Source organism: Juglans microcarpa x Juglans regia, chromosome 4D, assembly GCF_004785595.1.
Source record: "Juglans microcarpa x Juglans regia isolate MS1-56 chromosome 4D, Jm3101_v1.0, whole genome shotgun sequence".
NCBI lineage: Eukaryota > Viridiplantae > Streptophyta > Magnoliopsida > Fagales > Juglandaceae > Juglans > Juglans microcarpa x Juglans regia.
In genome coordinates this window covers 13,906,003-13,978,091 of record NC_054600.1, presented here as the reverse complement: position 1 = coordinate 13,978,091, position 72,089 = coordinate 13,906,003, and the positions used below count along the sequence as shown (strand labels likewise).

Sequence of the window (72,089 nt, the reverse complement as noted above, 5' to 3'; positions counted from 1 at the left end):
GCAACTTGAAGAACTTTTTGACAAGCAAATTTTAGATCATGACAATGAATTGCTTAATGCGATACCTAGTGAAGAAGAAATATTATGATCTCTAAAACAAATCCCAAGCCACGAAGAACCAAGCCCAGATGGCATGACGACTCTTTTCTACAAACATTATTGGAATATCATAAAAAAAGAGGTCGTCCAAGCAGTTCAGAATTTTTTCAGAAGCGGCAAGCTCTTGAAGCAACTGAATCGTACCAACATAGCTCTCATTCCAAAAACCCCAAGTTCGAATACCCCAAGCCAATACCACCCCATAAGTCTCACAAATGTCAGATACAAAATCATTATGAAGATATTGGCAAACCGCTTTAAAATCATGTTACCAAATATTATCTCCCCCCTTCAGACGACATTTGTCCCGAGCCACAACATAAAAGAAAATACCATAATTGCACATGAGCTATTCCACCATCTCAAAAGAAAAAAAGAAAAAAATGGGTTAATGGCCATAAAGCTTGACATGGAAAAGGCTTTCGATCTAGTGGAATGAGATTTTCTTTTCACGGTAATGAAAGCAATGGAGTTCAATCAAGGATGGATAAACTTGATACAAGAATGTGTAACAACGACAACATTCTCCATCCTTATCAATGGCTCACCACAAGGATTCTTCAAAACACAACGAGGACTCAAACAAGGAGATCTGCTCTCGCCTTTTCTCTTTATACTAGTCACAGAGGCACTCTCAAGAATCCTGTAAAAAGCTGAAGCACAAAATACACTTGAAGGAGTAAAAATCAGTAGAAACAACCCACCCATTTCACACCTACTCTTTTACAGACGACACAATTATCATTGCAAAAGCTATGGAAAGAAATGCTCAAGTTCTCTCAGAAAGCCTAGCAAAATATCAACAATGGACGGGACAAAAAGTTAATCTGAGCAAATCCTCCATCTTCATCACAAGGAACACAAGTCCAACAACAAAATCATATATATCTCAGTGACTTCCTTACAAAGCATCCTCATCAAGAATAAAATACTTGGGCCTACCAACCTCTTTTAACAAAAATAAAAGAGAGAGCTATAGAGAAATGATAAGCAAAGTGGGGAAAGAACTAGAAGGATGGAAATCAAAGCTCTTATCACAGGCAGGAAGAATAGTGTCGATCAAATTAGTGGCAAGCACCATCCCTTTCTACCATACGAGCTCCTTTCAACACCCAAAATCAGTGTGCAAGGCCCTCAACACAAGCTTCAGGAATTTTTGGTGGGGATTCCCAAAAGATATACATGTCATGTTTCGTATCATGCATGCTTGATATATTGTTGGTAGCCTAGGAGTGAAACTTGCTGAGGTTTATAAATCTCATTGTAGTAGTCCTAACTACTATTCTCTCTGGAATCGTAGAAGTTGTGCTTTGGTCCGATAGAGCACCATGTCCTAGGTTTGATGACATCAAGTAGATCGGGGACGAGCCTCGAAGAGTTGATAGAGATGATACTCCAATTTTTTTGGATTTGATTTTGGCACTAATTGCTGATGTGAGGGTTAATCCTAATGCAAAAGGGGACATATCATTCGTAAAGTTAAAGGAAATGCAAAGAGCACTCCAATGGTCTTAAGAACTAGCAGCAGAAGACACCAAGTGTAGCTAGTCCAACGTCTAGGCGAGCAAGCACCACATGGGGAATTCGGTTAATATGTGTAACAGTCTGCTAGAAATTCAATGGTGGAATTTCTATAGGCGCTCACAATCTGACATTAAAATCATGAAAATTCATATGTCAATCAAAAACATTAGGAGGACTCGGACTCAGATTGATGGGAAAAATGAATAAAGCATTGCTAGCAAAAATTGGATGGGAATTAAGCGAAAGATGCAATGGCCTGTGGCATTCAATCCTCTCGGCAAAATACCTCTAAAATACAAATTTCTGGAATACAATACCAAAACTGTAGACTCAAGCATGTGGAAAGGCTTTCTTCAGACTAGAGAAATACTCAAAAAAGGACGTTGCTACCAAATTCTTAATGGACTTTCAGTCAATATATGGTCATAACCATGGATTCCTTCAATTCAATGGAAAATTTCAAACCAAAGTCGATCCAAGGTATGGACCAAATCTAGTCTTCCCTCACAGATTCGAATATAATTGTAAACAACCCACAATCATGGGCCACGACAAAAATGCAAAATCTCTTTGACCAAGAAAGCATCACAAAAATCCAAAAAATTCTACTGCCAACAATCTCTCAGGGGCAAGACAAAATCATTTGGACACCAAATCGTAGTGGAAAATTTTCGGTTAAAACGACTTATCATGTAACAATCAACAACCAAGACTCAGTGCTACAAGATATAATGATAGAGCTTTTCAAGCCTCTCTGGAGTCTAAAAATGAATGACCGTCACAAGCTACTACTCTGGAAGCTACTTTGGAACATCCTCCCCACCAAATCAAGGATTAGTACAATTGTTCCTCAACTTGAATCAAAAGAATGTCCACTGTGCAATCAAGCGGAAGAAACTTTGCTACATCTTTTCATAGAGTGTCCAATAAACCGGATACTATGGCAACAAAACAACTGGTCATTAAATCTAGCAAATTTGCCCATCAGCTCCATCTCAGATTAGATAAGAATGATCATATATCCTGAATAGGCCTTGGGATTACGGGACAAGAAAAAATACCACTTCCAATTATTCACAGTAATTATCATGGATTTTATCTCGAGGTAACAAAATGATATTGTCCATAATCACACTACCTTATCACTAGGAAAAACAACTAGTCAACTGAGTCAAATTTATGAGGAATACAAGGAAGCATGGGAAAAGAAACAAAATAGGAAAGAAGAAACTTGGAAGCCTCCACCTTCAAATTTTCACAGTTTCTCCTTTGACGTTGTGGTAAAAAACAATTTCTCAGTGGCATCATCGATTCAAAGGAACCATGATGGGAATATCCTAGAAATCAAAACAGAAAAAATTCAAACTTCAAACCCACTAGTAGTTGAAGCCTCAGCAGCATTGCTAGCTTCCAAAATGGCAACTAACCAAAATCTAGCAATTATTGAAGGCGACGCCCAAAACGTCATCACAACCATAGAAAACCTTAACACATCACTATTTTGGAAAATCTCCCCCATCATTGCAAACACTCAACAAATCCTCCGTCATACCAAAGATGGAAACTAGCAAATATTCATCATTGTGTGCACTTAGTAGTGCAATGGGCAATAATCAATCTTGCTTTTGGATGCCTACCCCTAGATAAGTTCCCTAGATACTTTTTGTTTATTGACAGTGGGAAAGATCGACCTTAATCTCTTGTAATTCTATCTTTTATTCTATAATATTGTGGCGCCCCCAGCCCCAGCTTGGAATTTGGCAGAAACTGAAATACCGGTACATACAACACCAATGTTACCTGCCCCTCGTACATGACAGATAAGATACAATGCACCTAATAAAAGCTAGCAGTATGCAGTATATCGCAGCGAAAAGTCAACTTAAGTCAAATATTAGAACAATAGTCATGGTACCGAAGAACATAAAATCCCAAATGTACTTCATAATCCATAAAAGTCATCAAAAGTAGTTCTGAGTTTCCAAGGAACTCCCAAAACACAAGACCATAACATCAAGGTCAAATAGAAAGTCATTTCCAAAAGTGGTTGCATAACATAAGTCTTTATCCTGAGGAGGAATCGGGCTTCAAGGAGGAATCGGGCTTCACTCACTTTTCTAATGCCCGATCTTTATCACGATAATGGCATCTCTTAAACTTCTCAATATCATGTAGTATCTTAGTAATTGCTTGATCAATAGACTCTAGGTGGTCCAAAATAGAAGGCTCGGTCGGGCCTGAGACCATTTTAGGCATGATCCTCTCAGGAGGAAGTGCCATCCTCTTGCGCTTCGTCATTAGCGCCCTTTTGGGTTCCTATCACGACTTCTATCATTCCGAGTAAGGGAATGATAAAGGGAAAAATACAACAGTGTAAATAAATAACATGAAACAGATATCGTAAGCATATTAAAGTAAACTTAGCAATGAATGCATGGACATGAGACTTTACTTATGCAATTGACCTTTCTAAAAGACATCGTTTAAAACATGACTTTCATAACCTTTTCTTTTGTAAACATTCTTTCTTCCTTTCATAATTTTTCTTTTAACATACTTATGAGCTCAAGGTCTTTCTTGACTTATAACATATAATTGGATACCTCACGGCTTCCCTATGTACCGTATGTTTCCCGCTAGTTATCACATCAACAATTGGACACTTTGACCAAGGTGACTACGTCTTGTCTTTCATATACGACAGTTTGCATTTTGCTTTCACCGTATGTGCACCCACTAGCTTTAGGTGTGATTCCGCTTTGGTGTCCTTTTCTTTTATGAACCATTCGAGATCTGCCGACAATACTTCATTGACCCAGGGGTATCCCTTCATTTTAAACACTCCTGAGAGAACAGGGGAGTTGCACTAGGACATTCTCCCGTCCCAGTATTTGGGATCATGATAAAAAATTTACTTTTAAAAAGACTATTTTCCTTTCAAGAGGGTTTTCACAATCCTAATGCATGTGACATGACAATGAATCTTAGAACTTTCATGAGATACATGAAATGTTGAAATGCTTCATCATAACCATAAGACATGCATACATGCAATACATATCGCGTTATGGCTTGAGAATATTAGAACATGCGAACATGTTCCTTTGTCAAAATTTAAAGGCATTCACATCAATCAAGAAGCATACATTCCAATATTTTCCATATAAGGGCCGAAACATACAAACCCTAGCATAAAAAAGAATCAATCTTAACCCATTAGGCTTAAAACACTAATGATCATACTTCATCCATAGGGTTGGTCGAAACCTCTTATTTTAGAAAACATGCATTCCAATCAATTTTCATGAACTTAAAATCTTCTAATGTATTGAGCAAAACCTTTAATAAAAAATACTCATGGATGGCCGAAACATTTTTGTGGTCATGGACAACATTTTCATGAACTTAGTCCCATACTAAAAATGGTTAAGTGACAACATCCATGTACAAACAAACATAATACAAACCGAAACCCTAGCATGGTTTCTTACTCCTTTTTCATAACATACACACCTTCCATAGACCATTTTAATCGTGCTTTAAAATAATCATATCAAGAGAAGTTCATAGTACATGGAAGAACATCAAAGTCACGAACAACCATATAAAACCGAATCAATCAACAAGTTCTCATGACATATACATAAAATATTCAAGTACAAATTAGAGGTTTAATTACAAAAATTCAAAATATATATATAGCAAGCAAGCAGAAAAATCACACGTAATATTAGTTAGGATCATCATTCAAGAAAAACCCTAACTCGTGTGTTTAAGTGTAGTGCTCTGTACATCTTTTTTCAAGAAAAGACTTCAAACTTTCGGACCCTTTTACCTTGAATCTGAAACTTAACTTCAACAAGAACCCTAGCTCATAGAAACACTAGTGCCATGGCTTTTAATCTCAAAAACACCATACTTATGAACTTTAAAATAAGTAGGGTTTAATCCACCTTCCTTGAAGAAAACCTTAACCTAGCTGTGCGTGTGAAAATGTAGATTCTTATGAAACCTCCACAAGTATATGAACTAACTTTTCTAGCTCAAGTGTGCGTGAGAGCATGAGTTCTTGATGGACTCAAAAACATCGAAACTTCACCTCCCTTTAATCTGTGCATGTGAGTGTGTGTAATAAGGGAAAAGTTGGCTTCATACCTTTTAGACTCTCCACTTGAAAGTATCTTCTCACTTTGCTTATCCTTGAAAGAATGTTTAGATGAGAATAAAATATGGTGGAAAGTCTTTGGATGGTGAGAAAGTGATAATATGGCACCCCCAGCCCCCGCTTGAGATTGGACGGTGATTGAGACGTCGAGACATATAACACAAGGCTACACACCCCTCGTACATGACATATAATAAATATGCTATGCACCTGAGTACACTAGCAATATGCAATAACGATGTAGCAAAAAGAAAATATAAAAGTCAGATAACTAGGCAATGTGATAAGTAATTGCAAGGCACATGACACTATAAACCAATATCATAACCCAAAACATAAACATAGGCTTTAAAGGCAAAATATCCCAAAAGAATGAAGCATAATTTTAAAGTTCCCAAAACAAGGGACTCCCACAAAAGAAACATGAGTCTCCAAAAGATGATCATAAACATTGTTGTCTTCTTTTTTCTTTTTTCCAAAATATTTAAACTCTAGTACTCTTCAAGAAGACTTGGGCTTCACTTGTTTTTCTAAAGCCTTATCATTGTTTCGATTGTTATGCCGCTTGAACTCGACGATGAATTCTAGTATTCTCGTGATCTCTTGATCAATGGCCTCGAGAAGCTCCCAAATGGAGGACTAAGGCTGATTCATGGCCATTTTAGGCACAATCCTCTCTAGAGGAGGTGTTGTTCTCTTCCTCTTGGTCATCGTAGCTTCTTACCAAACCTGTTACAACTTTTACTATTCCAGTTGGGGATTGGTAGTAGAAACTACCACAATGAGATTTCGAGAAATCTCAGCAAATAATCACACAACATACCACAGTTAATAAAAGCATATAAAATGCATATCATGATATGCATGCATGGACATGTACTTGACTTATGCCTTAACCAGAACTTAACTTATGCACTTGACCATTTGTAAAGACTTGCAACAGAGACTTAAGCTTTTTATAAAAGCTTCTTAACTTTTTCTTATTCACATGATCTTATTCAGAACTTGTCTTATTAGAAAATATTGCAAAATTTTCATCGAGTGATTCTTATCATATGAGCTCTTATACTTGTTTAGAGGGTGGATACAACATGGCTCCCCACCTTACACCGCGTGTTCCTGCTAGTTACCGTACCATTAATGGTCTGTACACCATTATGAATACGTCATAAACAGAGAATCATAATAACTCAACCTTACTTCGTCGGGTTACATGCCTTGTGTTCCCACTAGTGTTAGGTGCGTTCTCGTTTTGGCATTATTTAAAAAAAATCCATTTGAGACTCGTTGACTATTCTTCGTCGACCTAGGAGTTACCACTCCATTCTTAAGCACTCCAGAGTGGACAAAGGAGTTCTACTAGGACATTCCCTCATCCTAACACTTGGGATCGTGACAAAACGTTTAGACTCTATTCTTTGAAAAGAAAATATTTTTTTGAAAATACTTCTTTGAAAACACTTCTTTCCTAAATGCATGTGACATGAGACTTTAACAAGCTTACTTATGCATGACATATGACATATGAAATGCTGTGCATGAAAGAACCAAGCATAACGTATTTATTTCATAGCATAATCACATAAACCATGATAGATATAAAAACATGTGCATAGAACCAAAAAATCTTGCTTAGGCCGAAATTCATCGGCATAAAACATGAAGATTCATTACATAAACATGTTCCAAACTTCAAGCAAATAACATAGAAATCATAGTTTAGAAAAACAAAGCATGAAATCATAACATTTGACCAAGATTCGAATCGTTCAAGACGTGGTATGACTGAAATATCATGATACATATTCCATCATTCTTAAACATGTGAAAACCGAAACATATACAAGTATTTCATAGTATATTCATCACAATTTCAAAACATATAGTTCCTTCCATAGATCAAAATAAGATCATACTGACATAATCAACAAACAATCAAGAAATAGCAACCAAGACAAACATAATAATGAAAAGATTTACATAATCATATACAAGTGTTAACCAAGAGTAGGTTCAGTGTCTACTTACAAAAAAATTCACGTATAGCAATATTAGCAAACTATAAATCCGAACATTCCTCATTAGAAAATGTGATGGCTCGAGTTTTCATCTAGGCTTGACCTTTAGAATTGTACTAGATTGCCATGGTATTTTAGGAGTTTTAGAAGCCTTGATGTAGTGACTTAAGCCCAAGATAAGAGTGGCTTTAGTTACCTAGAAATTTTGGCTTTATCGGGAATTTAGGTCCAAAGGTTTAGGCCCACGATCCAATTCTATTTGCTACGGTTATGTGACCCAAGAATGTTTTGCTTTGAACATAGTCTTGAATGTGGGCTAAGGAAGAAAGAGAGAAGTATAGGAAATGCCAATGGTTGGCTTACACGCCTATCTTGCATAAGTTGCCACTCGTCATTGTGTAAGAAACTTTCTAGATGATTCAAAGGACAAAAGGAACTTAGAGGAAACCAAAAGATTTTCGGTCAGATTCAAATTTCCACATGTTTAGACCCTTTGTCTTGCCCAATTTGAGTTACAAGGGAGTTATCTTGGAAAGATAAGCTTAGGGAAGTGAAATGAGGCTTTTTCTAGGAGTTTTGCATGGGAAACCGAATGGAGGCTTATGGGATTTTGAAATTTAGTCAGATAATGCCAAGTGTCAAGCATGCATGGAGTTTGTAGAAGGATATGCGAAGAAACTTTTGGATTGAAGGACAAGAATGCCCTTGAAATTTTGGCTAGCACACTTCCAAGTACTATGTATCTTTGCCATTTGTCACCTAGACAAAAATTGGACCAATAGACCATGAAAGGTCACCTAGGGAATGAGAGTTGGAAGATGAAACATTACCTTGGGAAAGGAAGAAAAAGGTGGACGGCAAGACCATGGCATGTGTCTTTTGCCACTTTTCATCCATGCAAAAGGTTACTTGCTTGGAAAAATGAAGAGTCACATGATGTTTTACCATGTTACCCTTAGAAGAAACACCCAATTGTTTGATGAAAGTAAGGGCATAAAGGGGAGAGAAGATGAATTCGGCCAAGGGAAGGGAGCCTACAAGCCAACCCCAAAGAAAATTGCACCTTCCCAACGCAATCCATCTAGGGAATTCCAAGAGGTGGTTTCAGCCAAAGTGAAAAGATGAAGGAAATCTTTGCCACTTGTCTTACATGTATTGGTTTTCAATCACCAATGAGGGAATGAGGAGTTTTCTATAAAATGGGAGGAAGACCACAAGCCCAAAGGCTTCTACCTTTGCAAAATCAGAAATTTTCATGCTCTTACCCTCTCCATACAATTCTCTCATATTTTCTTGAAGAATCTCTCACTTTCTTATACTTTCTCCTCAACCAAATAAAAAGATTTTCTTGTCTCAAGAAGAGATTTCGACACATTAAGTCTAGTCAAGGTAAGAATTGGTTTTTCCTTCTAAGCTTCGCACACATATCATTTCCTTAACCCGAAAATGAGATTCAAATCTCATTTGGTCAATGTGGAAGATAGAACACCCACTTTTCGTATGATTTCTTGAAGATGGTTTAAAGTTCTTAAGAAACCTTAGAAGCCGAATGGAGGGAAGAGTTTATCCTCCATGTTTTTCGGCCACCACCCATGTCTTTAGTTATTTTTGGGGTTTGCTTTACCTTAAGAATGAATTGAAGAAGTTTTTACCCCAAAAATCCTACAAGCCGAATAGATATAGACAAGTTTTGCTCTAGAAATCTGCATATACACTCAAGAACAGTGAGGTGAGGTTTTTAGTTGTTTTTCTCATGAGGAATGTTTGGATTTACAGCTTGCTAGTATTGCTATACATGGATTTTTTTGTAAGTATACACTCAACCTACTCTTGGTTAACACTTGTATATGATTATGTAAATATTTTCATTACTATGTTTATCTTGGTTACTATTTCTTGATTTTTTGTTGATTATGTTACTATGATCTTATATCAATCTATGGAAAGAATTATATGCTTCAAAATTGTGATGAATATGCCATGACATTCTTGTATATGTTTCGGTTTTCACATGTTTATGAATGATGGAAAATGTAACATGATGTTTCGGCCATACCATGTCTTGAATGATTGGGATCTTGGTCAAATGTTACGATTTCATGCTTTGTTTTACTAAACTATGATTTCTATGTTATTTGTTTGAAGTTTGGAACATGTTTATGTGATGATTTTTCGTTTTTTGTGCCCATGAGTTTCGGCCTTAGCAAGATTTTATGGTTCTATGCACATGTTTTTATATCTATCATGGTTTATGTGATTATGCTATGAAATGAAGATGTTATGCTTGGTTGTCCTATGCACGGCATCTCATATGTCATATGTCATGAATAAGTAAGCATGTTTAAGTCTCATGTCACATGTATTTTGGAGAAGAAATGTTTCAAAGAATATGTTTTCAAAGAAATATTTTCAAAAAGTATTTTTCAAAGAAAAAAAGAAAAGAGTCTAAAAGTTTTATCACGACCCCAAGTGCTAGGGCGGGGGAATGTCCTAGTGGAACTCTTCTATCCACTCTGGAGTGTATAAGAATGGAGTGGTAACCCCTGAATCGACGAAAAATAGTCAACGAATCTCGAATGGATTCTTTTTAAAGAATGCCATAGCGAGGAAACACCTAATGCTAGTAGGTGCATAAGGCATGTAATTTGACGAAGTAAGGTCGAGTTATTATGATTCTTTGTGTATCTTGAATAGTAGGGATGGTGGTAGAGTTCCGCCTGCGATTCTCACCTATAGATCGTTAATGGTACGATGACTAGCAGGAACATGCGGTGCAACGTGGGGAGCCGTGTTGTATCCACCCTTTGAACAAGTATAAGAGATCATATAATAAGGATCACTCGATGAAAATCTTGTGATATGTTCTGATAAGGCAAGTTCTAAATAAGATCACGCGAATAAGAAAAAGCTAAGAAGTTTTTCTGAGAAGTTTAAGTTTCTGTTATAAGTCTTTTGCAAATGGTCAAGTGCATAAGTTAAGTTCTGGTTAAGGCATAAGTCAAGTACATGTCCATGCACGTATATCATGATATACTTTTTGTATGCTTGTATTAATTGTGGTATGTTGTGTGTTTACTTGCTGAGATTTCTTGAAATCTCATTGTGGTAGTTTCCACTACCATTCTCCAACCGGAATGGTAGAAGTTGCAACAGGTACCCTAGACACCCATGAAATATGAACCAGGACGATTCTTTGATAGAAGATGAGTTTACTATTCAGGCTCTTCAAGATTACACTGCGGATGTACTAATTCACACGGCCTAGTTACTCAGGGAAATCTTGCATAGTATTAGTGAGACAGAGATTGATGCTACGATCTATCAACCCTCTAAGAACTTGAAGTTTTGGTGGAATATGGACCAATTATCTACATATTTAGAGTGAGCTTCTAAGGCTTCGGCTGACGTGAAGGCAGTTGCAAAGGATTTAGGTCTGTTACCACCCGAGCCTCGGCAGTCTCATGGGGTCTTTTGGTGCCTATCTCCCAATGGGACGATGGTTATGAAGAGTATGAGAGTTTAAATATTTTTTGTGGAAAAAAAAAAAAGAAGACATCAATGTTTATGGCCATCTTTTGTGGATTCACATTTCTTTTGTGGGAATTTTGTGTTTTAGGAACCTTAAAATTATGCTTCATGCTTTTGGGATATTTTGCCTTTAAGGCCTATGTTTATATTTCGGGACAATGTTTTGGGTTATGATATTAGTTTATGGTGTCATGTGCTTTGCAATTACTTATCGCATTGCCTAGTTGTCCGACTTTATAATTTTTTTCGTTGCATCATTATTGCATATTGCTGGTGTACTTAGGTGCATAGCATTTTATCTGTTATGTACGAGGGGTGTGTAGCCTTGTGTTACATATCCCGGCGTATCAGTCATCGTACAATCCCAAGTGGGGACTGGGGGCGCCACAGAGCAAGGTATCAGAGTAATTACGTCTCTGGCCATTTGTTGTCCTAGGAATGCATGGTACCTTCAAATAGGCTTGAGATCTGTAGTCTTAGGCTTGGATCTTATAGCTTTAGGCTTGGATGCGGACAAAGAAGGAGTTGCACCATAAGATCGCCAATCCAAAGGAAGAAATGTTACTCTCATTGAGGAAAGGATTGACCCACGTTGGTTTTGTGCATTTTTAGGAAGAAGGAAATTATGGTTCAAAACCGGCGTGAGAATACATCTCCGAGAGGCAGGGATCAAGAGATTGGGAATCCTCCCATGGAAGGGGGATAGGTCATAGCTAAAGCTATTCGCCAGATGACTAAAGTGGTGCGTACTCAGGTGGAATAAGGACAAAATGTCAGACAAGTACCCCCTAGAGAACAAGGATGTACCTACAAGAAGTTCATGGTGTATAGCTACTCAAATTTCGTTGGAATGGAAGGACCTTTGAAGGCCAACAAGTGGCTATGGATTTAGAAAGGACTTTCAAAATTAGTGGATGTACTGAGGAGCAGAAGGTTCAGTATGCGGGACATATGCTTCAGGGAGAAGCTGGAATTTGGTGGCAAACTAAATGGTAACTTTTGGTCCAAGAATTGGGAAGTCTGACCGCACTCACTTGGGAACGATTCAAGACCGAGTTCGACAACCGTTTCTTTCTGGAGATGGCTAAGCAGCAGAAAGCTTTGGAATTTACAAGTTTAACTCAAGGGAATATGACGGTCGAAATCGTACAGGCCTAAGTGGATAGGAAAAAGGGATTTTCTTACTCGCCGGAAGTAATACGGGGAAGCGAAAGGCCCCAGTAACCCCAAGCAAGGGAAAGGGGGTGGTAGTTGGGAAGACAGCACCCATTACTCCACCACCTTGTCGCCAATGCAGGAAGAGGCATAGTGGAGAATGTTGAAGGGCCTCAGGAACATGTTCTAGATGTGGTCAAACCGGCTATATAATTCGAGATTGCCCACAGATTATGCCTGGAGGAGTGTCGCTGCCAAACACTAAACCCAAAACTGCAGCAAAGGCCAAGGCTTATGCTATTACGCCAGGAGAAGTAGACCTAGAGCTTGATGAGACGGCAAATGCGAAAGTGATTCCTGGTAACATTTTTAACTTTGCCATAATTGTAAATAACTTGTGTTTGGGAAATCTTGAGTAATCATAGTTATCTCTTTAGGTAAAGTTAGATTGAAGCAGTACGTGGTTTGTGCTTTGTTTGATTCCAGAGCGTCGAGGTCTTTTATCTCTAATAGATGTGTACGGCGATGCGAGCTCAAGGCTGAGCCAATGTCTCAGAAGGTTTTAGTAGCTATTCCCGATTGGAAGGTAATTGGTTGTACGAGTATAGTTGCAAATTGCCCATTGGAAATCGCGAACTTGATCCTAACTGTAGATTTGATTGCTTTTTTCACATGATGGAATTCAATCTAATCTTAGGAATGGATTGGTTGTCTAGGCATTATGCCCAGATAGACTGTCGGAGGTGGGAAGTAGTGTTTAACTTACTTGCACGTGAAAGGATTTGCTATATGGGCGAGTTTGTTCGGCTTGATCGGTTTACGGTAACGACTGAACAAGTTAAGAAGAGTTTGATCAACGAAGATAACGTCTATCTAGTGATGATAAGGCACTTAAAGGAAGGACCTGAAGTAATCCAAGGAATCCCTGTGATTGAGGATTTTCCCAAGGTTTTTGCCGACGAACTACCTGGATTACCTCTTGAACGAGAGACAAAATTTGTAATTTGAGCTTGAATCGGCCACATCTCCAGTGCATAAGGCACCCTATTGGATGGCCCCAACAAAATTAACAGAGCTTAAAGTGTAGATTGAAGAACTTCTAGCAAAGGATTTTATTCAACCTAGCTCGTCGCCATGGGGAGCACCAGTCTTGTTCGTTAAGAAGAAGGATGAGACTCTTCGGATGCATCGATTATAGGGATTGGAATGAAGTGACTGTTAAGAATAAATATCATTTGCCAAGGATAGACGATTTATTGGATCAATGCAAGGAGCTGCTATTTTCTAGAAGATTGATTTACAATCCAGATATCATCAACTTAGAATCAGGGAGTAAGATGTCTCTAATACCGCTTTTCGAACTCGTTATGGACATTTCTAGTTTCTAGTCATGCCTTTTGGGTTGACGAATGCCCCTGCCGCATATATGGAATTGATGAATCAGATTTTTTGACAATATTTAGATAGCTTTTTAGTGGTATTCTTAGACAACATATTGGTTTACTCTCATGATGAGGAAGAGCATAAGAAGCACTTGAGGATTGTACTGGAAACATTGCAAGAACGTCAGTTGTATGCCAAACTTAGTAAGTGCAAGTTCTGGCTTCGTGAAGTGAAATTTTTGGGACATGTGATTTCTAGCAAAGGAGTGGCAGTGGATCTTGCTAAGATTGATGTTGTAACAAAATGGCATCGGCCAACTAATGCTCATGAAGTACATAGTTTCCTCAGTTTGGCAGGATATTACCGAAGGTTTGTGGAAGGATTTTTCAAACTTTCTAGTCCTTTAACGGCACTGACAAGAAAGAATGCTAGATATGTATGGACTAACCAGTGCGAGAGGAGCTTCCATGAATTGAAGAAGAGGTTGACTTCGGCTCCAATGTTGGCATTACCAGAACCTCATAAGCCCTACGTAGTCTACAGTGATGCATCAAAGATGGGATTGGGATGTTTCTAATGCAGGAAGGAAGGGTCGTCGCATATGCTTCGCGACAACTTAAAGACCATAAATGAAATTATCCTACCCATAACTTGGAATTAGCAGTGATAGTCTTTGCATTAAAAATATGGAGGCACTATTTGTATGGGGAGAAATGCGAAGTGTACACGGATCACAAAAGTCTAAAGTATCTGTTCAGTCAGAAGAATCTAAATATGAGGCAATGAAGATGGGTGGAGACCATTAGTGTTTATCAGTGCGAAATTAAATATCACCCCGGTAAGGCTAACGTTGTAGCTGATGCATTTAGTTGCAAGGCTCAGACAGACTTACCATCGGTTTTAGCAAGATTGAGAAACCTAATGATTGGAGATCCGCCGCAAGATGTCATGTATGCAGTTGCGCAAGAGTTCATAGCTATGACTGAAGAAGAAATCCTCCTGGAAGGACAGTGCAAGGACGAGAAACTGGAGAAGTTTCGACATAAGATTATGAAATCAGAAAGGCCGCAACATTTCTCTATTGGATGGAATGAGATGCTCTTTTATAAGGAGAAGAAAGTAATTCCTAATCATGTTGAACTTAAGGAAAAGTTGCTAAGGGAGGCTCATTGCACCCCTTACACAGCATACCTTGGTAGTACAAAGATGTATCAAGATTTAAAAAGTCATTTTTGGTGGAAAAGGAAAATGCTAGGACCCGAATATCTACAAGAAGTACAGAGACAAGTAACTATGATCCAAGAAAGAATGAAAGCAACTCAGAACAGACAGAAAAGCTATGCTAATAACCGACGTAGGAAATTGGAGTTTGCAGTAAGAGATTGGGTATACTTCAAAGTGTCGTCCATGAAAGGAGTCGTACGTTTCGGTAAGAAGGGAAAGTTAAATCCTCGATACGTAGGACCCTACGAGATAGTCGAAAGAGTTAGCCCAGTAGCTTACAGATTGAATTTGCCAGTAAAGATGTAGGGAATACACAATGTGTCTCATGTATCAACTTTGAAGAAGAGTTTCGAAGAAAAGCGGCCAGTAGTTATGAAGTCCGATGAGTTTCAGCTTCAACCCAATTTGTCTTATACGGAATGCCAGTACAGATCGTGGATCCTAAGGAACAAGAATTAAGGAATCGGAAGATACCTCTAGTAAAAGTACTCTGTAACAACCCAGAATTCGAATAAGCAACTTGGGAATGGGAAGATGCAATGAGAAACGAATACCCCCCTTTGTTTGTAGCTTTAAAAAAATAAAAATAAAATAAAAACTTCAATGTATGTAGGAATTGTATGGTGTGGATGCATTGGATGAATATGTATGCCATGAATGTTTTGTTTTGAGAGAAATTATCTATTTCGTGCTTACTAGTTTAAGTACAGTAATCATGTGTGCAGCTATCAAACCCTTGAAACAGGAAATGGCACAAACTAGAAGGACCCCACGTATGTCTGTTTCTTCAATGGCACGATTGAGGGAACAAAGAGAATGTCGTATTAGAGAGCGCCTTAGAAGAAAACAACTGGCGTTAGCAGAGCAAGCAAGATAGATGGAGATATTTAAGCATCATCTCACTCGTGTGATGGATGTAGACTGTCAGGGAAGACTTCGCTTTTGACGAGCATTACCACATGAGGAATAGCAGCCATGGAGTAGTTCGAAGGAGGCAAAAAGAAGAAATCTGCGTAAGTTTGATCCAGAAACAGAGTCAAGTCGCACAACAAAAGAGCGCGCAATTTGGCTTGTACCTTTCGAAACTTCGGATACGTCTATGGACCGTATCGTTTTCATGAAGAAGGTCAATCGATTAAGGACACCGAGCTTGAGATAGAACATAGGTTGAATAAGATGCGGGTCAATATGTATTTTGATTACGATTTGGAAGCTATATTTTTACTTTTCTCAAGACTCTATGACCGTGGAGAAGACTGATATGCCCTCATCCTCAACGTCATCTAAAAAATCTACAACCGCTTGTGGAGGAGGTAGTAGTCTGGTATCTCTTCTTATAAGTGTTTTGATTAATGATTATGGTGTCGATTTCGAGGACGAAATCTTTTTTTAAGAGGGGAGGATGTGATGGCCCGAGTTTTCATCTAGGCTTGGCCCTTAGAATTGTTCTAGGTTGCCATGGTATTTTAGGAGTTTTAGAAGCCTTGATGTATTGACTTAAGCCCAAGAGAAAAGTGGCTTTATTTACCAGGAAATTTTGGCCTTATTGGGAATTTAGGTCCAAAGGTTTAGGCCCATCATCTAGTTCTATTTGCTAGGGTTATGTGACCCAAGAATATTTTGCTTCAAACCTAGTCTTAAATGTGGGCTAAGGGAGAAAGAGAGAAGTATAGGAAATGCCAAGGGTTGGCTTACACGCCTATCTTGGAAAAATTGCCACTTGTCATTGTATAAGAAACTTTCTAGATGATTCAAAGGACAAAAGGAACCTAGAGGAGACTAAAGGATTTTCAGCCAACTTCAAATTTCCACATGTTTAGACCCTTTGTCTTGCCCAATTCGAGTTCGAAGGGAGTTATCCTGGAAAGAGAAGCTTAGGGAAGTGAAATGAGGCTTTTTCTAGGAGTTTTGCATGGAAACTGAATGGAGGCTTATGGGATTTCGAAATTTAGTTATATAATATCAAGTGTCAAGCATGCATGGAGTTTCTAGAATGATATGTGAAGAGACTTTTGGACTGAAGGACAAGAATACCCTTGAAATTTCGGCTAGCACACTTCCAAGTACTATGTATCTTTACCATTTGTCACCTAGACAAAAATTGGACCACTAGAACATGAAAAGTCACCTAGGGAAGGAGAGTTGGAAGATGAAAGATCACCTTGGGAAAGTAAGAAGGAGTTGGATGGCAAGACCATGGCATGTGTCTCTTGCCACTTGTCATCCATGCAAAAAGTTACTTGCTTGGGAAAAGGAAAAGTCACATGATATTTTACCATGTTATCCTTGGAAGAAACACCCAATTGTTTGATGAAAGGAAGGGCATAAAGGGGAGAGAAGAAGAATTCGTCCAAGGGAAGGGAGCCTACAAGCCAATCCCAAAGAAAAATACACCTTCCCAATGCAATCCATCTAAGGAATTCCAAGAGGTGGTTTCGACCAAAGTGAAAAGAGGAAGGAAATCTTTGTCACTTGTCTTTATCACGACCCCAAGTGTTAGGGCGGAAGAATGTCCTAGTGGAACTCCTCTGTCCACTCTGTTTTGTATAAGAATTAGGGCTGAGCACCGACCAATTCGAAGTCAGTATGGCCAACCTCCGACTCCGACTCCAACTTTGTCGGAGATCGAATCCGACCTCCGACTCTGACTCCGACAGGCACAATCTCTGCTCCGACTTCGACTCCGACTTGTCGGAACGGAGTCGGATTTTGGACTTTTTTTGCTTTTCTTTTTTAACTTTTCTTAAAAAAAAAAAAAAATTGTGCTTTCAAATTTCAATTGTTTCAAAAATTACAATCTAAACTAAATAATTCACTTTTGATTACAACAAAAAATACAACTAACTAAAACAAGTAAACATGCTTTTAAAAATTAAAAAATAAAAATAAATTAAATTACAAACTTCCAAATGTACCAAAATAAATTAAATTATAAACTTCCAAATTACAAACTTCTAAATCCCAACAAATGAACCAAAATAAAGCAAGTAAATGTTACAAACTTCTAAATGTTCCAACTTCCAAGTTGTGCCTAAAACAATTATGAAAAATTAGTAAAGAAAACATAAAGGAGCATAGGAAATGCTTGGTTGCAAGATACGTATTGTGGCACTAGATTAATGTGGTTTCTGACTCCAGAAATGGAATTTGGGTCCTAAAATAATACAAGAGATCAATAAAAATATGTTTATAAGATTAGATATGGATAAGTATACGTATATATGTATGTATACAAAAGTATGTATTGTCTCATGCATAATAATTAATTATTTTTATTCCTTACCAATAATAAATCAAATTCCAACCTTCCAAACACCAACTTGCTCTGCTCCATTTTCAATCTGCCCAACAAAACCCAGCTTGCTCTCCATTTCCTCACTCACTCATTCTCACTTCTATACCAAAACCCACACGATAATTATTAAAAATAATAACATTAATAATATAAATAAAAGATAGATTCATATAAAAGAAATAATATAACAAACACATATCATAAACCCACTACACAGATCATATCACCAACACTCATGACTGAAAGGTACTCTTACGTACATACTGGCCAATTTTAAACATCACAACAAGCATTAGAATATATATTACGGGTACTAGTAGTACTCTTAAAACTTGAAAACTTTCAGTCTTTACAAATGTGCACAACCAACAAATGCAACAGCATACTTAAATTTCCAAATCTTCAACAGAACCATCTTTATAAGTTATAACACAGAACCATCAAATTAGCAAAATCATCAACAGAATATGTTCATCCCAGACACATTTTTTAACAAAATGGATATCAATTCTAGGCAAACCAGGCAACTCATATCTGCATGCTTATTTACATACAATATGGATATTGCACAAAAATACTTCTGTGCCTAATCTACACAGCAAATGTTCAAAAACCTGAAATTCGAGAAGATCAAATGGTGTTTCCTTCTGTGCCACTAAAAGAAAAGTATATAAAAAATACGGGTGGATTTGAAAATGAGAAAGTTATGGATGAAAACACCACCAGTATTATCCATTAGTATTACATGTTATTATACATTAGTATTACATGTTATTATACATTTTAGTGTTTATAGTATATTATATATACATTAGTATACATGTTATTATATTTATACATTAGTACTTTAGTGTTACATGGTAGTAATATTGTAAATTTGTAATAGTATGATGTTTACATACAGTCATATACTAAACTATTATTAGTCAATTTAGTCTATATAAATTATAGTATAAATATATTATTTAACTAGTATATTATTGAGTTTAACTAACTATATAATATATAGTTGATAAAATCTAAATGATTAATATATAGAAAAATACATATATTTTTATAAAATATGTATAAAATTGAAAGCGGAGGCGGAGTGTCAGAGTCGGAGGACCAAGTCAGAGTCGGAGGAGGAGACGGAGTGTCAGAGTCGGATCGGGCGAAGTGTCGGAGTTCAATGACTCTAGCTCCAACTCCCAAGGAGAAAAAAACTTCGACTCCGACTCTAATTCGGAGTCAGATTTTTGGATTTTTGCTCAGCCCTAATAAGAAAAGAGTGGTAACCCCTCGGTCGATGAAGAATAGTCAACAAACTTTGAATGTATTCTTTTTAAAGAATGCCGGAGCGAGGAAGCACCTAATGCTAGTAGGTGCATAAGGCATAGAATTCGACAAAGTAAGGTTGAGTTATTATGATTCTTTGTGTATCTCGAACTGTGGGGATGGTGGTAGAGTCCCGCCTACAGATCGTTAATGGTACGATGACTAGCAAGAACATGCGGTGCAAGGAGGGAGCCGTGTTGTATCCACCCTCTGAACAAGTATAAGAGCTCATATGATAATGATCACTCGATGAAAATCTTGTGATATGTTCTGATAAGGCAAGTTCTGAATAAGACCACGTGAATAAGAAAAAGCTAAGAAGTTTTTCTGAAAAGTTTAAGCCTCTATTATAAGTCTTTTGTAAATGGTCAAGTGTATAAGTTAATTTCTGGTTAAGACATAAGTCAAGTACATGTCCATGCACGCATATCATGATAGACTTTTTGTATGGTTATATTAAATGTGGTACGTTATGTGTTTACTTACTGAGATTTCTCGAAATCTCATTGTAGTAATTTCCACTACCATTCCCCAACCAGAATGGTAGAGGTTGTAACATGTACCCTAGACACCCAAGAAATATGAACCATGACGGTTCTTTGATAGAAGACGAGTTTACTATTTAAGCTCATCAAGATTATACTGCGAATGTACTAATTCACACGGCCCAGTTACTCAGGGAGATCTTGCATAGTATTAGTGAGACAAAGATTGACGCTACGATCTATCAACCCTCTAAGAACTTGAAGTTTTGGTGGAACATGGACCAGTTGTCTACATATTTAGAGTGAGCTTCTAAGGCTTTGGCTGATGCGAGGGTAGTAGCAAAGGATTTAGGTTTGTTATCACCCGAGCCTCGACAGTCTCATGGGGTCTTTTGGTGCCTATCTTCTTATGGGACGATGGTTATGAAGAGTACAAGAGTTTAAATATTTTTTGTGGAAAAAAAAAAAAAAAAGAGGACATCAATGTTTATGCCCATTTTTGTGGATTCACGTTTCTTTTGTGAGAATTCCGTGTTTTGGGAACCTTAAATTATGCTTCATGCTTTTGGGATATTTTGCTTTTAAGGTCTATGTTTATGTTTCGGGACAATGTTTTGGGTTATGATATTAGTTTATGGTACCATGTGCTTTGCAATTTCTTATTGCATTGCCTAGTTATCCGACTTTTATAATTTTTTCGCTGCATCGTTATTGTATATTGCTGGTGTACTTAGGTGCATAGCATTTTATCTGTTATGTACAAGGGGTGTGTAGTCTTGTGTTACATGTCCCGGTGTCTCAATCACCGTCCAATCCTAAGGGGGGGCTGGGGGCACCACAGAAAAGCAACTAAAAACCTCACCTCATGTTCTTGAGTGTTTGTGTAGATTTCTAGAGCAAAACTTGTCTATTTCTATTTGGCTTCTAGGGTTTCTTAAGAACCTTAAATCATCTTCAAGAAATCACAAGAAAAGTGGGTGTTCTATCTTCCACATTGTCCAAATGAGATTTGAATCTCATTTCAGGTTAAGCAAGTGATGTGTGTGTGAAGCTTAGAAGGAAAAACCGATTCTTACCTTGGTGGCTAGACTTAGTGTGCCGAAATCTCCTCTTGAGATAAGAAAATCTTCTTATTTGGTTGAGGAGAAAGTATAAGAAAGTGAGATATTCTTCAAGAAAATATCAGAGAGTTGTATGGAGAGGGTAAGAGCATGAAATTCCGAATTTTGCAAAAGAAGAAGCTTTTGGGCGTGTGGTCTTCCTCCCCTTTTATAGAAAGCTCATCATTCCCTCATTGGTGATTGAATTCCCTAGATGGATTGCATTGGAAAGGTGCATTTTTTTTTTTTGGGAGGGGGGGGGGGGGGGTTGGCGTGTAGGCTCTCTTCCCTTGGCCAAATTCCTCTACTCTCCCCTTTATGCCATTCATTTCTTCAAACAATTAAGTGTTTCTTCTAAGGGTAACATGGTAAAACATCATGTGACTCTTCATTTTCCCAAGCAAGTAATCTTTTGCATGGATGACAAGTGGCAAAAGACATATGCCATGGCTTAGCCATCCACCTCTTTCTTCCTTTCCCAAGATGATGTTTCATCTTCCAATACTCCTTCCCTTGGTGACCTTTCGTGTTCTATTGGTCCAATTTAGCCTAGGTGACAAGTGGCAAAGGAACATAGTATTTAGGAGTGTGCTAGCCGAATTTCTAAGGGTATTCTTGTCCGTCATTCCAAATGTCTCTTCACATATCCTTCTAGAAACTCCATGCATGCTTGACACTTGGCATTATCTGACTAAATTTCGAAATCCCATAAGCCTCCATTCGGTTTCCCATGCAAAACTCCTAGAAAAAGCCCCATGTCACTTCTCTAAGCTTCTTTTTCCAAGATAACTCGAATTGGGCAAGACAAAGGGTCTAAACATGTGGGAATTTGGATCTAGCCGAAAATCCTTTGGTTTTCTCTAGGTTCTTTTTGTCTCTTGAGTTATTTAGAAAGTTTCTTACACAATGACAAGTGACAACTTTTCCAAGATAGGCATGTAAGCCAACCCTTGGCATTTTCCTACACTTCTCTCTTTCTCCCTTAGCCCATTTTCAAGACTAGGTTCAAAGCAAAACATTCTTGGATCACATAACACTTAGCAAATAGAACTGGATCATGGGCCTAAACCATTGGACCTAATTCCCAATAAGGTCGAAATCCTTAAGGTAACTAGAGTCACTCTTCTCTTGGGCTTAAATCACTACATCAAATGCTTCTAAGGCCTTTTAAAGTAACTAAGGTTCCTAAAATACCATGACAACCTAAAACAATTCTAAGGGCCAAGCTTAGATGAAACTCGGGCCATCACATCCTCTCCTCCTTAAAAAGAAGATTTCGTCCTCGAAATCGGCACCGCAATCATTAATCAAAACACTTATAAGAAGAGATACCAGACTACTACCTCCTCCACAAGCGATTGTAGATTTTTCAGACGACGTTGAGGATGAGGGCATATCATCCGTCTCCACGGTCATAGAGTCCTGGGAAAAGTAGAATATAGCTTCTAAATCGTAATCGAAATACATATTAACCCGCATTTCATTCAACCTATGTTCTATCTCAAGCTCGGTGTCCTCAATTGGTTGACCTTTTTTACGAAAACAAATACGGTCCTCAGACATATCCGAAGTTTCAAAAGGTACAAATTGACTTGCACGCTCTTCCATTGTGCGACTTGATTATGCTTCTGGATCAAAAATATGCAGATTTCTTCTTTCTGCTTCCTTCGAGCTACTCCACGGCTGTCATTCCTCATGTCGTAATGCTCGTTGAAAGCGAAGTCTTCCTCGACTATCAGCATCCATCACATGAGTGCGATGATGCTCAAATATTTCCATCAGTCTTGCTTGCTCTGCTAATGCCTGTTGTTTTCTTTTAAGGCGCTATCTGATACAATGTTCTCTTTGTTCTCTCAATCGTGTCATTGAAGAAACAGACATACGTGGGGTCCTTCTAGTTCGTGCCATTCCCTATTTCAAGGGTTTGATAGGTGCACACATGATTACCATACTTAAACTAGCAAGCATGAAACAAACAATTTCTCACAGAACAAAACATTCACGGCATACATGTACATCCAATACATCCACACCATACAATTCATACATACATCAAAGGTTTTTAAACTACAAACAAATGGGGGTATTCATTTCTCATTGTATCTTCCCGTTCCCAAGTTACTTCTTCGAATTTCGGGTTGTTCGAGAGTACTTTCACAAGAGGTATCTTCCGATTCCTTAAGTCTTGTTCTGCCAAAATCGTGAGGTAAAATGGGTATCTTGGTCCGATACTATAGTCTTAGGTACTCCGTGCAACCAGACAATTTCCTTAACATAAAGTTGAGATAGCTTTTCCATAGAACCCTATTGAAAGTTGAAACCCCAAATGAGGCTCAATCGGTTTATACCCATTAAGACCAACCGAAATGCACCACCTACGAATGGCTTCTTGGGAAAGTTTTTTCACTGCCATAATATACTTCCACTACCCATGTCAGCACCAAATAGTGGTTTATGGGAGGGCAATCAACCACCACACCACCACCTCATCACACGACAGCTTCAAGGCACAAATCGTGTGCTAAAGCCCATGGTTTTGGCTAACAACCCATCACCAAAAAGTCACTCTCATATCCCCTCTCAACCCCTCCAACAGTATATGAATCTTCCATTGCATGTTCTTTAAGTTTTTGTCACTTTTGAAATACTTTCTTGGAGAGAACTCAAGGAGAAACTTCAGACAGCTTTTATGGCCTTCCTTGCTTGAATTTTTCGAAACCTTTGTAGGTAGATTCTCACGAAACCCTATTCACATAAATTGTTCCACTTTAAGTCTAGTTTCCATTGGTATATTTGGTGTGATTTTTAATAGATTTTTAATTAGTAAAAAATCTACTTAAGTATGCAAAGGTCATACTAGGTGATAATCTGGACATTGTGTGATTTTTTACTTTTTTGATGCTGTTCTTGACAAGATCTTGGTCCGATCTTTTTATGGTTTAGAGTTAACATATTAAAATGCATGTTGGATTTTAAATTGTTGCATGCTGAGAGTTTTTACTAAGAATTTTGCATGATATGAAAAAGTTAGAAACTGGAGGTGTAAAAGTAGTTTTTATTTTGAGTAAGCTTGGATCTTTTGTTACAAAAGCATGCTTCTGTGGTCTTGATATTCACATACATTGTTCTCAAGACTTTGATCTATGTGTTAGGAAGTTATTTTGAAAATTTATAGAGGTGATCTTAAGGGAATGAATTTGTATGCATGTTAAGGTCCGGTTGAAACACAAACTTAAGGCTCACGAGTTTTGTTATGTTTCTATGCGATTTTTGCCATGTGATCTTGAATATAATGCTTAGATTAAATTTAGGACTCAAATCCAAGTAAAAGGTTCGATGCATTCTTTCTATATTTTCACTTGAAATCTTCATTTTGAATTTATTTGAGAACTAGCTTAGGCATTGGAATATTTGCAGCAAGCACCACCGACAAGACCTCCTGAACAACTAGGAAGGAGAAAGTCTTATATCTTGCTGGGGAATCGAAAACTGTATCAACACAAAACTTGGCTACAAGCTAACTAATGGTATTACAGACAAACTAATTATGCCACCTAATGTGCTGAGTTGGAAAAATACAAAAGTCTGTCCGTAATACAATAAAATGCTTTCAAAGGAGACATTTTTAGCCAATATTAGCAGAGATGAAAGATGAAAGGCTAAAGAATGGTAGGAGCCGCATAAATTTGGATTCGGGTAATGATTCTTCACGCCGTCTGATCTTGTGGGTAATCACGGCCACAATTATTGAAGAAAAATACTTTAATCATAAAATAATTATATAAAAATAATCTTATAAATTGATGTGACTTCATATGAATTTTTTTTTTTTTTTTTTATAAAATGGATATTACCCTTCATTAAGAGAGGACTTACGAAGTTAACTTGAAAAACAAGCCAATTACAATTGTTAATAACTTCTCAGTACACTTTCGTAACTGACATGGTCAAGTCCAGACGATAAATCTCTAAAGACCTAGATCTTAGAGAAACTATCAGCTCTGTCCACAACAGAAGTTACAAAGCCCCATACTCCGACTAAGCAGGGTAGGGTAGGGTATACCAAACCCCACCAAAACCCGTCAACGCGGAGGGGGGACTACAACTCTATTCGGACCAAAGTCCGAAGGCACTACTTTTTTTGAATTTTTATTTACCTAGGAACTATATTACACAAAAGAAACTACAAAGAAAACATTGCACAAAAACGAAAAGCAGTGCACAGAGGCTGCTGTGGCGCGTGCAGTACACGCGCTACTCTGGGAAGAGAACCGATAGTCGACCTTGGAGATCTCGGACTCACAGACTCCAGAAACGCCGCGCGTGGCGTTGGTAGAGGGCTCCCCTGTGGTGCTTGAATGCCACGCGCCAAACGACGCCGGAACTTCGACCTGCGCGTGCGAGCTACTCGCCGCTCCATTTGGTGCTGCATTCGGTGGTCTTGAAGATCGGTGGCTGGGCAACACCATGGCGGGGCGCGTGCTGGCCTGTAGGCGGCGGAAAGACCCAGATCTGCGATTCTCTCTTATTTCGCTTGAAAATATACAAAAACAAAATACTACATAGAAGAGAAGGGAGGGAGGAAGGAGGAGAGGGATGGAGGGAGGGGAAGGGAGTCGAAGCTCCCACCCCTCTAGCCGGATCTGTGAATGAAGTTTTAGAGAGAAGTGAGAGAGTTTTAGAGAGAGTTTTTAGAGAGGGTCTCTCTCTCCGCTCTCTGTCTCTCTTGTCTGTGACTTCATATGATTTGTGAGATTGTAAAATTACTTTTAAAGTAGATCTGACAGATCACATAAAATCACGTCAATTTATATAATTACTTTTGTGTAATTGTTTTGTGATTGTAACACTTCTCATTATTGAATACATGGGAGGCTACCCACGTATTACCAAAATTATAAATCCGTTTTGATGCTAAAAAGTATCTTAAATGATTTGAGTTTATTTGTGAATAACAGTAAATTAAAATGTCTAAGTGAGTTTATCTATTGAGACACGTTCGGATGTATCAAATAATTTAAAATATATTTGATTTTTTTATGAGAAATTAAAAAAGTAATAGGTTCTATAAATAATTAATTTTTATTATAGTAATGAAATAATTATTTTATTTATATGTTTTACAAATAACAATAGTTTCAATGAGTACTACTGAGTTAAGATAAAATAAAATAAAATAAAATTATTTCAGATGAAGTAAATTATGTGCGTTTAGGTGAAAAATATATATCTATACGAAATTATGTCAATTGACCTGACATCTGAACACAACCTAATTGTTTACGGAGCCGTTTTGATTCAACATGGAAGAAGACTAACGTAGATAGTGAGTTAAGATGATCTAATTTTAGATGAGAATTAAAAAAATATATTATTAAAATATTATTTTTAATATTATTATTATTTTAAAATTAAAAAAATTAAATTATTTATTATATTTTATGTAAAAATTTTTAAAAAAATTAGAATAATAAAATTAGATCAGATCAAAAGGAACACTTTTACTGTCCGATCGAGAACTAAATCGTCAAGTTACGTTGTAATTAAAGCAATTAAATAATAATAAAAAAAAAAGGTTTCGGGTGCTTTGGCGGGGTCGGTCACTACCGGGCACCCACGAGGAGAGGTCTGTAACGGCTACCACACATTTTCAACCGGAATTACCAAAATGGCCCCAATTCTCTATTACAGAGCTAGAATTGATTGGCCAGCATCGCTACACCACACCACCACCCACAGAACTTGTGGTCGCCATTAACGGTCCAAGTTGCCCTCAGCCTCAACTTCTGCCTCTCACCCACTCACACACACACCCACACTCACTCTGTGTCTCCCTCCATGATCACCTGCAAATTTTCATTCTCCAACCTTAGAGCTCACGCTCTCCAAATTACGTCGAAAACAAGCCCCGGGTTTCCGAGCCTTTTTGAATTTCAACTTCACCCTTCCCAGCGCTGCAGAAAGTGGGTAGCTATCTCTTCCTCGTTTGGTAGATCCCAATGGATCCCCTCCCGAAAGAACCTTCTGCATACTTGTAATACCCATACCGACGGTGTAGAAGATGAGAATGAACAGAGAAAGGCACATTGCGAGGTGGAAGTGATATCTTGGAGGGAACGGAGAATCAAGGCCCACATTTCTGTTAATGCCGACATTGAATCGGTCTGGAATGCTCTTACCGATTACGAGCGCCTCGCCGATTTCATCCCCAATCTTGTTTGCAGGTGACAAATAACTAAAACAAATGTTTTTTACAAGCGACCATAATCTGCTTTGTGGGGTTTCTTGAATCCTTCCGGCTGGAAAATTTTATATCTACTCTGTGCTTCGGGCTGGTATCTTAGGCCAGTTCAATACGTTTCCACATAGATAGATGAATTTTCTCAGTTTGTCATATGTTACTGTTTAGTGAATTATTGTAGTACATATAATATAGCCTTTGGTCAATTAGTTTGCGGGATAGAATGAAGCAACCTTCTTACTGGCTTCCGCCAGATGTATGTGACTAATATCTGGTGGCTGAGCTGGTGGCTCCATGTGAAATTGGTTTGTTTGTTGCTGTTAGTGTTATAACTTATGATTAGTACTTTATCTGACCGGATTTCACGTTGTTTGATTTGTTAGCGGGAGAATACCTTGCCCACATCCCGGCCGGATATGGTTGGAGCAAAGAGGCTTGCAAAGGGCACTATATTGGCACATTGAAGCACGTGTTGTCTTGGATCTTCAAGAATTCCCCAATGTAAAGAATCTTAAGCCAAATTCTATGTGCTTACAACTGGGACTAACTCCTGAATAGGAAACGGGAGCAACCTTCTTTTCTTCTTGCATACTTCTATAACTGTAATTTTATCCTTTACTGTTTGATCACAGTTCTCATCTATATATTTCCTGCATACATAGTTCCTCTAAGAAAGTTTCAATGGTTCAGGCTAATGACCGTGAACTCCACTTTTCCATGGTTGATGGAGACTTCAAGAAGTTTGAAGGCAAATGGTCATTAAAATCTGGACTGAGGTACAATTCACATATTTTTGGATGGAAAACCAACATGTTTATAAAAGAATCTAGCATTTACATGTTTTGATTCTGGAGATGCTTAAATCAAAATATCAGTCAACTTATCCAAGGATTATGCCCTTCTACTGGGGTCAAAGTTAACTTCTTGATTTCACCTTAAGCCAGTCATGGTGCCCCTTCACCAAAGCTCAGTAAATTATCAGGATGGTTGTATGGTCGAGCTAGATGTTGCTTTCCCTCCTTTTTCAAGGATGGTTGAAAAGCTTAAAGTGAAGTTGTTAAGAACGAGTACACTGAAAATCACAAAATAGTCAGTGCATCATGGTATGAATCAGCAATACTAATTCTTTATTTTTATAAAGCATTTTATCTTCTGAACTCTCATTGTGCATTTTTTTGTTTCAACGTATACAAAACATTGGTGGTTTTTTGGACAAAGCTGAACTTATTATACAGGCTGAAATTCAGAAAGGCTGAGCCATGCCTACTTTGAACTTGAATAGGTTCTCTCCCTTAGGTACCTGGAATACCTGAACGAATTTGTCTTAAATTTGAAGACCTTGACAGCTAGATTCCTATCAATGTTTATTAGCAAAGGATATCAAATCCATTATCAGATTGTTTTTACTATGAAAAAGTACCCAATGTGTGTCAAAAAGCTGTTGTGAAGTTCTTTAACCTTAGGAATCCATAGTTGATATGTTGAGTAAAATCCAATAGCGTATTATTTTGGATGAAGTCAAGGCGATTCATTGTTCTTGTTCAATTATTATTCTCATTTGCTCTCGCCATCAATTTTCCATCCACTCATCAATTCTCTATTTTTGCAAATACCTGTGCAATTACTGCCATTAAAATCATGTTTTTTACTTTTCTAACTTCTCCTTTTCATCTATATTGCAGTTCATCATCGACAACTTTATCTTACGAAGTTAATGTGATACCAAGATTCAGTTTTCCTGCCATTTTCTTGGAGCGAATCATCAGATCAGATCTGCCTGTAAATCTTCAAGCATTGGCTTGTAGAGCTGAAAGGAATGTTGAAGGAATGAAGAATGTCACACTCAGTGGCAATGCCTCTGCACAAACATCTATGTGTGTTGTTAGTTCACTCGACAAGAACTTGGATGGTACATTGTGTGAAATGGATAAATTGTCACTTGGAGAGTTTAAAGAGAGATTTGCTGGCTCTAATGTTGGTCCCTTGTCTCCAACTTCTAGTGAACCGAACAGTAACTGGGGTGTTTTCGGAAAAGTTTGCAGACTTGATAGACCTTGCTTGGTGGATGAAGTTCATCTTCGTAGATTTGATGGTCTATTGGTAAATGATTGACCCGAGACTATTTTTGCCTGGCCTTCCTTTGCCAGGAGAGCATAACTGTTTTAGAAGTATCTGATACTATGATTTTGGTCTGAAGGAAAATGGAGGCGTTCATCGCTGTGTTGTTGCTAGCATCACAGTAAAAGCTCCTGTTCATGAAGTATGGAGCATTTTAACTGCTTATGAAAGTCTTCCCGAGTAAGTGACTCATGCTTTTGGTTTGTGTACCTTCTCTAAATGTAGATATTCCATTACCGGAAGTCCATAAGATACTGGCTGCTTCCTTGTGTAAATCCTATATCGATTCTTTCAGAATCTCAATCTCTGGATTGCGTTTACCAAATAAGAATGGAAAAACTGTTAGGATGGATGTGTTCTGCCATAAATATGTATAAATCTGGGGTCGTACTCAAAACTAGATCGGAACACAATAAACCCAAATTTCCTTTGATGCAGAGCCAAATTAAGTGCTCCTACTGGTATGCACATTTGACAAAGGCACATCCCTGAATCTTTGACACCAAGATAAGGTGAAATGGGGAAAAAAGGGATGCCGCATGCTCAACAAGGCACAAGACATCCTGACCTTTGGCATCCTGAATATTTTCAGCATTGGAGGGTGTGTTAATGACTTTTGCATGCCACACTTAGGAGTCATGTCCAACATTTTCCATCACATTGGGCACCAAAAAATGAGTTCTCATTTATTAAAATGATGCAGCTGGTTATGCCTGCCTGTAGTAGATTTATGGCATGCTCAAGAGGTTGCTTTAATAGACAAAAGAGTGGACTCATATGGGATGCCCTACCATCATGCCTTTCATGGAGCATTTGAAGGGAACATTTTTCTTTAATCTAAGGTCCATTTAGCATTTAAATTTTTCTTAATCTGGAATAGTTCTCCATGAAATATGTAATCGTTGAGATATTCATTGCTGCATAGTTGTCTTTGAGAGGGAGAGAAGGGTGGTGCTACAAGCTGCTGTTAGAGATGGGTTTTAGATAAAATGCTTTCTTCATAGTTTTTCCTTATTTAAATTATTATTTGCAGAATAGTTCCCAATTTAGCAATCAGCAAGATATTGTCACGAGAAAACAACAAGGTCCGCATTCTTCAGGTAAAAGCAGGATACTAATTAATTGCAATATGAGACAAGTGCCTCATGTGAAAAGTGTTTATTTACTTGCACATAGAAGTAGTTAACTTCTATTCATTTCGTTTGTGAACATATGTAAATTTATTGATTGTACCTAGGGACATGTTGATGTGTCTGGTTTTCGGTAAGCCAATTCCCGCACTGCAAATACTCTCTCAGTATGATGTTTATCAAACTGTAGTTTCATTCTTTCCTGTGCAACTATCAAATTGTTCTTCAGGGTAGTTAAGATCTGCTCCCGAGTCTTCAATATCTATTCAACAGCTTGAGGAATACATGCTTGGAATCTAGTAGATGAAACTCATATGGTGTGAGTTTGGTAGAGGAATGAATGGTGGTATAATAACCATTCAGCCAAGGGTAACCATTCAAACCATAACCTTGGTTTGTCACCTGAAAAACACCTCAGAAAGTGTTCCAAACACTTATTCACGGCTTCAGTTTGACCATCACTTCGAGGATAGTAAGCTGAAGGGTAAGACAAATTCACACTTTGTAGCTTGTAGAACTCCTATAAAAAGAGCTGGTGAAAGTCAAATCTCTATCTGACTCAATACTCCTAGGCATACCATGCAACCTGATAATATTGTTCAGAAACAAAGAAGCTACCTTAGCTGCTGTGAAAGGATGCTTTAGGGCCAAGAAGTGAGCAGCCTATCAACCACCACCATGACTACAGAATGGCCTTTTGACACAGGTAGTAGCCCCTTCACAAAGTCCGTTGAAATATCTGTCCATACTTGTTGAGGAATTGGTAAAGGTTGTAGTAACCCAGCTGGATGCACATTTTCAGCTTTATTTCTGTGGCAAATCTTGTATTCCCTGATAAATCTCTTGATTTTAGCTTTCAATCTAGGCCAGTAAAAATCTGATCTAGCTCTATGCAAGGACTTATGGAAACCTGAGTGACCTGCAATAATGTAGATCCTCCCTTTTTTAAACAGAACTCCATGTCTGAGAGAAAAAAGTTGAACTGGCTGAAGGATCTTCTGAGCTACCTGATCATCTTTGTAAGCCTTATTAATCTCTTCCAACCAAGTAGGATTTGGCACAGTAATAGCAGATAAGACTGCAGAATCTTCATTCCTTTCTCTTCTGGACAAGACATCTGCCACCTTGCTCTCTACCCCCTTTTTATACTCAATACAAACTCATATCCCAGCAACTTCGGCAGCCATTTCTGTTGAGCTGGTGTGCCAAATTTATGCTCCAACAAGTATTTAAAGCTTTCACGGTCAGTTCTAACTATGAAAGAACCTCCAAGCAAGTAAGGCCTCCACTTCTTCACTACTATCACCAAAGCCAGAAACTCACTTAACGAAATTAACTACCATCTTCTTCCTTCTTCCATTTCTGCATTTAACTCTTCTTCCTGCTATGGCTTCTAACCCATCTTCTCCAACACAGAACCTTCCTTTTGAACAGCTTCCTTCCGATACGTAACGAAGTCATGGAGGCTTTGTCCATTAAAATCTATAGCAATCATCCAAAAAACCCAGAAATAGATAACATAGTCCATGCATACCTCGGGGGTCGCCAGTCCCATAACCAACGTGTCATCCACAACAAAGATAGAAACAACTCTCTCTATAAGAGAGCACACCCAAACCAATTAAGCTCTCACAACCCAAGAATATAGGCTATCTCAAACAAATAAACACACACATGCACAACAAAACAAAGGCCTACTTGCTTAACAAAAGCCTGCTGCCCCTGCTAGTTCTCATACCACCTTGGAGTGGGTTACCCAATATGATACCCTGATGGCTCAATCCTTCCACATCTAAATGGAAAAATTGTATAGTTTCGTCCTCAAATGCACACTTCTAGTTGTAGTCCCAATTGACATTTTTTAAGAACAACAATCACCTTGCCAAACAACTCATGATGATCAGCATCAAGGGTTTTTGTGACAGCTTTCTCATCTAAAGCATCAAAAATATATAAATGCCTCTTTCCATAAAATTCACATTCTTAAGAGCATGCTCCAACTATCCAATAGCCCACTTCACATGGTGAGAACGTATTGTCCTATGAAGCAAATATCCTACTAGAGAGTATCCCAAACCTCCTATTCTTTATTGTTAGAGGACATGGTTGTAAAAGTGTAACTTGTAAGGGTATAATTGTCAATTGTATCTAGTATATATATGATGTTGTACATCAATGAATAAGTAATGTGAAGTATTTTCCCTCCATAAGTGTCTACATGGTATCAGAGCCACTATTGTCTGAGCTCACCGAAGTAGTTTGTGGTGTTCAATTGGAGTATGTTTAGTCGAAGTAATTTTTGGTGTTCAATCTCAATTTTGTCATCAGATCTAAGCTCAACAATGGCTTATGCTGCTGTATCCGAGTTCATTGTCATTTTCTGAGCATCCCGGTAGCTTCTCCTTTCATCGTTAGCGGCTGGTAGGAGGTTCAAGGTGTTTTCATCGATTTTCCGGCATCGTCTTTGGTATTGGACACTAGGGGTGAGCATGTCATTGTTGTCTGTGCATCCCAGTGTGTTCCCCATCGTCAATGGCCACCGGAAGTACCGCCTGTCACCAGCAACGTTGAAGGGACGGAGTGTTTGGTTGCAGGGATAAGCAATCCCATCTTTAAGTGCGGATAACCCCAACCAGGAGTAAGAGCTTGTTCCTAATCTGGAATAATGCCTATTTGGTAACGAGGATAAGGTAATTCCGAAACCACTTATTCTCGTTTAGGATAACCTAATCAAGTTTTAAGTTTAGGTTGAACTAGTTTCGGCCGATACCTGATACCAGCCGGTCAGAGCCAAGACAGACCCGATACAAGCTGGTTCCGAGCCAATACAGACCTGTTTCGAGCCGATACCGGTCAGTCCAGACCCAATATAGGTTGAAACAGTGCAATTCAAAGTTGATACAGTGTAATTTTAACCTATACAGGGCTGAAATTTTGTTATTCCGGTTTTTTTCGGATACTTGGACTGAGCTTCTACATTTCTAGATTGTGTTTCTCAGATTTTCAAGTTGAATTGTGGTTTTCCATATTGTGTTTCTACATTGCCCTGTATTCAGCTTCTGCACTAGACCGAGCTACTACTGCTTATTTCTTACTCTTCCATATAACCAAGTTACCTCATACAAAGGTACAATATCCAATAGTAGATCTTCTATCTGAAGGAGATCATGCCCAATCAGCATCTAAAAAGGCTTGAACCCTAAGATGTCCATTTGGTCGATACAATAATCCAAGGTTAGGGGCTCGCTTAAGATAACGAAGAATATGAAGTACAGCATCCCAATGTGAGACCCTAGGTGTTTGTAAAAATTGACTCAATATACTCACTGCATAAGAGATGTCCGGTCTAGTGATAGTGAGATAATTCAATTTCCCAACAAGTCTTTGATACCTACTTGGATATCCAAACAACTCCCATTCCCCTTTCAAGAATTTACGATTTGGGTCCATAGGGGTGTCAATAGGTCGTGCACTCAACATGCCGGTTTCTTTCAGAAAGTCAAGTACATATTTCCTCTGAGATAGGTTAATACCTTTTTTAAATCTATTGACTTCAATTCCAAGAAAATATCTAAGCTTGCCCAAGTCTTTTGTCTGAAACTGATCGTGTAAAAACTGTTTCAACCTAGCAATTCCTTCACACTCACCCTCCTCAATGCCTCCCCCAGTTCATTTACAGGTTTACTCATGTCGCTTGTGACTGCCGGCTCTCATGCCTCCACCAACCGTGTCTCCATCTTCAGATCCTGAGTTACCTAGTACTTCAGAATCTCCACCTATTGCTTTCCACAAAGATACTCGATCTTGTGTTACTCAACATCCGATTTGTCAATTTGTCTCATATCATGCCTTATCTCCTTCATTCTCATGTTTTACTTCTCAACTTTCAAAACTTTCTGTTCCTAAGACAGTTCAGGATGCTTTATCTGATCCAGGATGGAGGACAGCTATGAAAAATGAAATGGATGCCCTTCACCATAATGGGACATGGGATCTTGTTCCATTACCACCTGGTAAACAACCTGTTTGCTGTAAATGGGTATATACAATCAAATTTCATCCTGATGGTTCGGTGGAACGTCTGAAAGCCTGCTTGGTTGCTAAGGGTTACACTCAAACATATGGCATTGAGTATGAGGAGACTTTCTCCCCAGTTTTCAAAATCTACTCTGTTCGAGTGTTGATCTCTCTTGCTGCTAATTTAGACTGACCCTTATTTCAATTGGATGTTAAGAATGCATTTATGCATGGTGACTTGCATGAAGAAGTTTATATGGAGCAACTGTCTGGATTTGTTGCTCAGGGGGAGTATCAAGGTACTGTATGCAAGTTAAAAAATGCATTATATGGTTTGAAACAATCTCCTCGAGCATGGTTTGGGAAGTTTTCTAATGTTGTATTGGCATTTGGTCTTCATATATGCCAAACAAACCATTCTGTATTTAACCTACATAGTGATGCAGGTCACATTTTGTTGGTTGCATATGTGGACGACATTGTAATTACTGGGAGTGACTCTATTGGAATTGCCAGGCTGAAACAGTTTTTACGTTATCAGTTTCAAACAAAAGACTTGGGCAAGCTTAAATATTTCCTTGGAATTGAAGTCAATAGATCTAAAAAGGGTATAAACCTATCTGAGAGGAAATATGTACTTGACCTTCTGGAACAAACCGGCATGTTGGGTGCACGACCTATTGACACCCCTATGGACCCAAATCTTAAATTCTTGAAAGGGGAAGGGGAGTTGTTTGGAGATCCTAGTAGGTATCAAAGACTTGTTGGGAAATTGAATTATCTCACTATCACTAGACCGGACATCTCTTATGCAGTGAATGTACTGAGTCAGTTTTTACAAATGCCTAGGGTCTCACATTGGGATGTTTTTAATTCATTATCTTAAGTAAGCTCTTGGCCTTAGATTACTGTATCGACCAAATAGACATTTTAGGGTTGAAGCCTTTCCAAATGCTAATTGGGCAGGATCCTTTTCTGATAGAAGATCTACTACTAGATATTGTACCTTTGTGGGAGGTAACTTGGCTATATAGAAGAGTAAGAAACAAGCAGTAGTAGCTCGCTCTAGTGCAGAAGTTGAATACAGGGCAATGACTCACGCTACTAGTGAGCTGACATGGTTGCAACACTTCCTTCAAGAGATTGGGTTTCCAGCTCCTATCCCTCTTCAATTCTTTTGTGATAATCAAGCCGCGGTGCATATTGCCTCTAATCCTGTGTTCCATGAGAGAACTAAACACGTAGAGATTGATTGTCACTTCATTCGAGATAAGATACTAAGTGGTGACATTTCTACACCTTTTGTGAAGTCTGCCGATCAACTCGCAGATATGTTTACTAAGTCCTTGTGTTGGAGTTGGTTAAAATTTATTTGTTTCAAAGTGGGTTTATATGATATATATGCCCCAGCTTGAGGGGAGTGTTAGAGGACATGGTTGTAAAAGTGTAACTTGTGAGGGTAATGGGTATAATTGTCGATTGTATGTAGTATATATATGTTGTTGTACATCAATGAATAAGTAATGTGAAGTATTTCCCCTCCATAAGTGTCTACATTTATAATATATTCATGAAAAAAAGAGAGGAAGATATAATTGAAGTATACGAGGACTATACATCAGATACATCATGCACATCATACACCTAGTGAGAGAGAGGACAGCAAGAAAATATTGTAGAATAAAGCTAGAAAAGCATTGGTTGGCTACCATCCAATGGAAAAGTGCTTGGAAGGAAAAAAATCTTCATATCTACGGTGGTTCCTAAGGTTTGGCATTTCGGTCATTTCTTTCCCTCCACGTGCACTACATCAAACAAAGAAATCTTGATAATTTCTTTCCACAGGGTCTCACTGTGGTAACTACCAAACTGTCCCTTTAGCATGCTAACAGATCTAACACCTCTCTAGGCATCACCCCACTCAACCCTGAAAGTCTAATTAAGGTTTGCCATAATGTGGTAGCTACCTCACAATGGAGTAAAAACACGATATCCAGATTCTCCTTTCCTCTTGTACATACAACACTACTGTGCCACCATAATGTGTATCTTCCTTAGGTTGTCTAAAGTAAGGATCTTCCTGAGTGCCACTGCCTAGACAAAGAAAGATGCTTTGAAAGGAGCCTGTCCTCCAAATACTCTTCAGCGGAAAAATAATTTTTCATGGGAGATTACTGCATTATAGATTATTTTACCTAGAAAAAAAAACTAGTGCATTATAAAAATACTTTTAACCTCAAGCATTCTCTCATTAACATGCTTTGGCACATCTTGTCTTCTCTTCCCTATCTTATGCTATGAGAATACAACCAAGCATAGGAGCTAAAGAAATCTACCTCCCAAGGTTGTGCTGCTCAAACAAACTCCACTTCTCTTTTCGGAGAGCTATTTGAAAGTTGTAAGTTGTCTGCCACCAGTGCATTCTTATCCTTGCCATGTTGAGCTGGTTGAGGAAGGCAACCTATGATAGATCATACCAGAACTTTATCTTGGTTTACATCTCATATCTTGCTTCCACAACCAAAAAATACTAGGTTTTCTACAAGCCTCATGCATTTGTAACAATCACAACAATTGTTGTAGTTATTTCAATTATCAGTCTGTGAAGCTACACCAATGACAATGGTGTGGACCATATTGGAACAACACCATCAACAAAAACACCTAATAGCATATTAATGTGACAATAACACCCGATCCCCTTTAGGAATAGGATACATATTTTCCTCAACTGTAGTTAGGTAATTAAAATATGAAAAGAAAACAAGTCAAATACTCGGTAAATAGATAATCCTACAGTAAATAAAGTTACAAATATTTTTCAAAAAGGAATTCTCATTTTTTGGATTCTTTTTCAGTTACTCTAATTGGATATGGAATTGGGCCCTTGACACTCTTTAATCCTTTTAACAATTTTTAGGGCCATAAAAGAGACCTACAATTTCTTTGTTTGTTAAAAAGAAAAAAAGAAAAATAAAGAAAACAAAACAAACTAATACACATGATTAATAAAACTCCTAATTTACCCCTTAATAGAATCCCAGGTGAGAGATTAGTGAATCACCAAGATGAGAAGACAAACAATCATGCCATTAGAGACCTTGGCTACCAAGAAAACTTCTGCAGTTGGATATGTGAAATCAACAAGAAGGCATCAACCTTCAGGCCAGATTATGCTTGAAGCTTTGGGCCAAGGAAGAAGAGGACAAAAACAAAAGAAAACAAAGAATGGAGGAATGAAAGAAGAAGAAAATTAAGCAAGATGAACCCTAGGATCGATGCTTTGATACTATATTAAGATTACGGTTTACCATAAGAGTTACTGTTCCTATTACTTTTCAACTAAACATCATGCGCATACACATACTTGCGGGGTGTACTTTATTATTACAATGCTGTCTCATACCTTTCCTATTATTGGTTGTTCAGGAAGGATGTAAGGGCCTACTTTATATGGTACTTCATGCACGTGTTGTGCTAGACCTGCGTGAACATCTTGAAAATGAAATTAGTTTCGAACAAGTTGAAGGGGACTTTGACTCATTCCAAGGTAAATGGCTTTTTGAGCAACTAGGAAATCATCACACGTTGTTGAAGTACACTGTGGAGTCAAAAATGCGCAAGGATACCTTTCTTTCTGAAGCTATCATGGAGGAGGTTTGTATCTCTCATCCTTTTGAGAGTAAACTCTCTTTTGGTTTTTTCAAATGTCTTTGTTAATAAACAAAGCTGTCTTTATGTGTAAATACCATTTTTGGCTGAAAGTTAAAGGAATTAATTCTCAGTGAGTTCATAAAGTCTTGAATCAGTTTTTCTTACTGCAGAGATGTGAACCATATATTAGGTTAGAGGAATTCTATGCATCATCCACTATTCACTCCCACACTCCACACCTATAGCTTCTTTTTTTTTTTTTCATAGGATCTAGGGTGTGGGGCAGTGAATAGTGGCTGATGAGAAGAATTTTTCATTAGGTTAATTTAGTCCACCAATGGTCAACCTGTGTGTTAGTTTAAAAATCAGTATGTTTAAATTTGGTCTATTACATTTCACCAAGTGCTTCGAAAAATTTATTGATATATAACCATTGTGATTTTCTAGGTTATATATGAAGATCTTCCATCAAACTTGTGTGCAATTAGAGACTATGTTGAAAGAAGGGAAATGACTCACTCGCCTGAAGCCTGTGACCAAACTAGATATTCAGAGGACCAAATTGCTTCACCTAGCCTTGATATGGTTCATGATTTTAGTTGTATAATGACCGAGCAGGTCTCTAATTTGATTGTTCAAAGTTCATGTAGACAGAGGCCTAGGGTCCCAGGCCTGCAAAGAGACATTGAAGTTCTTAAAGCCGAGCTCCTCAAATTTATTTCAGAACATGGGCAGGAAGGATTTATGCCCATGAGAAAGCAACTTCGTTTGCATGGAAGAGTAGATATCGAGAAGGCAATCACACGTATGGGTGGATTTAGAAGAATCGCCTCACTAATGAATCTCACTCTTGCATACAAACACCGCAAACCAAAGGGATACTGGGACAAGCTTGAAAATTTGCAGGAAGAGGTAGAATGTATAAATTAAACTTCGTCTACTGACAGGTCACATAGGTCTCCAGCTTCTTGCTATTAGTCTTGTTTTCATCCATGTTGAGACCAAGACCTGAGCATAGTGAATGTTTGTTAGCAGACGGAGCTCAATGATTGACCCAACTGGAACCGACCATCATTGTTCAGTTTCAATGGTCAGCATGTTCGTTTTGGATTTATGATTTAGAAATAGTGGTGGGGTTTGACCAAATGTAACCCAACAGACACCCACAATCTAAAACCCTAATGTCTTACTTTCCTTCTCAAACACTCACCCATCAAACTGACTCTCTTCTCTCTCTCTCTCTCTCTCTCTCTCTCTCTCAACCACTAAGCTGCTTCTCATCCATCCTAGGTAGCTCAGATGTGCCTTTTAGTTTCGCAAACAAGAATGCCTCACTAGATTCGCAATCAACGAGGAAATAATGTAGTGTGTTTATGTTGCTATTAGTCAAAGAGCATCTTTTGTGGCTCAGGTAATGACTCAATCCAAATATTGGAGTTCTTTAGTCACCAGAAAAAATCCAGTCCAGTGCCAAACTTCTTATTGTTTGTTGATTTGGCTATTGGGAACCACTGAATGCCAAGCTCAGCACTAACAATCAAATAAGTATTTGTTATTTTGACCTGAACTAACCATTAATGTGAAAAAAAAGTGCGATTCTATTGTTATAATTGGTAGTTTACATCATCCGAGAAAAATGTGTCAAGTACCTGGCTTTCATTGAGGTGCTTCTCTTACTTTTTCTTTTCAATTGCAGATAAATCGATTCCAACGCAGCTGGGGTATGGACCTGTCATTTATGCCCAGTAGAAAAACATTTGAGCGTGCAGGTAGGTGAAAATAATCTCCCATGTTTCAGAAGGCAACAGGCAGTACAGTACGTAAATTATCTTTTATAACTTGAATTGACTACATAGAGATCCTCTGGAATATTGGAGGGATGAAATAAAAAATAGAGAATTGAAAATAGTAATTTGTTGTCTTTCATTAGTTAAGCACAAGAATCCTCACTTCCTACCTTATCCGCATGCCCTACACCACATCATGACTACCTAAACCAATTTCCAGTGTTCTGATTAAAGGCCACCCTCAGTTTTTACAGTTGCTCAGACTCCATAATCTGCATATAGGACTGGCAATGGCACAATGGTTGGGATACATGTTTTCTTTGTCCTTGTTGCATATCAGGAGTGTACTATTTTCATTATGTGAAGTCAATGTTTTGAATTGTTAGTCCAATTTCAATTAAATCTATGTGAAAATTTTACAGGTCGTTATGATATTGCTCGTGCATTGGAAAAATGGGGGGGACTTCATGAAGTTTCACGTCTTCTCTCGCTCAAGGTGAGGCACCCCAATAGGCAGGGGAACCCTACCAAAGATAAGAAAATTGACCATGTAACATCAACTGATGTAGAGAGTGAAAATAAGACTCCATCTAAACCTCGTATTTCTCAAGATACACAGAAGTGGCTCACAAAGCTAAAACAGCTAGACATCAATTGGGTAGAATGAGAACGGAATTATTCATATATCTATTTTTTTCAGAGATGTTATGTACAGCCTTATTTACATTGCCTTTGCTTTGATAATTGGATGTAACCAGTCTCCTAGCCCGGTACTGGATGATGGGCAGTCTGTCGACATCCCTCCATTCTTTGTTATTAGTGGTAGAGTTTTACAAGGATAGGTTCCAAGATTCCAAACTCTACAACTTTGTTTATGCAGCAAGGGATAACGTTTATTCATCCACTACGGGGAAAAAAAAAATCATCCTCCTAAAATAATAATAATAATAATAGTTTGACCAAGAAATTGACAAAAGGAAAGCAACTAATTACATATAATCATACTTTGAGCTAAATATCTTAAATATAATCTGCAGCTTGTTATATTCATTAGGTATTCTTTTAAAAAAATGAGTATAAATTTCACTTAGTGAAATGAGCTCCTATATGCTATCCTATTCAATAAGGAGAATTGGGTATTCACTATTCAGAACTTGCAGTCTTTCAACAAATCCTTGCTTGGAAAATATCTATGAAGATACCAAAATGAATGGAGGGCTTGTGGCGTTTATAGAGTCGAGCTATGGAACCACGTGAGAAGAGGTTGAGACATATATATATATTTCCAAGAATTATCCGCTTTAAGGTGGGTGATGGATTCAAAATTAGATTTTTGCATGATGTATGGTGTGGAGACAAGATATTCAACGAAACTTATCCACGAGTTTATGATATAAAAAGAATGAAAGAAACGTCAATTGCATACCTCTTAATCTTATCTAAAAACTTCCCAATGAAATGTTACATTTCTTATAGATGCACAAGAGTTCTATGACCTAGTGTGCTCCACCCGTTTGTTGGGGAATCTAAATCAAGATTTTTTGGTGCCCCTCTAAAAAAGGAAGTTCACAGTCCGTTCTTTCTACCAAGCCATGACAATGTATAATACAAATCCATGATTATGATCAAAGAGTATTTAGGAGACAAAGGCACTCCTAAAGGCAACATTGTTTGTATGGATCGCTTGTTTGGAGAAGAACTTCACTTTAGTCTGGTTGTAATCGAGCCGAGCCGAGCTTGTCTTTAGCTTGCCGAGCTCGACTCGACTCAAAATACTCGAGCTCAAGAGTTCTTTTTATTCTTTGTTCAAGCTCGACTCGATAAGCTAAACTTTCAATTCGAATTTGAGCTCGTCCCACAAACGAGTTTGAGCTTAAATTGTTTATTTTTTTTATTTTTTGAATAAGATTTAATAATTAATAAATTTAAAAAATAAAAGATCTAACATTGAATTTATACAACTAACAAGTAGAACCTTTATTGAGTTATAAAATTCTTAAAAATTTATAAATAATTAATATCTAACTAGTTGATATTTATCTAAAATAACAATATAATATATTCCTACATATATTATTAATACATACACTTAATATGATAGCATGTATCTATTCATATATAGTTCCCACATACTATTATATGAAATTATTAAATTTTATCGACTAATTATTATATAAATTATAAAATATACCTATGAAGTATATTCACTATATAGATATAAGTAATTAGATTACATATTATATATTTAATTATAAAAATGGCATGCTTATATGATTAGTTAATACATATATATGTATATATACATAGGTGTATGTATATATTTATCAATATATGAATGAGTTTTAATCGAGTCGAGCTAATGAGTCGATTCAAGTATAAACGAGCGGGCCTTAACAAGCCTTATCCGAGTCAAGTCGAGTTTTGTCGAGTATGTGTCATTTACAAATCGAGCAGGTATCTGCTTTCATGAACGAGTTTTTTTTTCACGAGTCAAGTTCAATTCAAGTTTAACTGAGCGAGTACCGAGAGGGCTATCGAACATACTGGTTCATTTACAACCCTAACTCTAGACAACTTAAGAAATCGCCAAATCATAATTATGGATTGGTGTTGTATGTGCAAAAAGAGTAGAGATGTCGTCAACCATCTACTACTTCATTGTGAGATTGTCATGACATTGTGAAATGAAGTCTTTGCTCGTATGCGATTAGCTTGAGTGATGCCAAAAAGGGTAATCGACCTCCTAGCTACTTTCTTGGAGAGACATTCGGAAAAACTCTCATATTGTATCAATATAAAAGATGGTTCCAATATATTTATGGTGGTGTATTTGGAGGGAGAGGAATAAAAGAAGGTTTGAAGATCAAGACCAATCAATGGATGAGATTAGGAACTTCTTTTTCGATACTTTACTCTATTGGTCGATTCTAATTAATTTTCATTGCATGAATTTTCATCAATTCCTTGTATCATTAAACTAGCATGCTTAGGCATTGCTCTTATATATATCCTGTATACTTGAGTTCTCTTGCATATTCTTATGATCAATAAAATCTTGATTACCAATATTAAAAAAAAAAAAAAAAAAAAAAAAATAGAAAAAAGAAAACCCTTTCATATCAGCTATGCTCTTGATGCTTCTGTAGTTAATAACTCTGATCTATCGCTTATCATTAATGCTGGAACTAGAGAGTTGGATGTTGGTTAGTTGTGCAACTTCATTTAAAGGTTTAATGTCAATCTAAGCATAAGCAAATATTATATATATTAAGCTTCAAATTATGCTCCATGAGTACATTTCTAATTTATTATTATTATTATTAATTTCAGTTGTCTCGTGTTGTGCCACCTTTCTCTCATAGTACCCTTTTATATTTCTTGTAAATTTTAGATTACACCTCCATGCTTGTGTCAACGAGGCATTGATGACCTTCATATATAGTTTTTATTTTTTTCTAATCTTGATGTAATATTTATTAGTGATCCAGTACTACTTATGCAAGTCTGCCCAGTTTTTGATAAATAACATATGCTTGCCGCTCACTTTTTTATGTATTATGCTTGCTGCCATCACAATCACGTACGCCTGCCCAGTTTGACATATCTTATGTAAATCAGAAATGCTACTCGCAACCGAGTTGCGACACCCCCGCGTCATCGTGTCCAACGTGGCCAAGCAACGACGTCGTTTGCACTCTATCTTCGTTCCCATTTCGCCCCCATCCCCACGAATGCTACTCTTCACTCTGTCTTCATTTCTTCGTCTTCTACATCCACACGAAGCCCCATTGTCCTCCACGAAGTTGCCGCCCCACGAAGTCGAAGCCCGCCGCAGCCCAATCTTCATCTTCTTCACAATCAGTCGTCGTGTTCTCCATGAACCCACGAAACCCACACGAACACCCGAAGTCACTGTCATCGTCTTCTCCACCACTTCCCTTGTTCCTGTGTCCCCAGTCTTTTAGTAGAAGAAAGATAGCACTGCAACGAGTTTAGACTCGAGATTCAACCAGACCCTCAAAAATGTTCAAGGGTTCAGATCCTTAATTCCCAAAGTTCTCATTTCCCATTTCTTAATTATTTTTGCTTGAGAGAAAAGCTCCTGATCTCTCTTGGAGATGATTGCAAAGTTCCTCAGTGGGGCTACTGCAATCTGGGTCTTTTTTTACTCTTGTATAAAAAAGACTCCACCCCAAATCCCAAAAGTTCATCTTCCCGAACTTCCTTTTCTTGCAAGTTGCTCTGCTCTGAGAATTGAAATTAACTGAGGTTTTGTAGTCTTGCGTGATATTGTGACTGGAAGAGATTTGAAGAAGTTTCTCATTGTCATTGCTGACTTTTGGGTTCTTTCAATTGTGGGTTATTTTTATGTTTTTGGTATAAATCAGCAAGGGAATTTGTGTAATTTATATAATCTGTGCATTTAGGTTGGGTGGGTTCGTTATGCTCTGCTCCGTTTGGATTTTGGGAAAATTTGGGTAAGCATCTGGACTGAGATTTAGACCATGGAATTCAAAGTTATCATGATTTATGGGTGTTTGTGCGTTCGTGGAGAAGACAAAGGCTAATTGTGGAGAAGACAAAGGCTGACCGTGGAGAAGATGATAGGGGCTTCGTGGGCTGTGTGGCTTTGTGAGGTGGTGACTTTAATGGAGAAGATGAAGACGAGGGGGCTTCGATAGGGAGAAGACGAAGACAATGGGGATAGGGATGGGGCTTTCGATGGGAAGAAGACGAAGGGTTTTAATGGAACTTAGATGAAGGGCTTCGATGGGGCAGAGTCGCAGACAACTCTTCTCAAATTAGAACGACGTCGTTCCTCATACTGCCACGTCGGACTACGATGATGCGGGGGTGCCGCAGCTCTGTTGCGAGTAGCATTTCTGTATGTAAATTTTTTACATATAACATCTATCTTTTAATGTTCTTTTTTAAGGACGGATTCTCAAATGCATAAATATCCATTCTTTATCACTCTCTTGGAAGAGGCTACTGCATGGACATTAGGTTAACAATGAAGTCATCAATCGGGGAATGCTACTTATCCTTGTTCAAAACAGATAACCCCAAAGGCAAAAGAGATCCATCCACTAGTAAGAAGAATCAAATGGGCGGGAACTTCACCGTAAAGGAAGACAAATAATCAATTTAATTTATTGTCTCGGCTTAATTGACTGATCAATCCAAGAGAGTAGTGACAAAAGAGCCATCCAATTATGAGCCGGAATAGGATTTATGAGTACTTCCACAACTACAAGAAGCTGACAATTTTTCATTTGGTTATACAATTTAAAAGAAATGTTTTGTTGAAAGTTGAATAAAATATTATTATAATATTATTTTTATTTTAAAATTTGAAAAAATTAAATTGTTTATTATAATTTATATGGGAGTTTGTAAAAATTATAATAATGATATAAGATGAAATAGTTTAATTTTATATAATCAAACCAGCCTATACTGAACAAGTTTTGCACATGATAGCTGTCCCAAATCGAGGCGATGCATCCAAGTGATGCCAACGATCAAGATATATATATATATATATATATATATATATATATATCAATAGAATAGAACTTTCAACCCTTTTTAGCATACCTGAAAGATATATGTGATTCATGTTAATAATGTTGTACGTTTTGTCTTTATAGATTGAAAAGGCCAAGATTATAAGGCAGCGTGAGTTGCGAAAATCAGCCTTTGTCTTGGAGCATTATGGAACCTAGCTATTTAGAGATCAACCAAAATGACAAAAACATATGAAGTCTTTTCAATTGAAGAGATCGAGATTCAAAAAAATTTACTCCCACTACTAACAAAAAAAATCCTTATATGTCAGGTTAAATGGATAGATAAAATTGAGATTTGAATTCAAATCTCACATCAATTCATCTTCATTTATTTCATTTCATCATTACAATTTTTTTAAATTCTCACACAAAATATAATAAACAATTCAGCTTTTCAAATTTCAAAACAACTTTTTTAAATTTTCACATCAAATATAATAAACAATTTAACTTTTATTCTAATATTCACAAACCATCTAAACTCATCTCTAAATCTAAACCACTTCTTATTTGCTTGTATGCCAAGTCCAGGTTATTAACTTATTCCAAAGGAGAACTGAGATTTATTGGTTGCAAGAAGTGATCGTTAGATAAAATTGAATATTAAATAGATAAAATTGACTATTACATGAAGATAACCAGTAGATAAAAAAGATAGTTACATATATATGATCATTGGATAGAAATATTTACATTTCAAAAAGAGAAATGATAGTTGCAGTCGTGAGTGGCAAGTGCCGCGTAATTAGTTTGAAATATTTGAATAAATACGGGACCTATATAAAAAAAATGAAAAAAAAATAGATGTTACTCTTTTTCAAAGCGACTACATGACACTTTTACACTCCACAACTACATATAGCATTACTCTTAAAAAATGACTAATACATAAAAAAAAAAAAATAAGGTTAAATAATTAACAAATATGACTATTAGATTTTAAAAATCTGGTCGTCAGATACGTAAAGTAAAAAGAATACAAAAAAAGATTATTTTAATAATTTAGCCAAACTGATAAATAATCTAATGTAGAATGCATAAGAACTGCAAGAGGAGTAGGCTGTGGTTCGAGCATCCTCGTTGGTTTAGGCATACTCTAACTTTAGCTAAAATTCAGTTAATATGTCCCTTAAAATCCTCACATTGGACTAGGCAATGGCATATAAATTTGATTATGAACTAAAGTAACTCAACACAGTAACTTAGTCAAATGAATTTTATATTATTTCTCACTCCTCTATGCACAAGTTCTCTATGCATCCGTGGAACATGAAGAAAATGAGGTATTAAAAAAGATGTCAAAGAGTGCCATGAGTAAATGATATCTAAAATACTAATAAAAAATTTACTCAACGTCTAGAGAAAAAGAAGGAGATCAAGGCGAGTAATACAGAAGTTTGTACCAAGAAATGTATATGATTACATTCCAGATGTAGATGGATAACAGGAAGAATTTGATGGTCCAACAAATAAAAAAAACATATCAAAAAAATGAATCAGACATCAATTTATTTTTTGATCTTAGCCAATATGACATGGTTCTATTGCGTAGAGAATATATTGAACAAGAAGTATTTTAAGGCGGCTTGTCAGAAGAACATAACTCAACTGAAGTTTCTAGTAATGATGAGGGTGACTGGTCGAGCAAAAATGATAGTGAATGATAGCTATTTATGTATAAGTATAGTAGTTGTAAAGATAAAAATATTTTTGTTAATAATATTTTATTACAGTTTTAAACATATATGCCTCCTAAATGCAAAGCAACTCGTTTGTCATCTCCATCCATTATCGACTCCCCAATTAGTCTGCCTACCATGAATAAAGGGTCAACATCACCAGACCCAGAACAAGGTATGTTACATAGAAACTTGAGTTTATATGATGATTTAAGTAATAGTGTTTTAAAAATAAAATAATTTTTTTGATATTATATGCTATAATTATTGTATAGTTGTTGGGAAAATACTACTCTTCCCGCTAGAGGTCCCATTGGGATTTTTTTTAATTAATGATTAAGAAAGTATTTTTTAATGATGTTGTGAATTTTTTTTAAATATTTGAAAGTGTTAAAAAATGCATGTGAAAAAAAAACAAAAAAAAAAAAAACATATGAAATGTACTTGCGAGAGCTCCCAACGGTGGCTGTATAGCCACTCATAGTTGTTGTAAGCCATCATTGAGGTCGAGGTGTCTACATAGAGAGTGCGGAAAGTCGAAAAAATTAAAATTGATATTCCTGATGATCACACCAGTAGCTTTGGAGATCCAGCAGCTTGGCTTGCTTCCTATGTTAGTACCCTTACCCGCACATATGTACCTATGGCTACATCTTCTTGGGCTAAGGTTTCCCAAGATGTGATAAATCACATCAAAAATCATTTTCTACTAATAAGTCACTTAGAAAAATTTTTTTTATTAAATTGTTACTTAATTTATAATTAGTTTGTATTTGGACTAATCGTTCATTATTATTTCAAGAATGAGTTTGAACTTAATTTTGGCTGGCGAGAGAATAGACTAATGGTTGATGAGCTAACAAACAATACATTTTGAAAGTATAAAGGTAGATGTCATTCACACTATCAAAAGTTCAATAATGCAATGAATGCTCGTCAAAATCCATTCCAAGACATGCCACTAAAAGAATGGGAGAAGTTTTGCGATATGTTTGAAGATTTTGCATATCAAGTAATTTCGTTGCTATATTTATTTATGCTATATGTTAGATGCATTAAACAAATATAATAATAATATTGTTTTTTTCTTGTAGCAATGGAGTATTGACAACAAAGCAAATAGAGCAAATTTAACGATACGTCATCATGTGGATTCTAGATCTTTTCATCAACTATAAAAAAAATTGATAATATTATACTAGTCCCCGTTAAATATTAACAAATCAATATTTGTGTTTAAAGCTATAATATAGATTTTCCTTTTGCAGGAACAAGATAGTTCTACTGATTATAATCTGACCCAATTGTATGTTAAATTGTATACAAATTGCGATAGTGTTTGGACTAGTCCCAAAGTATAAGTAAATTATGTAAGTTTAATTTTTTATTCATATTGCTTAATAATATTTTTGTTATTTATACTATCTCTAATGATTTCTCTTTTCATTTTTTTTAGGAGAAAATGGTCTCACTTTGGGAAAATGCTAGTATTGAATGTGATGAATCCTCTATGAACAATGTTCAGATATTTTCTCAAGTTTTTAGATCCCGTTTTGGATATTTGAGGGGTTTAGGACATTACGTGAAGCCTTCCTCAATATCATCTTCTTCTCAAGTCATATCAAATAACAAATCTCAAGAATTAGCTTGAGATCAAACAGTTGAAGTCCAAGCAACGAGATTTGGAAGCTCAATTACATCAAGCAACGGATATGGAGGCGCGATTAGAACAAAACATGCAAAAGAAGCTGGAAATTCAATCTCAAAAAATGTTTGAATAGATGCAATTAATGATGTCCCAAAACTCATCTTAGAACTTATTTACTTAAGTTGTCTCTTTTGACTTATTTTGACTTGATGCAACATTTGAACAATTGCGATGTTTTACTTATAATATTTAAAATTATTTTTTTTATTTTGAATTTATAGTTTATAGTATTATGACTATCGTTCAAACACAACATATTTAGTTCGAATGGTAAATTACAAATTATTTCCTTTGAACAAATTTTCGCCGTCATTCGAACAATCAATAAAAAACCATTCGAGTGAATTGAGAATCGTCACTCAAGTTTGAATAGATTAATAATCGGTTCGAACACTCTGCATGCTTGATCATTCAAACACCTAATATTATGTTCGAACCCATTTATCATCATTCAAATGTATCACAAATCGTTGGAACAAATATTATTGGACTAAACGTTTGAACAAGTTTTTTTAATTCGAAAATTTGTCAAGGATGTTCGACCATATTTGTTTTTTTTTTGTTCGAACACTAATCGACGTGTTCGAATTCACGTCGTTCGAATTAGATTTCCATAACGTCCAAACAGGTTCCCGACCGTTCGAACATTATTTGTTTGGTTCGAATAGTATTTTGGGACAAAAATATTTTGTCCCAAAAAAGAGTTTTCATTCGAACGGGACGGCCAGATTTCGTCCCTATAAGTATTTTTTGAGATGAAAATTTTTTTCGTCTCCAAAACATTTTTGAGACAGACATTTTGGAATAAAATAGAGATACAAAGTTTTCATCTCAGAAAGTCCATTTAGACCAAAATGGTATTTTTTGGGACAAAAACTCTCATCCCAAAAAATCCGTTCTCTTGTAGTAAGAAAAACTATAAAATATCCAAGTTTTACGTGTTGATTTTTTCCTTTAAATTGAAGATGCAAAACTAAAAGAAAATTCTTTTGATTGCCTGGTGTGATTTAATATCGTGCGCTTAAATTCTACAATTAGTTTGGTTGGCATGGCTAGATATGTTATGAACCCAACTGAGACGACGTCATTCCTGGAGATCTGCATGGTCCCGTTTAGTAATTAGGGGACTGGCTAGTCGTTTATGGGCTTCTTTTATTTAGTTGTCGTTTTTCTAGTAGTTGTATAAAATGCAACGTTTGGGTGTTATAACCAAATGTGCATTTTGGTGCATAGGCATGTTAGTTTATCAATTACAAGATTTAGTTACAAAGAAATGCCAATATAGCGCAGAAAGGGGGAGGAGGAGAGGCATTTGGAAAATATTCTGAATGTTTGTTGTTTTCTTTCGGGAGGAATTGGGGACCTCGAATACCTCAAGGCGTAGCCATTATCATCATCTTCCTTGTTCTTGATTCTCTTTTATTGTGTATATTACTGTTCTTTTCACTATGTTCATTACAATTGGTATTTAGAGCCACTGATTCTTCCATAGACGGAATAACCTTCAACAATCAGCAAGTAAATTTGCTGCCATTGATGGAAAAGGCTCTTAAAAAAATGTTGCACATCACAGAATTACTCGATTAAATGCACACAAATTACAAGGTTTTCAAGCAACAAGTCAAGGAATCCTTCTTAGTCTAGGAAGACCAAGCTGTGGAGGAGGGAGTAGTAAAGGGAGCTACGGATTCAACCAATGAAATACAAAACTCAGTACTGCAAATGGCAAATGAATCTACAGATGAAGATGAACTTGTAGAGGAGGGGAAAGAGACAGCAGCCAAAGGGGAGAAACTAATAGAGTCAATTGATCAAAAAAATTTTGGGCACAATCAGCCATCGATACATTCCCATATGGCAAAGGTGTCATCGCCACATCACCACCACCAGTCTCAGCCATTCACTTTCATCATTTTCTCATATCGATATTTTGTAAGTGAGGCTATGCATGCACTAAATTTCATAGTGTTCGATTTTCAGAAGGTGACAAACTTGAAAGGTAAGAATTTTTTGGCTTACTATTTGTTTGATGTATTGTCACTTAAAGTGATTTTTTTACCCTTTGATAGAGGAAGAGATTACCTAGTTGATGTATGTACGGGAGGGAGTGTTTTTGTGACATCTAAGAGAGGAGTTGTTGGGGACTCATTTGTATTTCTAAGGGGAGGAAATGGGAAGTTGTGTGTGGGGGTGAGGTGTCTAGCCTGTCAACAGAGCAACATGCCATCATCGGTGATTTCAAGTCAGAGCATGCACTTTGGTGTGCTTGCAACTACATGTCATGCTGGTGTAACCCAAACTATGTTTATAGTATCTTATAAGCCAAGGACAAGCCAGTTCTTAATAAGCTTGAATAAATATATTTTGGAATTTGTAAGTAAACCCAACTTGGAGAACCAAGAACTTGGGGTGAATGGGGGACTGGGCTCTATTCATAAGAACCAATGGGGAAAAAGGAAAGTTTGCAGTAACACACTAGTCAATCCCAACATTGTCATTTTCCAGTCTTTACCCATTGATGAACAACCAAAGCAAATTACTGTGACTCGTAAAGGAGTGTTGGATCCTTAGGAGGTCCACTTGCTGACTTTCCCAATATAGTTATTAAAGGAAGTGAGCCACATCTTCCTTTCCATGCATGCTTGAAGATTGAGAAGTTTGGTGACTTGATTTTGAAGGCTACAGAGCCACAAATGGTTCTTTTCAACATTTATGTTGATTGGTTGAAAAGTGTTTCATCATACACTGCATTCTCCCTGCTCATTTTGATCTTGCGTGCACTTCATGTGAACAATGAGAAGGCCAAAGATGTTACTAAAGCTCGACAAAACGTTCCTTACCGAGCCGCCCCAAAAATGTCCTTCTCTCAATGATGATGCACAAGGTACACTTCTAACTGAGCGTGGGAAGGTGGTTAGAGTAGAGAACCTTTTTGAGGAAATGCTTGAGAAAGGGTTAAGAACTAACAAGGTCATCTTATCAATCTTACTTGGGTTATCTGTTTGGACAATTGTTGGTAGTTTTGTAAAATGGGACATAGCAGATGATAATGTTGAGAAGCGGTCCATGGACCCAATGACATTCTCAACATTGATTATAGTGTATTGTGACTGAAACACTGATGAGGTGCTGGAAGTCAATGAATTCTCTGTATTTTATTATTCAAGTTTGAGACCAAATGGAGAAGCCAAAGGAGAGGTAGAAGACTCTGCAAATGAGAAGGTAAGTGAAGTAGACAAGTTTGGGAAGTCTACTCTGGATAAATTGAAGAAAGCTAGTAAGAATTCATTTTTTGGTCAAGGTTGGAAGGGTCTTGATAATTCTATGGAAAAATTACCATCAGAACATAAATCTGTCGTGGATGGGAAGCTAAAACATGTCCAACAATGTTTCAGCTTGAGTACTAAAAGGGATGGAAGTGAGTCAAATGAAAGGGTTGCTACTAAAGAAGAAGTACTTGCAAAAGTCCTTGTAGATGTTGATAAGCTTAAAACTTATATTAGCTTGCTTACAAAAGTGTCAAAATATCCCATTAATTTTCAGAAGATGACTGATGTGTCATCTGCAACACAGCCTAATACAAACTTTTATGGGGAAGGTGGGTCTTTAAAGTCAAATTTTCCTCTCTATCAATATCCACATTTTCAAGCATGGGAAATTCAATACCTCATAAGTCAAGCATTGTCAAACATGGTAATAATGTTCTCCCACTAGCTTTGGGACACCTTGGCAGCTTATCAAGGAATAATCTTGGGAAGGAATGGACCTCGAGTTATGTTCTCCTCGGCTCCACTAGCTGCCTCTTTCAGAAGGGATTGGAAACTTGATCATAGAATTGTATCACAACTCTTAACCTTGAAGACAAGATTTTTTAGAGGAGAGAAAATTGTTATGAACCCAACTGAGACGGCATCGTTCCTGGAGATCTGCATGGTGCCATTTAGTAATTAGGGGACTGGCTAGTCGTTTATGGGATTCTTTTATGTAGCTATCGTCTTTCTAGTAACTATATAAAATGCAACGTTTGGACGTTATAACCAAACGTGCGTTTTGGTGCCTATTATCTTGCTAGTGCATAGGCCTGCTAGTTTATCAATTACAAAAGTTAGCTACAAAGAAATGCCAATATAGCGCAGAAAGGGGGAGAGGGAGAGGCATCTGGAAAATATTCTGAATGTTTGTGGTTTTCTTTTGGGAGGAATTGGGGACCTCGAATACCTCAAGGCGTAGCCATTATCATTATCTTCTTTGTTTTTTATTCTCTTTTATTGTCTATATTACTGTTCTTTTCACTAGGTTCATTACAGGATGGTTGTATCTTCCACTTAAAGTCTGCTATTATAGTAGATTTAATGGTGTCATAAAAGAAAGGTAGTGATAGGGTTATTACCCACTTACTACCCATTTACTGCTTACAGTGTATTTGAATTTTTATTTTTTTTATCATTTTCTTTTAAATATTTTTTCAACATCCTTAATCATTAAGAGAAAATTAAAATAATATATAATTTTACTAATAATCACTTCCTTAATCATTAAGTTAAATAAAAAATTAAAACAAAATAAAATACAAAAAGAATAGTAAATAAGTAGGAGGAGGGGAGTTGATGACCTTTTTGCCCCTGTTCCTAAAATCTACTCTGCTAGGGCATTGTGATTACAGGGTTTCGTTTGACGTTGCTGCTTTAGTGAGGCTGCATGGCAGCCGTTGATGGCCACGTTTCTGGTCGTCAGTCCTTTGCCGAAATGGCTGCTGCGACTCCACAGCCCCTACCTGATATACATGTTTCCTCTCGTGTGCCGAAAGTCATGGACGGAGAAATATTTTTCCAGTTTTCGAAGGGGAAATCAATCGTTCGACTGAACCATTCCGTTTCTCCATCGTGCTCAAGTTCCTTCTGCAAAGACCCTCCTTGGATGCTATCCGTGCATTTATCCACAGCCGTTGGGGTCTATCCTCTACCCCGGTGGTTTCTTCCATGAAACTTCCCCGTAATGTTTTTGTAAGGATGAACACGGAGGCTGAATTTGTGAAAGCTCTATCCCATGAGTCATGCGAAGTGAATGGAGTGGCTTACCGTGCATTTAACTAGTCTCCAGACTTTAACAAAGAGCATGAACCTTCTAACGTCCCTGTGTGGATCTTACTTCCTGGGTTACCGCTTAACTTCTATCAAGAATCATTCTTAAGAATCTTCTCTGCACCTATTGGACGTTTTGTACCCATTCCTTATTTCTAGATAGGCACTCCTGGATTGCCAACTAGTCGAAAACAAGAAATCCTAATGAAACGCTACCTGCGTATTGTGGAAAGTGTAGAGTGCAGGGACATAATGCAAAGACCTGTCGCGTGGGGAAAACCATGCATGGCGAGAAAAATCGTGGTAGTAAGAAAGAAGAGCCAATTTCTGGTGGAAAAACAAATGGGAACATGTAGGATGGTGAGACATCAAAATCTGCAGTCCCTGAGAACGAGGATGGTGAGGTTGCTAAATTGCAGGATGTCATTAATAGAAAATAGATTACCAAGGAGTTAATATCCTCTGTTCAGGCGCTTAATGTTATGGAAGCAGAAATAATAGTTGAGAATGCAGATGGAGTGCTGGCGCCCAGTGATATTACGGACAGGGGGAGTTCGTGCCAAGTGCGGATGCAGGTAATATTTTAACTCCAATTTTTTCTTTTACTTTCTCGGAGCCCAACCCTCTGATATTGGAGGCATCTACACGGGAAACTGACCTCTGTTTGGAAGATATTACTATGAATGAGAATCAGGAACCCATGTTAGATGATGTAGCTTCTAAACCTGACCCTGAGATTCCCCCGCAAACTCTACCTCAGGACAAAGATTATCACTTAGACGCTGAAGGCAAAAGTAATAAAAAAAATATCAGAGAAAGAAATTTGAGAAAGTGAGAAGTTCTCTTCGGGTCCTTACCCTTTCCTCTACTTTGCCCTTATGAGTGACTCCATCATTGTTTGGAATGTCCGAGGCATTGGCACTTCTCGGCGTCGTTTAAAAGATTTAGTTTGTAAATTCAAGCCTAAGCTTGTAGCGGTTTTGGAACCGTTCCAAATTCAAGAAAAAGCTCTTCGATTGATGAACTTTTTATATTTTGATTCTTTTATATCTAATGTAGATGATGGTGGTAAAATTTATATTTTGGGATAATGTTCTTGATGTACAAGTGGTGCGGACAAGCTTGCAGTTTATTTCTCTTCGTGTGAATACAGGGTCTTATCAGTTCTTGTGTAATATTATTTTTGCTAAGTGCAGCATGTATGAGAGGAAAAGATTGTGGGAAGAACTCAGCTCTCAGTCTATGGGATTGGAACCTTGTTTACTTGCTGGTGACTTTAATATTATTCGTAATAATTCAGAGAGAAGGGGTGGTTGTCCCCGTCCCAATGCCGCTATAGAGGATTTCAATGTCTGGATCCACCAGGGTGGTTTGGTTGAAATGAAATCAAAAGGTAAAACTTACTCCTGGTGCAATGGGCAGTCGGGTCTTGCTCGGTCTTGGACAAAATTAGATCAGGTATTCATGGATGTTCCTTTGCTCTCTTCTTTCCCTAATGCTATTTGTTCCTATCTTCCGCGCACTACATCTGATCACTCTCCGATGGTTATTGAATTTAAGATGGATCCTTTCTCTTATGGCCCCTCACATTTTCGTTTTCAACAAATGTGGGTGGATCATTCGCAATTTTTAATGTGCGTTCGTCAGGTGTGGTCTGCAACTGTTGTTGGTCATGGACTCACTAAATTGGCAATCAAGTTGAAAAATACTAAGGTGGCTTTGCGGGAATGGAATAAACGTATTTTCGACCATACCACTATGCATATTACTTCTCTTGAGAGTCACATTGAGGAGCTTGAAAATAAATTTCTAAGTTGGGATGAATCAACGGAGAGGGACCTTCTTATCTCGTCTTCAAAACTAGATACTTGGCTTCGCCGTGAAGATACAAGATTGGCTCAGATTTCTAAATTAAAATGGCAGATGGAAGGTGATCGGAATACGAATTTTTTCCATGCTTGCCTTGCCAATAAACGGCGTAAAAGAGTGGTGGATATGCGGTGTTCGAATGGGATGGTCTTCAATTCGCCGGAGAGTCTTCATCAAGGGGCAGTGGACTTCTTTTCTAATTTTCTGTAAGGCATGCCGAATAGACTATTACCTGAATTGTCAACTCTTATTTCTCTTGTTATTTCAAATTCTGATAGTTCTATGCTGTGCTCAGTTCCTACTATGAATGAGGTCTTCTCAGCTCTTTCTTCCATCCCGCCTAATAGTGCTCCGGGAGCTGATGGATTTGGTTCAGGTTTTTCAAAAGTTGCTAGGAGATAGTGAAAGATGATGTCTTGGAAGCCATATCTGAATTCTTTGTTTCTAAACAACTCCCAAGATTTTTTACAGCATCTTTTCTTGTCTTAATCCCAAAGATTGATAACCCTTCTGGGTTTGATAAGTTCAGGCCTATCAATCTCTGCTTGGTATTTTATAAAATATGTTCTAAGATCATTGTTAATCGCTTGACAGGTTTCCTCTCTCGTATAATATCTTGGGAACAAGGCGCTTTCATTTCGGGAAGAAGTATCTTTGAGAATATTAGCATTACGCAGGAAATGGTACATTCTATTAATAAGAAGGCCCATGGTGGTAATATTATGATTAAGTTGGATATGGCTAAAGCTTATGATCGAGTGGACTGGTCTTTTCTTATTGAGGTTCTTTGCTGTTTTGGATTCTCTTCTAATTTTTGTGATTTTATCAGAGCATGTATTTGGACTCCATGGTATTCTATTATGATGAATGGTACTACTAAAGGCTTTTTTCAAGGGGGCCGTGGCTTACGTCAGGGAGACCCTCTCTCTCCCTATCTATTTATTATTCTCCAAGAAATTCTCTCTTGACTCATCAAGCAAAGTGTGGAGGCTCGAAAATTTGATCAATTCTCGCAGGCGCGAGGTATGCCTATAATTTCTCATCTTATGTATGCTGATGATGTCGTACTTTTTTTTAATGGTAGCTCTAAAGCCATCAGGGAAATTTTAGCTGTGCTTCATAAATATACAAGCTGGTCGGGCTAATGCATTAACCATTCTAAATCTGCCATTTATTACTCTCAAAAAATTCCCTCAACTCGTAAGAGTCTATTATTAAGAATGACTGCATATTCAGAAGGATCTTTCCCTTTGAACTATCTAGGCGTGCCCTTTATCTTGGGTCATCTCAGATAGGTGTATTTGGAAGATATAGTCTCTAAAGTCCAAAAGAAAATATCAGGTTGAAAAATGAAAATTCTTTCGGCTGGTGGTAGACTTATTTTATTGAGGCATATTCTTTCTAGTATGTCTCTCCATCTATTTGCAGTTCTACAGGTTCCACAAGCCACTATCAAAATTCTCCATCGTATGATGAGCACTTTTCTATGGGGGAAGGTAAATGGTAAGAGTAAGAAAAAATGAGTGGCCTGAAATTCTATCTATCGTCCCTTGGAAGAAGGCGGCTTGGCTTTTAAGGAATCTTGATGATATGCAACAAGCCCTTCACACTCGTTTTACTTGGAATCTCATTCAAGGTAATTCTTTATGGGCCAATCTTTTTAAGGGTAAGTATGTGGGTACCAAGCCTTGGGCTCTTGTGGGTATCAAGCCTTGGGCTCTTGTTGACCCATCTAAGGGTACTAGGTTTTGGAAAATGATTGCTAAATCTCTTCCTTTGGTTTTGGATAACACTAAATGGCATCTAAAAGAAGGAAATATTTTTTTCTGGTATGATAAATGGCAGGAGAGAGGTCCTTTAGCTAATGAGATGCCTATTGTGGACAATTCTCTTCTTAAAGTTAAAGATTGCAAATTATCTAATAACTGGGACGTGGATTTTATTCTCCAATTAGTGGGCCCGGATAATCTGGACGGTATTTTAGAGGACATTTGTAAATCTAAACCAGGGTTGGACGTGTTGATATGGACAAAAAATGATAATAGACTGTTTTCTACCAAGTCGGCTTGGGACTGTGTTCGTATTAGAGGTGGCACGCTTGAAGGGCATTCTTGGATATGCCATAAAAATCTTCCTCTGAAGATATCCATCAATATGTGGAAAGCTTAGTATATGGCCCTGAGCGTGGATCATCATCTTCGCCGCATTGGCATTCCTATTACTTCTCGTTGTGACTGTTGTGCTAATGGTCATTATGAAGAACAGAATCATGTTTTGTTTGCAGGTGAAATTGCTACCACTGTTTGGCATTATTTCGGGGCTAATCTTGGCATTCTGAACGACTGAAATTGGAAAGATACGGTGCAACCTTGGTTTCGCCTTGTGAAATTATCATCTCAAATTGGCATTATTGTGGATTTTCTTTCAGTGATTATTACTTGGCGACTCTGGCGAAGGCGTTGTCTGGCTCGTATGGAGGGACGCTTTGAAACTGCCTTTGACATCATTCATTCTGTTCGTCGGTGGAATAGTCTTATTTGTCGTGATATGCATGCTAGTTCTCACCTCTCTGGTTTTGATTTGCAGGTACTTGAGAGTTTGCAGGTCCAACCTAGTTTCTCTCCCGTTCGGCATTGCAAAGCTATTAAATGGCAAAGGCCTCCGATGGGTTGGGTTAAATTGAATACTGATGGTAGTAGTTTGGGTAATCTGGGAGTCTCTGGCGTAGGTGGGATTATTAGAAATGATCATGATAAGTTAATTCATGCTTTTTCTGCATTCACTGGTATAGGTTCTAATAATCAGGCAGAGCTTTTAGCTCTCCTTCATGGACTCCAGGTTTGTAGGTTTTTATCCCTCAATTATGTAGAAATTGAACTTGATTCTATGACTGTCATTTCTTGATGGAGAAGTAAAAGAGGTGGGATTTGGTATTTGGAGGATTTCTGGGAAAAAGTTCTCGATATTATGAGTTCCATGACTTGTTCAATTCAACATGTTTTTCGAGAGAGAAATCAAGTTGCAGATTAGTTAGCCAAGCATGGGTCTTCTGGTAGTGATTCAGTTTTTTTCCACTTGATGGAGACTCCCCAAGTTTTGCGTGGCCTTATTCGCATGGACTACTCCGGGATGCCTTCGCTTCGTATTATTTAGTCTCGTTTGTCATTTGCTTATGGTTTTGTCTTTTTTTTTTTTCTTTATCTGGTTTGGTTTCTTTTGGCATGCTGGGCTTAGTTTGTTCCTAGATGCTTGTTTTGTAACCACGGTTTTCCTCCGCCACAAGTAAGGGTTATTAATAAAATTGGGAATGGGTCACAATTGGACAGGTGACCCTAACTCTTCTCTAAAAAAAAAAAAAAAAAAAAAAGAAAAAAGAAAAAAGTAGTAGGAGGATAGTAACCCTATCATTATCATAAAAGAATGGATGACAGACATATATGAAGTTAATCATGGAACCTATAAGTTGTTTTAATGTATATGCTGGACAGAATTCTTCAAATAGGTGTTTCAATTTGACATGATTAGTTAAACTTATGATTTCTAGGTTGTTGGATATGAACTTGAAGTTGATTTTACATATATTTTAATAGTTTTTCTAATCATCATCCCACACACCACACACTATATTTTTTATTTTTGTTTTAAATTTTATTTTGTTTTATTTATCCTAAACTAATTGAATTCTTTTATTCATCATCTTTACATCATATATTTGGTAAGGAAAAAAAATTAAAAATTTAAAAAATGTGTGGTGTGTGGTGTGGGCCGGATGATGAGTAAAATTTTTCATATTTTAATATTTTGTATTTGAAAATGAAGTTAAGTTAGATTGATAGATGGATTTTATATATTTTGATATGTAGATCGTTGGAAATTATGAAATGAGAATAAAAAGTATTTGAAAAATAAATAAATAATGCATTAAAAATTAGATAGAAAATTAAAAAAATAATATTTTATTATTATAGAGAGTAAAAATGGCTAGTATATTAGCCAAGCTTTAGCTAAAACTTTGCCTAAATCAATACTAGTGCTTTTTAGGGCCCCTAGTAGTACTGGAACTTTGAACTACAGTAATTTAGGGACCCTAGTAATATTTGGAGAGTCACTGTAGAAGGATCAAATCAATATTTTATGATTTTTCCATCCAACCACCTTTCTCTTTTAATATTAAATTTTAATATTAATGCAAAATATTAAATATTAAATACAAATGTATTTACAAAATATTTAATTTTAATATTAATACAAGTGTATTTACAAAATATTACTTTTTTTTAAATATTATTAAAATAAATGATATTATATTACTATTTTGACTTTAGATTGACTACTCCAATATGGATTAACCTCTCTAAAAATTTTGGCTATAACCAAAATTTCAAATTCTAGTCAAAATTTGGATTTGACAATGACTAAGCGCTCTTAGGGTCATTTGGCATATGTATGCTCTGACTGAAATCTTTAGAGATCTGATCGCGAAGAATTTCTACGGTACTGGATCTCCCTTTCAAAGAAACAAAAATGGCATCACTAAAATCATATCTAGAAACAAAAGTTTAAAAAAGTGTCATGTGTTTTACTTGACCAATTTTCTTTGTCATAGAAAGATTCGCAATTTTTAGAATATTTATGACGATTTTGATCCAACATGTAAATATATTTCAGGATAACAAAATATCATTTAATTCAAAAAGTGGTCACAGAAATTCACAAGTAGTTTCTGCGTCAATATCTATTAGCCTTTATCAGGATGAATCTACACGACCATCTAGATTTCGTAGTTACTACGTGTTAACGGATCGTATTCATGTCGTGTCAAGATATGTATATTATACTATATTGGTCAATACTAACCCGACTCATTAAGCTTATTGTATCAAAATCTCAAACCCTAACATGACCCATGAACATAACGGGTCATTTCGTGTCAACCCATTTTGACCCGTTAATGTAAATAAGTTGAACAGACCCGAAATTAATCCGTTTGATCTAGTTAAGTTTAGCATAATTTTATATAAATGTTAAAATCACAATATCTATAAAAAATTATAAAACTAAGTACAAGTCCAAAATTAGAATCCAAACAATAAAAATATCGAAATTAAAATTCCAACAATTTTATTTTTAGGTATAAGGGTATAATTATAACTTTAACTTTCTTAACGGGTCATAACGGGTTGACCTATTATCAACCCATTAAGCAATCATCTCTTAACGGGTCAACCCTTTTTTATCCGAACCTATTAAGGCTAAACCTTAACACGCTTTTATCGTGTCGTGTTCATGTTAGGTTAACGGGTCGTGTAACATATTGACACCCCTACTAGACTAGTATTAAGTGCTTAGTTGCACATCATTCTACATCATATATCATGTTTTTTTTTTGTTTTATTCCTACTAAACTAACTGAGTTATTCTACTTATCATCTTTATACCATATACTTGCTAAGGAAAAAAATAAAAAATTATGTGTGGTATATATAAGGATGATGAGTAGAATTATTTTTAGTATTAATTGTAAGAGTGATGTTACACCAACTGAGGGAAGCTATCGAAATTTCTCACCAAATGTGCAATTTTTTTTTTCAAACATTTTTTAAAATCTCTTAAACATTTTTTTTAAAAACTTATAAATTCATTAAAAAACACTTCATTAAGCATTAAGTAAAAAAATAGAAAAAAATGAAAATCAAATCGGTAAAAATACAGTTGGTAGATATCATTGGTGGGAGTAGAGTAGGCCTGTGCAAAAAAGGGCTTGGCCTGATCAAACTGAAAGATTCGACATGGCCCACCCGACTAAAATCGGGTTCAACGGGTCAAAACCCATAACGAGTTCATTTAATCATCTATCGGTCGAAACCGATCACTCGAAAAGAAATTTTTATTTTTTTCTTTTCTGTAAGGTGTTCCGTAGTTTATCTCTGAACTTCTTTACTGTTTACTGTTCATCTCTCTTGGGTCTTCGTGAAATTGCTATTCTTTGAGGGAAACTAGTTGGTGCTGCTCGGTTATTTGCATGCGGCCTACCTGAAGATGCATCATCAACACGACAATGATGGGTTTTTTATTTAGTGACTATTGATGTTCAAGCTTCGTTGAAAGGGGCTTTAAAACCAAAGGATAATTAGTTCGTCTAAAAGCTGGCCATTTTTGCTCATTTTGCATGTTCAATCTTCCACAGTTTCCTCTTCTTTCAAAGGTTTGAATAATCATTCCCTTAGAAAATCTTTATAGTTGTTTTGACAATTCAAAATGATATCTATGAAGCATTTTGATCTTGTCCACACTTATAAAGCATTTCTAGTTGTCCACGCTTCAGAAAATCTTGCTGGTTCTTGTTGGTGGCCTCCTGATTTTTTGATACAATCAGTTGTGGTATTTTAGGCTTTTTATTAAGAAAGTTCTCGATGGCTAGCTTTCTTCTTGAAATGAATCAACCGCTCCAAGAATGCTGCTTTCTTCTTGAAAGTTCTTATTGAGACGTCATTTTTTAGTTTCTTGTCTAGGGTGGTTTCCAGTTTTCACGTAAGGCTGTATCGCAGCCGCTAAGAACGTAGGTCGACATCTATTCGTGGATCTTGTATCGGTGGTTCATCAGCCTCTTCCAGAATTGTCTGTGGCGCACCGAGTGCCGAAATCCAAGGATGGTGAAATTTTCTTTCAGTTTTCTAAGGAGGAAATACTACGCTCGGCAAAACCTTTTAGGTTTTCTATCGTCTTGAAATTTCTTCGAAACCGTCCCTCCTTGGATGCCATTCGGGCATTCATTCAAAAGCGCTAGAATCTTGATGGCATTCCAGTTGTTTCTAATATGATGCATCCTCGGAACGTGTTCATAAGAATGACTTCGGAAGAAGATTGCATGAAGGCCCTTTCACGTGAAGTTAGTGATATAAACGAGGTACCATATCGTCCATTCCATTGGACTCCAGATTTTAAAGAAGAAGAAGAACCATCCATTGTGCCAGTTTGGATCGTCTTGCCAGGTTTGTCTCCTAACTATTATCATGAGTCTTTTCTTAAAATTCTTACAGCCCCAAAAGGTAGATTTATTAGATGTGATAATCCCACTCGTTGTGCCACTCACACCGACGGTGCTCGTATCTGTGTGGATTTCGATTGGGACGCCTGGACTGGGGTCTAGCTGTAAGCAAGAGATAATTTATGAAACTCTGCTGGCTTTCTATTCCAAGTGCAAACTACAGGGGCATAATGTAAGGACATGTCGTGCTGGGAAAAAGATTACTAGGAGAAAGGTATGGGTTCGACAACAAGAACCTGTTGTGGAAGAACCGAAGGAAAATATGAATCCACCAGTTGTCGAGGAAAAAGAAGTTGAAGCAAATCAGGATTTTGAGGTAAATTTGGTAATAGGTGAATCCTCCACACCTTTGATTGAGGATTTGGAAACGGAAAAAGATCATGGTGAGTTTCTTGATATTGAGGTCCCTGCGGAAGAAATGAATAATAAGGTGTCGCCAGAGAGGAATGATGGAAGTCTGAAATGTTCTACCCGGTCGAAGGAGGCGAAATTAGCCACAGACATGAGGGAGGTGGAGGTAGTTCCTAGTTCAGAGGAAAGGGAGGATGAAAAATTACAGGAGGAAGAGGTTTTCTTGGAAGAGGGGTCCATGTCTGATCCAGAACCTGAGATACATGCGGAAGTCTTTCTACAGGATAAGGAATATCACACGGAAACAGAGGATGAAGTAGGGAAGAGAAAATACCATAAGAGGCAGTTTGAGAAAATCAGAAGTTCTAAGAGGGTGCTCACTAGAGCCAAAAAAATTTCTCAATGACAGGTTCCATATTAGTCTGGAATATAAGGGGAATAGATACTTCTAAGGGACATTTAAAGAGTCTGCTGAACAAATGTCAGCCGAAGATGGCAGTGCTGCTGGAACCGTTTCAGAGTGTTGCTAAAATTCAGATGTACATGCGGCTGTTTCATTTTGATAAGGTTATAACTAATGAGGATGTTGGTGGGAAAATCTGGGTATTTTGGAAAAATGAAATGGACGTGCAATTGGTCCGAATGGGATCGCAGTATTTGTCTTTACGTATAGATGACGGATCTGCACATATTTTGGGTAATTTTATATATGCTAAGTTTAATAGAAATGAAAGGCGGATGCTTTGGGAGGAGCTGAGTTCGGCTAGAATGGGTGTGGAGCCTTGTTTGTTTGCTGGAGATTTTAATATAATTCGTTCGGATGTGGAAAGGTGTGGTGGTCGACCAAGGACAAGAGCTGCAATGGATGACTTCAATAAATGGATTCACCAGGGCGGGTTGATTGAAATGAATACACAGGGGAGAAAGTTTTCATGGTGCAATGGTTAGCATGGATTATCTAGAGCTTGGGCTAAGTTGGATAGAGTGCTTCTTGATGCAAATTTACTGATAGCTTTTCCGAGTGCACGTTGTTCGTATCTGTCAAGGTCAAAGTCAGATCATAGTCACATGTTTATAGAATTCCTAAAAGATCCTTTTACTTATGGTCCTTCTCCATTTAGGTTTCAGCAAATGTGGGTTGAGCACCCTGAATTTATGAACTTCGTACATAATGTGTGGTCTGAACCAGCGGTAGGTACGGGGCTCCTTAAATTAGCTAGTAAACTTAAAAAGCTTAAGGTGGCTTTACGTGAATGGAACAAAAGGGTGTTTGGGCAGACCAATACTCAGATTGCTCTTCTTGAAGAAAAGGTTGAGGGTCTTGAGCACTCGCTGCAAAGAGATTGGGATAATGATGTTGAAAGGGAGCTTGTAAGGTACTCTACCGAGTTGTCTTCTTGGAGGCGTAGCGAAGACATACGATTGGCTCAAATGGCGAAAATTAAGTGGAGGATGGAAGGTGATCGGAATTCAAAATCCTTTCATGTTTGGTTATCTAATAAAAGGCGTAGGAAAATACATAAGTTGAGAACTACAGATGGGTTGGAGTTCAATTCACCAGAAGAAATTCATCTTGGTGCCGTTGAATATTTTTCTGAGTTCCTACAACGATCAAATCAACCAAGTGAGTTGTCGAATTTAACAAACTTGATATCGCCGGTTATTGAAGAAAAGGATTGTATACGGCTTTGTTTCATTCCTTCTTTGGATGAAGTTAAAGAGGCTCTCTCGTCTATTCCTATAAATAGTTCTCTGGGGCCAGATGGTTTTGGTGCTGGATTTTTTATGAGCTGTTGGGAGGTGGTAAAAATGGATGTTTTGGGAGCTATCTCAGAATTTTTTCTACCTAAAAGTCTTCTGACATTTTATTCGGCTTCTTTCATTGTGCTTATTCCGAAGGTAGATGTGCCTTCAGGGTTTGATAAATTTAGGCCGATAAGCCTTTGTTCAGTCTTCTATAAAATTTACTCTAAAATTATTGTGAGTCGTCTGACAGGTCTTCTTCCCAAACTGGTATCTCTTGAGCACGGAGCTTTTATTCCTAGGAGGAGTATATTTGAGAATATTAGTCTTACTCAGGAAATGGTTCATTCACTGAAGAGGACGTCACACGGTGGTAATATTATGATTAAAGTTGACATAGCAAAAGCATATGATCGAGTGGAGTGGACTTTTTTGCTAGAGGTATTGAGGTGTTTTGGTTTCCCTCCTCCTTTTTGTGAACTAATTCACGCTTGTATTTCAAATGTTTGGTACTCTATGATACTAAATGGAACGACGAAAGGATTTTTTCAAGAGGGTCAAGGGCTACTCCAGGTGGATCCCCTTTCGCCTTATCTCTTTATTATTCTTCAGGAGGTACTCTCTAGACTTTTGAAACATAGCTTTACGGCAAGAAAGATTGGAAAATTTTCTCAAGCTAGAGGCACTCCTCATATTTCACATCTTATATACACTGATGACATTGTGATTTTTCTGAATGGAGGTAAGAAGTCGATGAGGGAACTGTTATGGGTGTTTGAAAAGTATGAAGATTGGTCAGGACAGAAAATTAATAAAGAAAAGACGGCCATATTTTATTCTCCAAAAATTTCGTTGGCCTGAAAGAGAGATCTTAAAAGGCTGACAGGGTTCTCGGAAGGCTCGTTTCCTTTTAAATATCTAGGGGTTCCGATAGTCTTGGGGCGTCTTAAGCATGAGCACCTGGAGGAGATGATTAACAAAGTCTGGAACAAAATCAGTGGTTGGAAAATGAAAATCCTATCATCGGGAGGCCGTTTGATCCTTCTTCGGCATGTGCTTTCTAGCATGGCTTTACATATATTTGCGGTTATGCAGGTCCCTCAATCTATTATTAAAGAATTAAATCGAATGATGAGCACGTTTTTTTTTGGTGAGGTGAATGGTAAAGGGAAAAAAAAGTGGGTGGCATGGGATAGTATTTGTAAGCCAATAGAGGAGGGTGGAATGGGTTTGCGTAAATTGAAGGATATGCAAAAAGTATTGCATATGCGGTTTGCTTGGAATTTAATTCAAGGAGAGACCCTATGGGCTAGGTTCTTTAAAGGAAAATATGTGAGCTCTTCACCTTGGTGTCTCATTGACATGAATAAAGGAACGAGGTTTTGAAAAATGATTGTTAAAAGTATTCCTAGTGTCCTTAATAATGCAAAGTGGAGAGTTAGAGATGGGAACATTTTATTTTGGTATGATAAATGGAGAGATGAGGGTCCGTTAATTGATGAGTTCTAGATAGTGGGTAATCTGATGCCTAAAGTTAAAGAGTGCAAATTGTCCAATAGTTGGGATGTGGAGTTGTTGAGTATGTTAGTGGGACAGGATAATGTGGAGGAAATTATTGAGGCTTTGGCCGGTTGTAAGGGAGGATATGATGTATTGATTTGGATGAAGCTTGAGAGTGGGAGTTTTTCTACTAAATCCGCTTGGGATTGCATTCGAATACAAGGTTCTACTATGGAGTGGCATCCTTGGATGCGGCATAAGTTGCTCCCACTTAAAATTTCGGTTTCGATGTGGAAAGCATGGAACATGGCTTTGAGTGTAGATGATCGTCTTCGACGTATTGGGATCCCGATAGTTTCTCGTTGTGATTGTTCTGACGAAGGTAAGTATGAAGACCAAAACCACGTACTTTTCGAAGGTGAGTTTGCAATGGCAATATGGCATTATTTTGGAGCTACTTTTGGTCTTCCTCTTAGTCTTACTTGGAGGGAGACGGTAACAATTTTGTTTAGACGTGCGGCCTCAAACTCTCAAGTGGGGCTCATAGCTGGGCTTCTACCTTCTATTATTACTTGGTACCTTTGGCGTAGAAGATGTACTGCACGCATGGAGAGTAGTATTCAGTCTAATAGTTCAGTTTGGCTTTCTATTAGAAGATGGATGGGATTAGTAAGTCAAGATATGAAAAAGGTTAGTAAATGTTCTAGACATTAATCACAGATTTTACAGATATTGAATATTCCGGCGTTGGTTCTCGATAGGAAGTATTTAAAGCTAGTTGCTTGGTAAAAGCCAGCTCAATGGTGGTTTAAGTTGAATACAGACGGTAGTAGTCTTAGTAACCCAGGTTCTTCAGGGGTGGGTGGTATTATTAGAAATGATTGAGGTCATATGGTTCACGCCTTTAATTCTTATATTGGATTTGGTTCAAATAATAGAGCTAAATTGTTAGCTATTTTGCAGGGTCTCAAAGCCTGTAAGGATTTGGAGATTAATTTTGTGGACATTGACTTAGATTCTCAAGTGGTGATCTCGTGGTGGAATAGGCGGAGGTGTGGGGTGTGGTACTTGGAAGATTTTTGGAAAGATACTCTAGCCCTTATGGATTCTATGGTGTGCATAGTTAGACATGTTTATAGGGAGGCAAATAAAGTTGCTGATTGGTTGGCTCGGAGTGGTGTGACTGGTCTTAACTCTGAATGGAGATTTCTCAGGGATGTGCCTAGGGTGCTTCGAGGATTAATCCGTTTGGATATACTGGGTTTGCCATCTTTGCGTTGCTGTTAGCGTCATTTTCATGTGGCGGTTTGTCCTCAGGTTGGATTGGTAAGATTTTATGATTTTATGTTTTTGAGTTAACGTTATTTGTGGTTTCTTTTACAGGAATGGTTTTCTTTGTAGGATTTTAGTACGTCTTGTCTTGATGGTTTTTTTTTTTTTCTCTTGGTTAGAGGCTTCCAGTACTTTTGACACATGGTTTAGGTTCTTTCTTACTTATCTTGTAACCTCAGGTGCCGGTCTGTAACCACAATTTTCCTCTGCCATAAGTAAGGGTTTATTAATAAAATTTGAGACAGGGTCACTCATGGACAGGTGAACCTTGGCTCTTCTATAAAAATTTTAGGCTTTTTATTTTTTAATTTAATCTTATCCTTCAAGCTCTTTTTTCTTTTTCTTTTTTTTTAAACCAACTTTGAAGTTCTTTTTCGAAATTGCTTCCCAGTTAATTTCATTTCTTTTGCTTCAATCTCATATAGTATGAAGGCCAGACTTGGAAGAATGGGTAAAGGTCCCTCTGCCGATGAAGAAGAAAGTGGGGAGTTTTTCAAATTTTTTTTTTTAGCTGTGTTACGGATCAACCACTGTTCACCGTTGATCTGAAGCACATGTTACGTGTCTACTTTCCCTTTTTTTTTTTGTGCTAAATGCACCAGACCTTCTACCCCTCTCTCTCTCATCATCTCTCTCTCCAGCGTCTCTCTCTGTTAAGATGCCCAATGATGAACAGTAAAATGTATATGAAATAAGGCAATCACAATGAAGAAGATGAACACGCAGTGATAGAAAATACCTCAAAAGTTCATACGCAATGGGGGATTCGAGGTCCCTACTTCCTCCTTAGACAAATACTAAAATCAAATGAGAAAATGCTCCAGAATATGCAGATCGCATCACTAGCATGATATTTAACAAACTCAATAGAAAATTACATAAAAGACCCTTTAACTTTTCTTCTAGAAAGCTATTGAAACTTAACCGTTTAAATATACTAAACGATGTGTTTCTTACAATAAACCCATTATTGAAATAACATCAAACTGTGCATTTTCTTCTTATTAAACCAACGACGCCGTATGATAATGTTGCTATGCATTTTTCCTTTTGCCCTTATACGAAGTCTCCTTTTCGATTCCTCCTCAGATTTCACCTCTGCACTTCAAGTCTCTCACCACCGACCCTAGAGCTCACTCCTTTAGCTTCCATGGATCTCCAAACTTGAAGGTACTTAACATTCTCCCTCCCTCAAAAAAACCTTGTCCACAAGGTGTGGATACAAAACCCTAATTTTCCACAAATTTTTCCAACTGTTTTCCTCTTCCGAAAGCCCCATCCATTTAATCAACACTTCAGTCACAGCTCTTCCCCCTTGTTGTCTCATATGCTGGTCTCGCACAGCCTCTAGCTCCGGTATCACCTTGTTGTCACCATTGGTGGGTGGAAGGGTGGTCAATGGTTGGATCTGATCCCCTATCTTCTTCTTCAAGCACGACACGTGAAAAACGAGGTGGACCGTAAAAGCGTGGTGCTAGTTTCATGTTCCGACGAGCGGCCACAGACTTCTGACGGTACGGCTAAAGTCGGAGGTATACCCACACTCCCACCATGAACTGTCACTCTATTCTATTTTTATTTGCATAATTTTTCATTCTTTCTTGTGCTGCAGTGAGGTTCCCTTTCAAAATGTTGACAATTTGTGTCCTACTTCGAAGCAATCAATCCACTGTCACATTGTTAGAAGTACCTGGAATATAATCCAGTTGTCTTAGGGGAGCATACCCGTAGAGGGCCTCAAAATGGGACATCTTGGCTGAGCTTTGGTAGGTGTTGTTGTACCACCACTCAACCAACGGTAGCCACTGACTCCTTCCAGTAGGCTTAACACTTGCATAACAACGCAAGTATCCCTTCACCACCTTATTCACATCTTCGGTCTGCCCATCACTTTGGGGGTGATAGGCAGAACTGAAGTCCAGGAAGGTTTCCTGGAGTGTAAACAGACCCTTCCAGAATGCACTTAGGAACACGGGATCTCGATCCGAGAATAAAGTTTTTGGGAAACTATGTAGCTGGAACACTGAGCCCAGGAAAACTTGGGCCACCTCCAAGGTTGTGTAGGGGTGTGCTAAGGGCATGAAGTGCCCATATGTGGCGCCCCCAATCCCCCTTATATAAATACACAGGGATCGAGACGCCAGGATGGTGACAACACGGTCACACATCCCAACGAAGTGCCAGTGTGTGTACATGCAACAGTGTTCAAATAAAATAACGCAGCGGATAGTCAACTAAGTACCAGAATATAATTACAATCAAACATCAGTAAAGATTTAAATAGCAGTTATACAGTCATCCATAAAATAATTTACAATAGTTTTGAATGTACAAACGAGTGATCCCAGATCACTCCTCAGGCGGAGCCGTCTCTTCAGGCTCGCCCTCCTCCTCCTCATCAGCATCAAAATCTGCGACACCACAAAATGGTCTCGCAGGTAAGTATAACCCAAACAATAACGTAATATAAAATGCATTAAACGCAACTAACATGCATGCACATGAAAACATGCATTTTTTCACAAAACATCATTTTTCCCGAAAATGATAAATTTCCAACACACACCAAAATCTCATTTTGGTCCAAATTATCCGTAAATCATTTTCCCAGAAAATGATTTACCCAAAAATCAACTCGCACTATTTTCCCAGAAAATAGTGCATTAATCCCAAATGCACCATGCATTATTTCCATATGCACCATGGTCTCCCCTATGGACCATCCGCACGTCCTGGCTTCGCAGCGGTGCTCAGTTCCGCGCCCAGCGCGTACATGGCCAAGCACTCACACTACGCAACGAGCGATGCCCAGTTCCGCGCCCAGCGCGTACGTGGCCAGACATCCTCTAGTCCCCGCCAGCAGAAGGACCACGGAGTCGGCACGAGACCATCTCGTCCGATCCCATTGTCGCCCGGCGACAATCCAGGGGACGTTACTCAGTATATTCCGCTCCCGAGTAACCAGAGGAGCTCCACCGAGTTAATGCCCCATCTCGGCTTGGGGTCGTGATACACACGCACCGAAAATATCATCACATAAAGTCATAGCTTTTCAAATCACATGAACATGAATGCAATACACGAAAACCCAGTTTTCTTTTACAAACATGATCATGCATGAAATGATGAAATGCACATGTACCAACACAATATCCAAACCAACAAATCCAACCAACCCATCAACAACAAATATCCAATTCAACCAAATCAACCAAACAACTCCTATCACAAATCCATCCGACCCCCGAACTCCTCGGACTCAGTCCGGCATGCCAAAAACACAGTGAAATGGGTTAGTGCAAAAATACATTTAAATTACGAAAGTTCTTTGGAGAAATACTTACAGTGCAATATAATAATTTTCCGAGGATCACGAAGTTGAAAAAGGCGACGTTTGAGCAACACCACAGTGTAAAATACACTGTGGCCGTGAGTCACAAATACCAACTTTTCAACGAGGACAAACGAAGACCCAAGATTGATAGGGTAGGGCCTAGGGAGGTCGGTGAAGCTAGTGGTGGTGGTGGTTTGCCGTGGGTGGCGGCGCAAGGGGTGGTTTTAGGCCAAAAATGTGCGAATCGGAGATGGACTTGGTGGGGCTTCACCGGTGACGGATCGGAGCTGGGGTTGGGTCCAATGGGTTGCCAAGAGGCCGGGGATGAAGTGGTAGAAAGATGGTGGCCGGAGGTGGCGCGACGGCGGCGCAGTGGTGCATGGAACGCCGCGGCTTCAATGGGTTCGTGGTGGTTAACGGCGGCGATGGAGGAGCTGGAAATGGAGGGAGGTGATCGCCGGCGGCAGGGGGAGCGGTGGAGCCGGGCGGTGTCGACCACCGCCGGCGCACGGCGGCGGGCTGGGGAAGAAGCCACGCACGGCGAGAGAGAGAGAGAGAGAGAGAGAGAGAGAAGAACTCGCGCACCTGGGGAGGAAACCGGGAGAAGAAAAAGAAAAAGAAAAAAAAAAAA

At 37.7% G+C, this 72,089-nt stretch overlaps 1 protein-coding gene across 2 annotated transcripts; it reads left to right on the top strand.

Moving 5' to 3' along the window:
- The first annotated feature begins 27,017 nt into the window (after positions 1–27,017).
- Positions 27,018–41,596, top strand: LOC121259070. 2 transcript variants are annotated; one of them, XM_041160561.1, is made up of 11 exons: positions 27,018–27,517; positions 27,918–28,035; positions 28,225–28,310; positions 29,217–29,634; positions 29,732–29,832; positions 30,686–30,752; positions 38,229–38,456; positions 38,901–39,365; positions 40,150–40,222; positions 40,663–40,910; positions 41,400–41,596. In XM_041160561.1, exons 1-10 carry the CDS (start codon positions 27,132–27,134, stop codon positions 40,905–40,907), a joined length of 2,187 nt encoding a protein of 728 aa, XP_041016495.1. In that variant the 5' UTR covers positions 27,018–27,131; the 3' UTR covers positions 40,908–40,910; positions 41,400–41,596. The 2 variants fall into 2 exon arrangements, with proteins under 2 accessions (XP_041016495.1, XP_041016494.1); XM_041160560.1 differs by lacking the exon at positions 41,400–41,596 and having other exon boundaries at positions 40,663–41,091.
- The last annotated feature ends 30,493 nt before the right edge of the window (positions 41,597–72,089 follow it).

Excerpts from the sequence above, each read along its gene's own strand:
- LOC121259070 (XM_041160561.1), top strand. The coding sequence starts at position 27,132 with ATGATCACCTGCAAATTTTCATTCTCCAACCTTAGAGCTCACGCTCTC. Across the intron at positions 30,753-38,228 it reads ACAAGGTCCGCATTCTTCAG|GAAGGATGTAAGGGCCTACT; the intron begins GTAAAAGCAGGA and ends TTGGTTGTTCAG. Across the intron at positions 39,366-40,149 it reads TTGAAAATTTGCAGGAAGAG|ATAAATCGATTCCAACGCAG; the intron begins GTAGAATGTATA and ends TTTCAATTGCAG.